The sequence below is a fragment of the Phaethon aethereus genome (assembly GCF_964289735.1).
Source record: "Phaethon aethereus genome assembly, chromosome: 28".
Lineage (NCBI taxonomy): Eukaryota > Metazoa > Chordata > Aves > Phaethontiformes > Phaethontidae > Phaethon > Phaethon aethereus.
The window spans coordinates 2,114,100-2,183,881 of NC_138604.1; the positions used below are offsets into that span (position 1 = coordinate 2,114,100).

The following is a 69,782-nucleotide window of genomic DNA, read 5'->3' on the forward strand; positions in this document are numbered from 1 at the left end:
CTAGAGAGATGGTAACCTTTGTGAGCTGGGAGTATCGTAAATCGCTGCAGCAAGGTTTGCCAGGAGAAATCTGCCAAAGCCAGAAAACAACTAGGTATCTCTAGAGCGTTCCTGTGACGCTGGACTATGTCCTCCTGGACCAGCTACGACAGTGCGGGTGGTGCTTGCTGCTTCCCCTCCCAAGACCAAGAGGCAGCCAGGGGCACTCTGCTGTGAGCCACTACTTCAAAGATGACCAGACACGGAGCAGGAAAGTTGTTTGCTTTCCATATGTTTTGCATTAATTTCCCATGCAAACTTTTATAATTATCAAAGCAAATGGGCTTTGAACGGGGGAGTTCTCTCAGTCACGTCAGCCTACCTCAAAGAAGGCCACAGCACCAGCTTTGCACTGTCACCCAGCACAACTTAGATTCTACCTTATTAAGCCAACACACATCAAAATACATGTATTCTACTCCTCAGAACTCAGCGATTTTGTTTCTATCGCAAAGATAAAAATAAATCTACATATATACCAATACTCAAACTACTTTCCACATTAATTTACTGAGAAGGCACTTATTCCCCACTGCTTATTAGCATTAGGGATGCTCTAATTAATGCACATAATCTCAGGAGTGATGGAGAAAAGTGTATCAGGGGAGTTATCAACTTTAAGGTTTGTGCAGCTGAGGACAGCTGCTGTTATACCAGGATGGGCAGGAGGAACTAGAGATACAGCTCAGCCCCAAACCTAAGGCAGCTACTGTACATTACAAAGGAAGATACACAAGGGGTCAAGCCCGTTTCATTTTTAAAGTGGGGACATGTACCTCCTGCAGATAACTGTACTCAGTCTGAAGGCATGGAAAGGACGGCTTAAGAGTGAGCCTTTCCAGGGCTAAGACACTAAGTCTGGGCTTAAAGCAGCAGACAGCAACTCCCTAAGGGGCAGCGATTTAGTAGCCGTACACAAAGCAGCAAAGGCTTTCCTGGTCCCAGCGGAGGGGAATGAGCACTCCCAAATCCACTGTCAGCTCTTTGTTTGAAGATCAGGAGTGAGACTAAACAATTGAATAGGTCACAGATCCCGATTACTCCCAACTTGCCCCATTTATAATCTGCAGAGGGATGCAGGTGAACATAAGACCTTTTCACTTGGTCTTGCTTCTGTGTAAAATGGGATTTCATTCTCCACGACACACAAGGCAGCTCCTTTCACCAACATTAGCTGTTCTTTAACAAAGCACCTTTGTGTTTCAAGCACTGTTCACCTCAAGGTCTCGAGAGCATCCCCTCAGCCCTGTGAAACAGGGCAGTAGCAGGGTCCGTGCCACCACTGAGAAGGGCCCTATGAGGGGAAGCGAAGTGGCTGCAGCCAGCCTGGGGAAGGACAGGGAAGAGAAACCTTGGGACTAGGACTCACTCTCATAGCTCACTGACTTCCCAGATGAATCCCGCAATCCCGACTATTTCTTCCCCACCCCCTTTCATCCAACACTCAGGCCCAATTCCCCAGAGGAGGGAAGGCTCAGATCTGCACGGCGCAAGCTTCATCATCAAAAGCCAGCTGAGCAAAACGAATTTACTGACCATGGCAAAACACAAGGAGGGCTGGAAACACCAATGGCTACTGCCTGCCTTTTACCCCTCTGTGCAGCGACACTGCTGGCACCAAGAGAGTTTCAGGGACATGTAAACCCCCAGCTCAGGGTAAATTTTGGGCTGACAGTCAAGCAAAGACTTGCAGTGTTCTCCAGCATTGGCAGGAGGAGGGAAAACGTGTCTCTGCTACAGCGTCTGCCAGCCTAGCCCCTGTGCTTCTCCCTTCCTTTTGTCAGCCACTGATAGGAGGGTTGCTCATTGCACGGTCCACAGGGGAGACCTGTTGGCCATCCAAGGAGCGGCAGAGGCACAGACAACGGAGACAGCTGTTTGTTCGCCTCGCCAGAGAGCAGATCTGAACAAAAAGCTGGGAGTGGAAAATGGGGCTGGGAGTGGTAAAAGGGTTTATTTCTGTTTGTATGGGGAAAACAAGGAGGGAAAAAAAAATTCTAATCAGAAGTCTTCAGGGGGAAAAAAGAAAAAAAGCCCAAACCCAAGCACAGGATCTAGATCTGAAAGACAGAAGAGAGCACAGTATGGGAAGGACACATTTTTAATTGGAAAAATTATCACGAACCTTGTGTATATTGATCCAATTTGCTGATTAGCCATCCCTGATCCCACCATCTCTCCACACAGCACTGCTCCACCATGAATTAAGCATTTGCATTTTGATATGTAAAAAAAAAAAACCAAAAAACAAAAAAACAACTTACCTTAGGGAAGGAAAAACATATTCTACAAAATTCTTTGCCAGACCACAAGCTATCTTGAGGTCCTCTGTCTCACCCAAAATACTTTCATGCACAGAAATAGTCTACTTGGATAATTTTGGGGAACTGATTTTCTTCTGACAAAGTTGGAATGAGTCCAAAGATTAAGAGTTAGAGGCTACGAAAATCCTTATTGTAAAGACAAGATATCTCCATGTAAATTGAGATACGAGTTTCTTCAGCATTGCTAGGAGAAATTAAAAGAAATCAGGCACAGAAACATTCCACCAAGCATCAGGAGCAGTTTCCTGATAGCAGGATGCATTATCAAGTGGAAAAAGTCTCCCTCAGGGTAGCACTGAAAGTACAAGCTCTGAATTACTTTAAAACTCCAGAGTGTATGCCTAGTTGAGAAAAGTCTTAAACACAATAAGCCCTCACTGTCCTCTAGGGAAGGGAAAGTGATGTCTGCTTTAGTGCTAGTCAGCTCCGATTTCTGGAATTAGTCCTCTCTACCTACTTTTGAGCTCCTCGCTTTGGACAACAACGCTACTGCACCATTAAATCACGATTGCTTAAGAACAAGTGCATTTTCATACAGAAGAAACAACCAGGAATATCCAAGTGCCTGGTCAGTCACAACCGCTAGCCCTGAGAGCCCAGTCTTGTTGGGCACTGAGCAACAGCATCGAAGGAAACAAAGTGTGTGAGCATACTCATTAAAAAACACGTTTATTATACGAGCGCCTAGAGATCAATCGAGACCAAGGTACCATCGTACAAAGCACTGTTTGGAGTGATCAGCCATCCCTGCCTTGGAGAGCTTACAGTCTAAACAGCAGTGAGTTAATTCCCTGTCCTGTCTGAGGGCACAATGTCTTTCTTTTGACAAGCTGTAAAAAGAATTAAAAGTTTCAATGCGAGTCAAAAATCAAATCAGATGCCCTGGTTTCTCCCGAGACCAAAACATATTGCAACACCCAGTGGTTTTGGTCCTTTTGGCAGCAACTAAGACAAAACAGGCAATGGGTTAGTTTGTAAGTGGAAGGTTTTTTTAATTAAACGGAACTATTTATATATATACAAAACCCAGAAAATATTGCACCATTAAAAAAAGGACATTTTACATCTAATCACCTGTTAAACACACCTTGCCCTCCCTGCATTGTAGTATACACAGATTCACAGCAACTGTTGGACATTAAGAAGCAACCTGTGCTGTCAGACACCATGGAAATCTGCTGGTCCACATACATACCAGAGAAAATACCTTTACCCTTTCCACCCTCACCTTCATTTAGGGAACACATTCATCACATTGTCGTCTCAGTGGCATTCAGGACCAATCCTCTCAAGTTGCTCAGAAGTAAGGACAAATTAAAAAGAAAGGCTTTGGGAACTTCTCAGTCACAGTTTCTTTAGGGCTTGGTCGGCACGGTTTTCTGGGAAAGTCTCTTACATTTTAGGGCTCAGTCCCCAGAACCCGAGCACAGAAGCTCTGGAGAGAACCATTTGCATCCCTATCCAGAGAGAGGGGCATTCCAGTGTAGTTTTATCTTTGACAATTGTAATCCAAGGGCTAAGACTTCTCAAGCCCCAAGAGCATCTTCAGTAAGCCACAGCCCCAGGGTCCCGCGGGATGCTAAAAAGTACATCTGCTTTGGCGTTGATAAAATACGTGGCGAGGAGAGAGAAGATCAGAATGGCAATGCCCACAACCAAAGTGATTATCTAGGAAGGGATGAGAAACACTTAGCATTGTTGTTACAAACACAGACCTGCAGCACCTCACAGAATTTGCCTCAAATGGGGGCCTCTGTCAGAAAGCTACAGAGACCAGCTCACTATGAGGCACTATGTACACTGAAATAAAAAGATACTCCAAGGACCTTACAGACTTAGACAAAAGCAACTGCCAGATAGCATCAGGTCAGCTTTCATTGTAGTTACCAACAGTGCACACAAACTGATGTTTAAGAGAAAAGGTAAGAAAGCTGTATTACAGATAAAGAACGTATCGTGTTTCAGAGCGGTCGACGCAGTTTGCAAAGATTTTTAGCAAGCATTTCATGTAACGCTTCGGCTACTCCTGCACGAACTGTCATCTCCTCCAGCAAGGAACTGTAAATGCCTTCAACAAGCACAGTTGCTGGCAGAATCAACATCTGCCTTTGCATAACTGAGATTACCTCCTGCTCAGCACCTTTCTTGAAGCCTAAGTGCCAGACCAGTCTAAAGCCTCATTAGATTCCTTCCTGTCAACCCTTCTCCTTGCATGGAAGGACTGCCGTTCCCAGTCTCCCCTGGATATCTCAACAGTTCCCACGCAGTGGCCAAACACTGACGTGCCACTACAACTCTCTCAGTACATTTTCTATCGGGTCAACACTTCAGGGATGGCTGGGCTCAGACTGTGCATCTCCAGGGCACCAGGATCTACTGGGCTGTAACAGGCCGAGAGACACAGGCAGGGCATTGTGCTTGCCTGACAGTGTTAAAAAGGCCCAGTGCCACATAAATAAATTGCTCAGATTTCAAATAACCATCCGAGAGATGCAACAATTGCCTGGGCTTGCATGGCCTTTGGGTGGCTTACTGCTAGCACATGATGACGACAGCGCTGTGGCTCCCGAGTCTGTCCTGACAGGGTATGACATCATTAACAGCCAACCAGAGGGCATCAAAACAGGCACAGAGTCCCAAAGTGACTGTACGCTTAACCCTTATTCTGCTGGCACTTAAGCCACATCACAGCTGGCTAAGGCCTGCTTAGAATCTGAGACACTGAATCAACAGCAGCTTTTGTGAAGGTTTGTGCAAGTTGTTTTGGCGCTGTCGAGAGGGGATTTGAACTGCTGGAAGGAAGATCAGGGTTGCACATCAGGCAAAACACCTTAACAGCCAGGTTCACTGGCTTGGCTTCCTGAGCTCGGGGAAGGGGTTAAGACTCCTGTCACTTCTATCTTTTATTCACACAGCTCAGCCTGCTCATGGGACTCTTGATTATTCTGCACTGTCTAGGCCTCAGCGACTAGGTTATTAACCCACAAATGGCTGGAGGTGGTAGGGTTATCACCAGTGGCGCAGTTTTGGTTACCTCATTTTCAGGAATCAAAGCCTGGCTGTTCTTAACTGGGGAGCTCACACAGGACGATGGCACAAGAACTTGTAAAAAACTCTGAACTGCTTCTCCAGCTGTCAGGAGACGTTATTCAAAGCTAGCCACATTTTTTTTCTCTACTTTTTCAGACCTGTACAAAAACTCACCTCTAGCTCCTTGCTGGCTACCAGAAATATTCGGGCACGGATCTCTTTCCACCTACTCTCTGTCCATGTGGAGTACTCTGTAGATCCCCATTGTCTCAGCTCAAAGGCAGGAGAGAGTGCTTTGCTTAGGCGAACAGTTGACCGAACACAGCAAGGGACTCGTGATGTTGAGTTAGGGTCCAGGGAACCCTGCACCCAGGCATATTCATACATCTGCAAAGAAAATGGGAGAGTAAAGAGGCAGCAAAAAACCATGAACAAATAACCAGACTATCTCCTTGTTCTGGCACCTTATCCGTGTCACTGGAGAGAGAGGGGCTTTACGGACTGTTCTCACTGTAAGGGGATCCTTTTGCCCACTTCTCCCCTGCCCTGGGGCATTAAGATGCCTCCTTGTTGGGAGGAGTTTCTTAGTTCTCCCATGTGTTATTAGAAGCACTAGAAAGCATTCCTAACTAGCTTTCCTCAAAAGCAGAAAACAGCAAATTGGACAGCAGATCTATTCTTACCTATCATCTCACTCTAATGGATACTTACTTCTTTCTCACTGCTGGGTGTTTTTTCAGGGTTCAGACACTCTTCCTTGGTGAGGTTAACAACAGTGCCCGTGAGGTTAGCCAGGACATACTGGACAAGATAGGTAGTGTTCACAGGGCTGGAAACGGCGACGTAATGTTGGGGAACATCACCTGGAACAGTCAGAGAAATGAGATTGGCAGGGAGATGGCCAGAAGCAGACAATGTTAGTATGGCGCTTTAGAAAGCTGCCGGGTAACATATGAGGTCAAATCCATTCTTGTGTTGTTCTTCCCTATGTTGCTCTTACCCAGAATTCCTTTTATGTCTGGTTTAATGATGGACTGAAACCAGGAATTGTTCATTTTAATCAGAAACCCATACAGCATTCGAGAGACCTGGAAAGAGATGGAAATTGGTTTATACAAAGAGGAGAGAATATAGCATTTAACAGCTATACCTCTGAAGAATTATTTGGCTGACAGATGTTTCCCACTACAGGGGCCACCAGCACAGCAAACGAGGGACTATATGTCACAACTGTCTAATTCAGGACTGAGCTGTGAAAATTGAATTTGATTCCAGTTCCACTGACTCTTTAGCTGATCCTTGTGGCACACATTGCCATTTCACCTCAGCTTCCTCTTCTGCTTTGTGGAACGAGGATTAAGGAGCTCTGTTTTGTAAAGGGCTCCTGAAGCTTAGTGTCTGCCTTGAGATTGAAAGGCAAGGAACTAGGGAAAGGTGAAAGGTTTTTCATTCAGCTGTGGCGGGGAAAGAGAGAAGGGGAGAGGCAAAGCTCTCATGGAGACAGACAGGACAGCATGCTGTGTAAACACATATAAACAGAGACAGAAGGGAAGTACGTGAGGGCTCATCAAAGATGCCAGGGACTCAATTCCATCTGTTCGTACCGTTTTTGGATCTGCCTGAATAGCAGAGGTGTTGTTGGCTCCCCCCGCAAGCCGGTAGAGAGCACGGGCGACCACTGTGGCAACTTCTGCCAGGGACTGCAAAGGAAGAGTGCTCTGTGTTAATGAAGATAGGCAGATCCAGAAAAACAAGCAAGGAGAGCAAGCCAGAATCTAAACATCCACCAAAACACTTCCGTCGTGCTAGCATTTGAGTGCCTATTGCCTTTGTCACTTTACAAAGCACTCCCACCTTCTTTCTGCCCTTTTTGGAAACAGCTTTCCCCCTCTCCCCGTGACCCTGCTTCTATCTGCCCCTACACAGGTCCCCATCCACCCCAGATAGACGACGTAAAGAAAATGCAAGAGTAGGAACCTTGGCTGCGTCTGTAACATACTCCAAGGTTTCCTCAGGGCTAAGCCCCTCGGGGTATTGCATCCGGATGTTCTCTGGAGTGTCGTACATGCTCTGGTAGTATCTGAAAAGAAGAAGGCAAACAGAGGTTTGGGAGGGGCAGAAAGAAACCACAGGGCATGGAATTCAATTCAAAGTGTGCCTAAAGCAAACAGTGGGAGCAGTCTCTTGGGAACAGAGATACAGCCCTGCCAAAGCACTGCCCTGCCACACGCTCCTTAAACCATTTAATGAGGCTTTATAATTAACTTGGCCCTTCCACAGCGTCTCCCATCTGAGGATCTCCACACAATTTACAAGCTGTGATTAGCTTTCAGGTGGGCGACAGCCCAATCTATTAAATGGGTAGAGAAACTGAGGCAAGCACAACCCAAGCAGAAGGTCTCCTGGGAAGAGGGCTTTTGATGCAAGTCGTGCCAGTGGATTTTATTAATGCTTTATCTTGAAGGCGGTGAGGAATTCCAAGTGAACTCTATGAGAGATTTATACCAAGGCATCTGCAGCACACGTAGCTGAACTGGGAATTGGGCTGAAGGCCCACTGCCTGGTCTATGCACCTGACATTCCCAACCAACCTGGGACTGATCCCCTCCATCTAAAGACGGGTCACGCAGCAGTGAGTTGTGCTTTCCTCCACCCCAGCTCTTCTTGCCCCTTTAGAGCAGTGCAGATTTAGAGGTGAAAGGGAAACTACTTCCCCTTGATTGCTACAGAGATTCTCAGAAACAGCAGAGGATAGAAGATGAAGAGACAATTTGAAGAGTTTAGGGAAAAGGGGAGACGCATATGTCTGTCCTCTACCCCACATTTCTACTTCCAGTGTTGAAAAGGAGCAGGGGATCCCCAAGGAACATGTTGTAGTAAGGTCATGTGGGGTGAATGAAAGTGCCCTTTCCAGTGCCTGGGGCTTTCTGCCATCAAAAATAGAAAGCTATATTAACAAAAAAAAAAAAAAAAAAAAAAAAAAAAAAAAAAAAAAAAGCAGCTAGCTTCTGGAAGAACAGATGAGGCTTAGGCACGCTCAGTTGCCATTTGCTCACCTCTGGCTTCCAGCCAGCTGTGGGGAACATTTTCTGTACAAAACTGGATTTCTTTCGGTTGTCAGAATAATTATGTTGCACTTGTTCAATTACATGGCACACGTTTGCTCCTCTGTTCCCCCCAGAATGCCCCTCTACATGTATGTTAGCCAGCACACCCCCGGCAGAGGCGTTGCAGGAGCTCAGATGCCCTCTGCCGGCTCCGCTGCCTTTGGCCATGGGCCAGCCCGTGCCCACTGACCCCGGAGAAGTACCTGTTCTGGAAGGCAGTCCTGTGGTCAGTTATGACCACTCCAGGGATGTGCCGGGCCCGAAGGAAGCGCTGGAAGGAAGATGGAGGAAGAGGCTGCGAAAATCCAGCTTCTTGCAAAGTCACATTTGCTCCCATGCTGCTATTACTCAGAATATCTAGCAAGTTTCTAACCTGAAAGAAGAGAAAAAGGCACTGTTTCGCTGTTCTTTTGGATGTATGGTTTCTCTGTAAAGGTTAACATCTTGATTGTCTGCAGCGTGCTGAAGATCCCAAAGCATTTTAGTTAGATGAACAACTACAGATTGCTTTCTATTACCTGCACTTCAACAGATTCATTCATCCGAGACACGGGGTCTGTATGCATCCATAAAATTGAGTCATTCCTTAGAGCCACCTTCAAGAAAAAAAACAAACAACGTAAGTACATGATTGGACATCACTGAGTCTTGCAGAGCAGTGAAGTCCAGTCCAAGGAAAAATCAAAACCAGTGAAAGGCTGGCTGGAAAAACCACAGGTAAATTATCACAGAGAAACAGGGAACAAAAAGGTCCCCTAACTTATCCCACACCTGATTCAACTCCACAAATGAATGAATATTGTCCAAGCGGAGAGGAAACTTGTCTTTTTCCATATCATACACCATTCGTGAACTGCCAATGTAATCAAAGGTCTCCTGCAACAGGAAAAAAAACCAAACACACATGAATCACATATGGATAGCTGCCTGGCACAACTAACAGCAATATTTGAGAAGCTGAGGTGGAACAAAACCCAGAGTTTGGGGGCCAACTACTGCACCAAGGATTTCTGAAGGTGCGCATAGCCTGGCACACACCAGAAGACCAAAGTAAGTATTACATTGTGCCTGGCTCCGAAGACAAAGGGATGGAGCAAAGGACAGAAATGAAGCCAAAGAGCAAAAAAAACCAAACAGGGGACAGCTATTGAATTCCACAAGCAAGGAAGGCACAGAGGCAAAGTCAGACTTAAGTGAGCATCTATATCTAGCAAGATACTGTTACTGTGAGGAACAGCAGATACGCATTAATACAGCCTTTACTCTGGCATAAGTCATCCTCTTTGGTTTCTGGTAGTGAGGACAGCAAGTCAGGGAAAAGGGCAATTCTTCATTCCAGGAATTAAACGTATGAAGGTTTCCTGAAATGAGGGTGTCTGTTTCCCTGGAAAAAAGGGAGGGAAGGCTAGATGACAGAAATGAGTTTGTCAAGGGAGCTGCAAGAAGCTGAGCACCTCCCGGCAAAGAATAGGTGCCCCTAAGAAGAGAATCCCCATGTCAGAGAAGGCAATGAAGTCAGCCAGCCACCAGACTTCCCCCTTGACTAATTTACAGCCAAGTCTTATCATTCCTCCTACATCCTGGGAGCACAACAGAGAATGTCCGCTCCATAGCACTGTACGCCCATCTGCCCCAGGGAAATTCTGACTAGGGATGTAGTGCTTAGGAGGCTGAATGAAGGGAATCACATGGCTGCAGCATGGGGCTGTGGAAGCCAGTTTCACAAAGCTGCACAAAAAGCCATCAGTCTAGATGCCTTGAGGGGAACATCAGCTGTTGGCCATCAGTCCCTCCTCCACAAGCTTGTTCTGCTTTTCCACAGCTGCCAACTCCAGCACTGGGCTCTCAGAAATGAGCTACATTTTGCTGCTGTCAACACATATATATTTTTAATCTAGCCTTTTCTGGGCTTCATTTCAGAACTTAAAGCTTGGCCATTGCAGTTCATCCTGAACAGGGTGAGGCAAAAGACAGACATACAGGCACACTGGGAAGAGACAGGAGGGAAAGCAAAGTTTGACTCATTCATCCAGAATGAACTGTGGGGCAGAATATACATTGCCCCAGTGGAAGCTCCATCTGCTGTTGTTATCCCAGGGCAATTAAGATCCTGTTTGCACTGGGGGAGCAGAGAGAACCACAGTGTGGGGATGCAGACAAATGACTCCATACAAAGAGTAGGGAAAAAGTTCACTTGCAGGGAGCCAAGGGCTTTTTTGCTATCTTAGAATAAGCCAAATCGTGGGGCGATGCCTCTGCTCTTACCCCTTGGAAGAAGGTGAACATTATATTCCTCTGCAGCAAATGAACATCTGACATTTTATGAAGGGCTTCAGCAGCAGCCAAGTGGGTCACAAAAGAAGAGACAGCACTCTCTGCCCCAGGTGCAATGTTCCAGAAGAAGGAATGGCTGTCAATCTGTAAGCATGAACAGGAGGTGTAAGAAATGTGCACACAGACAGAGGAATACTGTATTGGGAAAGCACATATATCACCTTGCTCCTGTCCCACTCATCCTACCGATAAGGGAAGGACCAAAACATCTCGCCTAATGAAACTTAAAATACCAATTGCATTGCTGTGGCAGTCCTGAGGCCTCAGAGCCCTGCCACCGCCTCCCAATATAGATGAGACAGCCACGCTGTCTCCTTCTCTGCAACGCTTTTTGAGGATGTGAAATATCTTAGGAAAGTGTAAGAGACATGCTAACTATTTCTATTTGTCTGGTTCCATCAGTGAAGAAAATGGTGAAAAAAGTCTCCCATAACAAAACAAAGAAACAAAATGAAGATGTCCTTATACTGAAACAATACGTAAACCCACCAACTAAAAGGCTTATACCTGCAGAAACACAATAGCCAGTCAGTTCTAAAAGAAGGTTTGGAACATGAGAATAAATGAAACTATGTAAGAGGAATATATTCCCATAAGATTCTAAGCCCACATCTTTCCAGAATCCTTCCCGTCCATGCTCTACAAAGCAAGATTAAGAGGTACCTACTCGTGTAGCCACAATAATAACTTCCTTCTCAGGATTGACTTTTCCAGAGGAATTGATAGGTTGCAAGGTGCTCCACACATTGTAATCAAGAAGAGGATCACATACAACCTCTAGGAAGCAGAAACAGCATCGCTTGAGTTGAGACTACAACAATAACAAGTGAGGAATGAGCTTTCTGGTCAGCTGTAGCTTACCAGTGGTTCTATCACAGGAGCAAACTTCTGCTCAGCAGGAACGTCACTGGCAAAACATTCACCAGGACCAGGATTTCAATTCAGGTACACACAGTCTAATGGAGCAGTAATCTCAGAGTCACTCTTGATGATCTATGTAGCAGGTATTAGGTACCTTTCTCAGCCAGCATCTTTTCTACATACTATTTTCTAAACTGATGACAAACATAGCCCAGAATTCCTTACCACTTCACTAGTTTATTTTGAAAAGGCTCAGCTGGCAAGCAAGCCTTTAGGGAAACTCTAAAATTTTCCTTTTGCACAACTGTATTGCACTGGGATTTTTAGCACCACCATTATCCCACGTCCATATTCCCATGACAAGGAAAGAGGAAGCTGCTCACCTGGATTAATGCTGAAGGTGCTTTGGAGGGAGCTGCGTCTCATGCAGGTAACAGTGCTGGTGACAGCATGCATGTGGGAAAAAAGCTGCATGGCACACAGGGGGTACTCAGGGCCAGATCCATCACGAGGGACATTATGGTCTTGATAACACTGGATGGAAATAAAATTCATTACAAAACAGCCTTTCCATAACAGCGTTGTGTACTGCATATAAAATTGGACCATATATTTTTACTGTGGATTTCAATGTCTAAGTTGAGAGAAAACGAAACTTCTGCCCCCTTTCCTGAACTGTGCAGCAGTTCCCCTCTTCTACTTATTGAAGAAGTGCAGTACCTGCTTAATAACTTGTGTCTCATTGGCATCTTCAAGGAGAAAAATAGGGAAGTCAAAATCCTCATATGAAAGCCCACTCCCCACAGGATTCCACACAGTCTTATTGCAGTGTGCAAACTGAGGGCCGTAATCTTTGGAATAGACACCTGGAAACAGGAAAAAAAAAAAGAGGCAAATCTGAGCCTGCAAGAGAATAACAGACTGCAGGAGAGGTAGGACCTGCTGAGAAAATATCAGCAGATACAGAATGAGCACCATTATGGGCTGAGGAACCAGCTGACAAAAGCTTGGAGAGATGGAGTTGGTCACTGCATGAAGCAGAGTGGCAGAGACAGAGTGCTGTGCCACACAGAGAGAATGAGAAACATGCATGCTCAAAGCCATCACATGCCAGGAGGCTGGCATGAGCACTCAGTGAGCATTTATCACATGCTGAGACAGCGGAGGAGGCACACAGAGAAACATTATACTTCAAAAGGCGGAACATACAAACCCACATTTTCTGAGCTCATCATGTGCTGGAAGTACCCCTAAGGCATGCATAATGTGCCAATCATTTTAACACCTAGACACTGTGCAAACAGCATGAAGGCTGAGACATGACAAATGCCAGCACACCAAACTCATCTCAGGACCATACATGGCATCCTTCACAGCAGAAAGCTTTGTGCAAACTACAGAAGGTGCAGCAATTTCTCCCTTCAAAGTGCAATACAGTAAATTTGCTGCATGAAAAGGTAGCGAAATGAAAACCTAACTGAAACCACAGGCGGAATCAGGGAGGCAGAATGTCATTTTAAAAAGTAGTGACCGGCCCCAAGAGGTTAACACACGCTCCACTCAATCTACGCAAACACAAGACGCTTGAATCATCACGTGTGGACAAAGTACAAGTTTCACATGTTAAAGAAAAAGAAGTTACAACAACCCTTGGTCAGGTTTAACACTTCAGTGACTTAATGCTGTTTTAGCCAGCTTACGTAACAGTCTTCCCCCAAGCTCCTGTCCCAGCCCTTGTTGAAAAATGGCGAGATTCCAGCTCAGACCAACTACTTTGGAAGAACAGATTGAGCCTGTTACCTTAAACACCATTTTGACATTAAAGTGTAGCTGCAATTTCAGCTATCCTTTGCACTTCTTTCTTTGACCATACAAGGTAAAGGCACCACTTCTCTTCCAACAAGGATAAAGACTTAACGTTTCCTTACCAAACCCATCATTGGGGCACTTCAAACCAGGAGAGAATCCCTGGGGAGGGCTAGGCTTGGCAACAGCCACAGCAAGGCCTGACACTCGTGAGGTTCCCTTCAGCTGCAGCATTACCCTCCTGGAACAGAGAAAATACGAGTAAAATTTTGAATTCATTAATGAAGAGTTACAATCCAAGACATGCTGATGCTGACCGATTACAGTCAAGCGTGTGATGATGCTTTTGATCAAAATAACCAACACGTCCATTTTTCTTTATCTTCTCAGAACTTGTGTAAGATGATGCATACAGCAACAAGGAGAAAACTTCAGCCACTTATTTCCTGCTCTGCCCAGGAAGAGATATGACCAATCTTAATTGCATTGTTTGATGAACTTTAGTAACTGCTACAGTGACGAACATGGCATGAGAATTTACACAGAGCAGAGCTCTTCTAACATAAAAGCAGCCCATTTAAGAAGAAATAAATTCAGGCACTAAAACACAGTAAACCCACAAATGTTTCAACCTCACTATACTTCAGTGCAGTCAGGGCTTATTCTGCCATCTGCCACTTGAAAAATTACATTGGTCTTTTGGGCTCCAGTCACCCTGAAAGATAAAAACTGATGACGACTGACCTGTTGAAGAGGTTTCCATCTAGCAGTATCATGTAGGGTGGGTGTGGGCCATCAGTAAGCACCCAGTTCAGGTCCTCCTCCTTCTCAACCACATGGATCACCCCCGTATCTCCGCTGATAGAGGCTGTGGAAAGACAGTGCGCCCTTCATGTTTCACAGCGATCCACTTCCTTCACGCCCCCAAACCACCCCAGAATGGCAAGGCAGTATATTACTAAGGGCTTTAGGGAAGAACAGCTCACGGGATTAGATGGTTGGAGGAAGCAATTTGGTGAAGTGGCACCATTTAGCTAGAGCAGGACAGAAAAAGGAACAGTGGCTTTTAGTAGGGAAAGAAAAAAGCTGAACAGCATAGATTAAGAAATAAGCACTCATGCTTTGAAAGCATCTTTTGTTCAAGCATGTCAAAGCACTTAAGGACCATCAGCTAACTAAGCACCATGAGTCTCCTGTGACTGAAGGGAACAAGGGAAGAGAGCAGGAAACTGAGGCCCTGACACAGAAAGGCACTCGGAGGAGACAGGACCTGCCTCCAGGACCAGAGTCACAGAAGCAGTTTAGTGCTGCCCCTCAACAAAGGGTAAAGATTGCAAATTCAGAAACTGAGAACTCAAAGCACGAGGCCCAGAGAAGAACAAGGCGCAAAAGATTGTGCAGCAAAGAGGACTAGCAACAAAGCAGATCCACCGCTTGTCATTTCACCCCATTCCACAGAAAATGGATGACACAGAAAGCACCTTCATAAGAAGCTACTGATAAAAACAAGCACTTTGTCAACCCCCACAGTTAGTAACTGCTGTCATTGTCGGAAACTGCCTGTGACCGGGAAGGCAGGATTTTGTACGGCTGTCTGCCCTAACACTAGGCTCACACAGAGGGTGGAAGAAGAGGTAGAGAACCTTGTATCCTCAGTTATCTGACAGACCAAGCACAGCTGTGCTGCCCTGTAGCGGCAGCTGACAACCTCTGCTGCAGGGAGTGGCTCACTATGGAAGCAAAACTGAATTGGAAATGAGCAAAAACGCTGACTCACCCTAACTTCAGCCAGGAATACTGCCTGAATGGCATTCCCTTATCCACCTTTTAATTTTAAGTCATGCAGTCCTACCCTCACCTTTTCAATATGACAGAAAAACCTCAGAGAGTTAACAAGCACTGCACAAGCAGCTCAGCCAAACCCTCCGCTTCCTTCAGATGCCACCTTCTCACTTCTTCACCTCCTGATCCCTTTCTCTCTTACCTCGTTAACTCCAATGCATTCTGCAGTGCTCACAGCTTTGCCTTGTACCCCTAGAAGCTGTGGCTTGGTTTTGTCCTGGGTCTGCACTGACTGTATAAGCTCAAAATGCATCGCTCTGCCTTACCAAGGATTTTTGAGGTCGGCAGGAACACAGTCTCTCTAAGGTCTCCACCCCTCAGTTTAGGAGAAACAGGTCAGCATATTCAGCCTTACCAGTTGGAAAAGAGGGCAAACAGCGCTGAGAACAAGGGCAATACTGATCTAGACAAGTCCAACAGCAGAGCTGCATTACACCTCATCACCCACGGCAAGGCCATCCCCTGGAGCAGCTCTGGGGCCCCACAGCTGTACTCACACTGGCAGCCGATCTGGTGGGTAGCATTCAGGAGGCGAACACACGGTGCCGTTTTGTTCAGGGGGATATAGATCTTCCTCTCAACAGAGTTCCCCTGGCAGGAGCCTAGGGAGAAGACACAGTCCCACCTCAGAGGGAGCCAAACCAGGGGCTCCCCACACGTTAAAAGGCTCTCCCCAACTCAGGAGGGAAAGACGAGCCCTTCCCCAACATAAAGGGGGCCAGGCGAAGGCTCCCAGTGCCGCCATCTCAAAGGGGCCAGGCGAGGCCCCCCCTCTATCTCCGCCTCAGTCGCGGAGTGGCCCCAAACCGGGGGAGGCCAGGCCAGGCCTGCCCCTCTCCGAGCCAGCCTCACCCGCTGCCAGCACGCCGAGAAGCAGCCCCCGCAGCAGCCCCCACCAGGCCGGGAGTGGGGCCCGGCAGCTCCCCGCAGCGGCCTCCATCCCCCGGCTGCCCCAGCCACCCTCCGCCGCCGCCATCTTCCTAGCCCTTCCGCTTCCTCCGTCGCGACCACGCACTGGCGCCACCGTACGCCGCTCTGCACCGGCGGGAGGAGTGACACTCGATGGTGGGGAGGTGGCGGAAGCGGAAGTCATCTGGGGCACTTCCGGGGCGCCGACGTGGAGGGCTGGGGCGGTGGCTGTGCTGAGGGTCGGGGTGGAGGGCGATGCTGACCAAGTTCGAGACTAAGTCTGCCCGAGTGAAAGGTAACGGTGGGGCCTGGGTCGTGCTGGGAGCCCCTGGGGATCCGGGGAGGCCGTGCCGGGAGCTACTGGCCGCCCCTGGGGTCCCTGCGCGGGGGGCGCGGACGGTTTCCTCAGGGCTGCTCCGGGCCTCTGGGCTCCCAGGTGTGCTGTCATGTCTCTCTGTGCCTCGGCAGGGCTCAGCTTTCACCCCAAGCGGCCATGGATCCTCACCAGCCTGCACAATGGTGTCATCCAGCTGTGGGATTATCGGATGTGCACCCTTATCGACAAATTCGATGAGCATGATGGTCAGTGTGTGGGGGGAAGGTGTTGGGATTCACTTGTGGAGGAAGACTGGGGTGCGAGAGGAGGAAGGGAGGCTCTGTTGAAGTGTTAGTGAAGCCTCTGCTTGCTTGATTTCAGAGCTTCTCAGTTCTAGCCTTGTGTTTCTTCATGGCCACTTTGCTGGCTCTGAACATTGCTTACACATGCATAAAGTGGGGTAGTAGTTTTGTTTCTGGTGTAAAAATGAACCTGTAAATACAGATCTGAAGGGCCTGGATGTTTTGTAATGGGTTATTGCAAGCATCTGGATGGAAAAGAGCGGGTTTGGGAATGGGCTCTCAGACTGTTACATGAATTTTTATTTTTACTTTGAAGTTGTTGATTTATCAATAGCAACAGGATTGAGAAGGAATGCAAATTGTAGTTTTTAAGCGGTATAAGGGACTGCTCCAGCTGTCAGCCATCTTGCTGTGTCCAACCTGCTCTTCCTATTTGTAGGACCCGTTCGAGGTATTGATTTCCACAAACAGCAGCCTCTCTTTGTTTCTGGAGGTGATGATTATAAAATAAAGGTAAAATTTTACCCCTTTGGTTCTTGTTCTCTAAAAGGCGTCATTTAGGGAAGGGAATGCGCAAAGAAACTGGTTAAAAGATGAGAAAGAGTGTGTGGGGGAGGGAAATCATGTTTGGGAATTGCGATGTTCTTGTTTCAGGTACATTAAAGTTAACTGAAGTCTCATTGTAACTTGCATTGTAAACACATTTTAAAATGGAAGAGAGAGGCTTGTAGGTGAACTGAAATGCGAGAATGCACACGAAATCTAGCGGGTGGTGGCACATACCATCACTGTTCTGCTTCTGTGTTGTGCAGGTCTGGAATTACAAATTGCGCCGTTGTCTCTTCACTCTGCTTGGGCACTTGGATTATATTCGCACTACGTTCTTCCACCATGTAAGCTCCTCTTGTACTTACCCCAGTGATGGATGCCTGTTCCCTTTGTGTATGAAAGGGAATCTGTCTTTCGCTTCCCTGGATGGGAATCTTTGCTAAAGAAATTGTGCTAGACTTGCTGGTATAAAGGCACTCCAGATATGGTGGCCTTCTGTAGAAGTGTAAGAGGCATAAACTCTGCCTACAGGATCTTAAATAAGATTTAAAAAGGGCCACTCCTGGGAGCAGTTGGAAAATACTGTGTGGGGAGGGAAAGTCTGGGGTGTGTATTATTTCATATACAGAATACTTTATCTTTTTAGGAATATCCCTGGATCTTGAGTGCTTCTGATGACCAGACCATTCGGGTTTGGAACTGGCAGTCCAGAACTTGTGTTTGGTAAAATCAGTGAATGCTTTAAAAAAATAACTGCACGGTTTGGGGGCGAGCTCTCTTTGTTTGTTGTTTTCGAGCGGAAACTGTGCTCAGCTGAAGGAATAGAACTGACAAAGAGAACTGATCAGTTATGAATATTTCCGTCAGTCTTGTCTTTTGCTTGTTTATTCTGATGCCACTAGACTTGTATTCATAAATTCACATGTTGTTTGGTTGAAAATTTTTTGAGGGTAAAATAATGTGTGCCAGTGCCAAAGCCTGTAAAGTTACTGATATCAGAAAGTCGGCCCTTGAAATGCTCTCTGTAAGAACAGACGTGCTCAGTGTTCTGTCATCTAACTCTTGAAGAGTAGCATTTAGTCCTGTATTCCTCATTGTACCTCCCGAGACTGAGCTTATTGCCTTTGGTGCAAATTGGAATCTGTATTAATATATCCTATGTTTAAATGGTATTTTCTGTCCTTTTTGTTGTAGTGTGCTGACAGGACACAACCACTATGTGATGTGTGCCCAGTTTCACCCCTCTGAGGACCTGGTAGTGTCAGCCAGCTTGGATCAGACTGTGCGCGTTTGGGATATTTCTGGTGAGCTGCCCAGATCAAGGGGGTACCCAGTGGCAAAGCCCACTTCAAAACTGCAATTGCTGAAAGCCAAGCGAGGCAGGAAAGAGTGGTTCAGATCTGAGAGCAGGAAGAGTAGCCTGTTGAATGAAGGAGCCTCAGGCAGAAAATTAAAAATTCTGTATTGATGGGGACGTGTTCCTCTCAGTTTCCATGAAGTCATAGGAAGTTGGCTGGAAGGGACTTCTGAGTGTCACCTAGTCCACCCTTTTACTTGAAGCCAGTCTTCTGCGACAGTAAATGAGGTGAGCTGTAGCTTTGTGCAGCCAAAAAAAACCTCTATAAAGACAGAGATTCTGCAATCTAATCTCCCAGCCTGATTTTATAGCCAATATAAGCAACAAATTGCTGTCAGGAGGGACATTATCAACTGATCAGCTTTGCAGATGTGCCAGACTTATAGGAGGATTTCAGAAATGTCTGGATCACCTTTATCCCCTTGAAAAACTTTTGGAGGCAGCAATAAATCATTTGTTCTGAGAGAAAGGTAAAAAGGGCCCTGTCTGGATTGCAGAAAGGGTAGGGTTTTAGTTTTCTGGGGTTTTTTTTGGTAGCCTAGTTGTGGGTGGTGACAGGAAGATGACATTATTAGGAATTCTTTCAGCTTTTTCAGTCTGCTTGTCGTTTCATAAAATGAAGCGTGGCCTAAAGATCAGAGCTGGAGTTGCAGGTCAAAAATCTGAAGTACATTGCTGATATCTTACCTATTTCTTAGTTATACCTAGGCCACAAAGTTGACTTAATGGAATGCAATATGATCCCTAAATGAAAAGCTAGAAATAAAGAAAATGTTAGATGGAGATAAGGGACTGGTGGGAGGCAGATGGGGGCTGTACTGGTGGTGTTGCAACATAAACTGTTCTAGAGACAGGCTTTGTCTGACCTGCTGCTCTCGCCATTGCAGTTTTGGTTGGGCACGCTGCGTTATTTGGAGTACACGCTCAGACATGGCCAGCTGTGTCAACAGTAGGGGCTGGGGACAGGATATCCTGGTTATTTAAAACCTGTCCCCCTCTCTCTACTGCCAGCATGGGGAGTTTAACAGCTATTCTGCCAGTAAGCTTTGCTGCTGCATTCTCCCACAAACACTCTCTCTCAGCAGAGTTCCAGCTGCCAAATTGGTTTGGAGATAATACAGACCTTTTTTTTCCTCAGCTGATATGTGATGAGGGGTTTTAGAGGCACGCTGAATTATTGACTCAGCTGTCGCTCCACTCAGACACGACACTGCAAGAATACTAGTGTGTGGAAAAACCTACAAAGACATGAGAAACAGGTTCAAAATCCAGTTCCACTCCCCAATTTTTCCTCAAAATGACTTGGGTCCTTAGCAGGATTCTGTTCTGGCTCTAGCAGTCTCCTGCGAAGTGTTATTTCCCTGCTTGGTCTGGTGTCTGTTGTGCACATAATCCTAGTCATAGAGAGCATCATTTGGTGTTGAGCTTTAACTCTATTTCTGAGAGCTGCTGTTAACTTGCAGCTTCTGCTGACATCAGTGGGAATTTTTTTCAGCAGTTCTTGGGATTATGAGCGCTGGTGCTTTGATGCCCTCAGTTAAATGAGTTTAAAGGTCACATTCCAAAATCTTCCTCACAAAACTGGAGGCATCCAGTTGGCACTCTCAGCAGAGAGTGTGATGGATGAGGAGCGTGACCCGGACTGGGCACCGGCACGTGAAGATGGCCCTGTTGTTTTGAATTCCTGTATAGTTAGTGCTCCTTGGTTTGAAACCTCCTGGTAGAGGATCTTCAATGCAAAAACCAAGTATGCTCAAGGTTAAAGGGTCTGTTTCCTGCTAATCTCCTGAGAGAGACTGTGTGAATGCAGTCAGAATAAGCTTGTTAATATACAAAATGCATGAACATTTGTGTTGTATTATTCACCTGTTCTGTGGAATGAAATCCTTGCTCATGAGGCTGATATTAACCTGCAGAAACTGAAGAATAGTCTTCTGGTTTTCTCTGTCTCTTTATATGTATTAACCCTCAAGGAGGGTGTTAGTGGTCTTACCCTGATCAACTCTTGTTTAACCTTACTTGTGGTTGGCAAATGTCGATGTCTGATGCTTGGCAGGAAATTTCCTTATTCTGGCAGGGCTCTGTTTAGTTGATCTGGATGACCAGTTTAAGTGAGGATCACTCGAGGGTTTGGGCTGGCAATGTTGAGAAGTTCTGGGATTGTGAGGACCTGAGCCAAGAGTCCCCGGATAGTGTCTGTAGACCTAGACTGCCCCTCCCTGAGCACCCTCAGTGGATGTATGTTGATGGCTGGCAAAAACTTTGGTACAACTTCAGCCTCCACTGCACTTCTCTAATTGCCCACTGAATGCGGATGGATTACAGGGACAGGAAGGAACCTGAGCCCAGCAAAGAAAGAGTCTGTACCCAAGAGCCCTCTTTAGTTTCCATTGAGGAAGAGAATAGAGCAAAAGAATTTGCGAAGGACCGTCTGTCGTCTTCTCTCCTAACTTGCAAGTTGTCATTCACAGTTAGCATGTTGCCTCTTTTCTCTAGTTATTTTAATACCTCTTCTCCTGAATGTTTGTGTGCATGTTGAGCTGAGTCTCCTTTTCAGTTTTTTTTTTTAACAGCTGTCCCCAGAATGCCTAATATCCGCTTTTCTGCTACAAGACCCTTTTCTGTCCCTGCTCCCTCCCCAGAGCAACACAGGAGGCTAGTGTGTTCTGTGAGTGTCCTGCCTTTCCTCTCGATTTGTGCAGTTACGCCAGAAATTTTCCACTTGTGTCCCAGTTCTGTTTCACTGGCTTGTCAAAGGCTCAAGTATTTTCTCTTCCAAAAGTCTTGTGTTTCTTCACTCATCTTACCTGAATTATGTATGTTTTATTCCTCCTTTCTGGGGTACTTTGTGTCAGCTTTGTAGAAGTACCTACTCAGCCATTCAAGTCCTTCCACTGTTACCCAGACCATCTGTATGTGTACCTCCACACGCTCAGCATTTGCGCTTTGCTGTGAGACACTGCTTAATGTGTTGGTTTCATCCAGAGAGGTTGTTGAGATATTGAGCTGTTAATTTGTGAGGAGTTTGGGAATCAGAATTGTAACAAGAAAATAATTTTTGTCTTCAGTATTGCTTCTTTTCTTCCTACACTTCCCTGTCTGTTGGTATCTATATCAGTGCAATTCTGCTTTTATCCTAGACAGTTTTTTCTTATCCTTGATAAATTTCATGATAGCATCCTTGGGCCAAGTGCTTTCAAATGGAAAAGCAGATTTTCTAAGTTTTGTTTTAGACTGTTATATGTACATTCTTTTCCCTGTGCACTGTTGGAGGAGAAGCTTTTTTCGATTCTCAGTTTCTCTACTGTATTCTACTGGGTTTTAATGAAGGATAGCAGACATAGGTCTGTTCCAAACTTCCAAACATAAGTCTGGATTACTTAAGTTTTCAGAATTGGGACCAGGCTGTATTTCATACAGTTTTAGCTCCTGAAAATATTTGGTGTCCAGGCAGATTGTCCAAATCCGTAACCAAGAGGTCATCAAAGTGGCATGGGTGAAAGTCCCCTGAAAGGTGCAAGCTCAGATTAGCAAAGGGGTAAGAGAGGGAGAAATCGGAATGCGTCCGTCCTTCATTGCTGAGGTGCTGCTGTCTGTGTCCCAGTGAGCTGAGGTGTGCGTCGTATGATTTGCTGCATTGCAGACTTTCCTTTTGGTATGTCTAATCTGAGCTTGCGCTTTTGGAGGAAGTGGAAGAGAGTCTTGGATGTTTCTCGCCCTCTTTCAAGTTCCCAATTTCCACTTGAAGATGTGTGTAAACAGCACAGGAGAGAGCTCAACTTGTTGAATTAGAAATGTTATTTTGATAATATAATTTTTACTTCCTCCACCCCTGCTTCTCCTTCCTCTTTGTTCCACAAGGCCTAAGGAAGAAGAACCTGTCCCCTGGAGCTGTGGAATCGGATGTCAGGGGAATAACTGGGGTGGATTTGTTTGGGACGACAGATGCGGTTGTGAAGCACGTTCTTGAGGTACAGTGTCAATGTGTGTGCAGTGCAGCCTTTTCAGATTTATTTAATGAAATCTGTGACACAAATGATCCTCTAGAAGCCCAGAAGAATAGCAGAGGAAAAAAAGAGTTGAAACACTTGGCTCTATAGAGCTCTATGCCCGTGTAGATTATGGCATTACTTTTTTGGAGTTTAAAATCTGAGATCTGGAGGTGTTTGCACTGTAGCCAAACAGATACGGTTTTCTCTGTACAACCAAAAGCTCAGTTAAATAGCAGATGTTATTACCTTGTGTTACTGGAAGCAACAGAGGAGATTATGGTAGAGACAGCCTTCTAGTAATGGCTTGTTAAAGCTAGGAGGTGGTGCTGCTCTGCTGCTGAGCCTTAGCTTTGCTCTGGTGGTGAAGAACAGTATCTGCAAAGCTTATTATTGCAGGCATCTATAATCTTACTATCTGTAAGCATTCGGTATGAGCAGCATGGTGTATAAAAATAGTAAAAGCTGTGTCTTGGCCAACCTGTCTGCAGTCTCTGTTTGCTTCGTCCTTTCTTTGCTCATTCCATTCATCAAATTGCTTCAAGTAACTGTTTTGTTTTTGCTTGTAGGGCCATGATCGTGGGGTGAACTGGGCTGCCTTCCACCCTACAATGCCACTTATTGTGTCGGGAGCTGATGATCGGCAAGTGAAGATCTGGCGGATGAATGGTAAGAGGATTCTCCAGGGGGAGTCCACAGGGAGAAGGGGGTTAAGAGTTGAAATTTATGTTTGAACATCTGTAGGCAGAACCTGGAGGTAGTTTACACTTTGCAGACATGTCTGTATGATAAAGCAGTAAATAATCCGAAGCAGCATTGGCTTTTGCAATTTGAGGAGAGCGCAGTTCTCTAGCAAACACTTCTGGCTTCTTTTGATTAGCACACACTGCTGAGCAGAAGCTTGTAGGAGTAGAAAAACTTGACTCTGAATTTTTTTGAGTGTGCACTGATGGAATAAGAAAGGGGGATGATTTGAGAGGCAGAAGCCCTCCATCAGGAATGGTTGTGCTTTTGTCAGCTCAGTCCAGCTGAACTATAGATAGTTCTTAGCACCTCTTTAGTAGTCTGGCTTATCTGTTTCTCTTAGGTGGGCTGTGCTAGTGGTTAGAGGGAGGTCATAACTGTAAATTGCAAAGAATGGTGTAGTAACTAGTGGCCAATGCAGTTTGCTTTATAATAAAGCACATGCTGGGCTTCTGCTATGGCAGGGCTTAACCCGTTTAAACATTCTTTTTCTCATTCTTTTCCACTTCTGGTTAGAATCGAAGGCCTGGGAGGTTGATACTTGCCGGGGGCATTACAACAACGTCTCGTGTGCTGTCTTTCACCCGCGGCAGGAACTGATCCTCAGCAATTCGGAAGACAAGAGCATCCGTGTCTGGGATATGTCTAAGCGGTTAGTGCTTGTCAGGCATCTGACTCAGTCTTATTATGAAAGTTTTTACAGATATGGAAGACCTACAGTTATTCTTAGAGAAAGTGAACACTAGCAGTTCTTAAAACAACAATGCTAGTGTTTGATAATTCATGAGTGTGTAGGCATGTTTTTCATATTTTCTGTCCCTTTGAGACACACGTTAAGAGCAAGGCTTGTAATTGTCTGAAAGCAAGTGGAAGAGGTCTGACTCGTCTAGTGATATTGCTGCTGAAAATGTTAAATGAGAATATATCATTTGACAGGAGGCTTTGAATACAGTGTTCTGAAGTCTCAGTGGACTCCTCATGCTGAATGTTAGAGATGATCTGTATGGCAAAGCTTAGGATCTTCATTTTGGGAATTGAAGTTTACACCAAGGTTTCCAGTTTGTTTATATTCCTTATTCCTTCTGTTGCACATTTAAGCACGGGTGTCCAGACCTTTCGGCGTGATCATGATCGCTTTTGGGTATTGGCTGCTCATCCCAACCTCAACCTCTTTGCTGCAGGTAAAAAAAGCTCCTACTCAGTGTCTGACAACAGGTTGCTGTGAAGAGAAAATGTATTCCATATAGGAAATCCACATAGGATTTGCTTTTCTTTAGCACGCTTTGCAGAACACGCTGACTTGCAGGTGCCTTTATTAAATGTATCATAGGAAAAAGATCCTTATTTAGTGGAACACAATCTCATTGTATCAGCTGCAGTTCAAAGCTAGAATGAGAGGGCCTCTGCATACACTAGCCAGATGCTCTAAGGCTAAGAAGGGATGGGATAGGTCCTAGGGGAATCCATGCTGGACTATTAACACTTAAATGCATGACAGCGAGGTGAAGCATTTCTAGAAGAGTGTCAGATCTTATATTTATTGGGAGAACTAAAAGGGGGTGGGCACTTAGGAAAGAAGTGGAAACATTTAATTCAGTCAGGCTGAGGAGTAGCAGACGTGGCTGGCAGTCGTTGGTTATGCTTTTGGTTGGCTCTTGGTTTGAAGGGCTTGGTAGTGTCATCATCATAATAAGAAAAACCAGAGGATTTAATTCACATGTTTGAATTCTTGTGTGCCTTTTCTCAGGCCATGACGGTGGCATGATTGTGTTCAAACTGGAGCGTGAGCGGCCTGCTTATGCTGTGCATGGGAACATGCTGTATTATGTGAAGGACCGTTTCCTCCGCCAGCTTGATTTCAACAGTTCAAAAGATGTTGCTGTCATGCAGCTGCGAAGGTAGGAGATGAGGGCTCATCTTGTAACCAGAGGTGTTGCCAGTATCCTGAATCCTTTGTGAGTGTCTCACAGATAAGTCGTGTTGTTCTATTCACATACCTCAGTTTCAACTGCCTTTTCTGTCAGATGAACTTACAAAGCCTACAAGAAGTTTTTTATATCAATTTTTATCTGTGTATAGGTACAATTTTTTTTTTTTTTAACAAGTTTGAAGTAATTTCAAACTGGAATGCTAGCTCTTTCATTTGTGAAATGCTGACATTCTCACAGTGTTTCCAAGTGGTTTTGATTCAAGAAATTCATCAAAACCGAGCTTTTCTGGTACTCGGTGTGTTTCAGAAAATGAAGAGCGTTTATCGGAAGATGACTTTGGTAGAAATAATCTTGGTCCACTCTAACTTTCTCTTTTCTTCCTGACTCTTTTTCAGTGGTTCCAAGTTCCCTGTGTTCAACATGTCATACAACCCAGCTGAGAATGCTGTCCTTCTCTGCACAGTAAGTCAGTTTTGCTGCATAATGTGCTAAAGAACTTTCCACGAGTCTATGAATGTCGGTTCTGTGAAATCGTATCTCAAAATGGGTTTTTCCTTCTCTGCAGAGAGCCAGCAACTTAGAGAACAGTACTTATGACCTATACACCATTCCCAAGGATGCAGACTCCCAGAACCCGGACGGTAGGCATTTTTTATGTCACATTAATCCCTGTGAGTGTTTATTACTGTGTAGCTGTCCCCTCCTCCACTCTCGAACTGTGTGTGTTTTATATATAAAAAAAGCTTCATTTCTCTAAGCCTCTCTTGTTGGACTCTTTCTCCATGTTTCCCAATGCCCCTGCAGCACACATCATTTGGCAGGCTTCCTGCTCACTATATCACACTACACTGACTTGAAAAATTCATGTTCATCCCAAACTTTTACTGCTACAAATATATATTTTATAATTTTGTTATTAGAAACTTTCCATTTTCCCTTTCGACACAGCAGGCAGCCTTCCTGGCTTGTCAGCAGAGATGGATTTTAACCAGACATCTTTTGTTCTAGGAGGTTTTATACTCTGAGAAGTGGCTGTAAAAGTGACAGTGCCAGGCTGCCAGTAGTCATTCTTCCTCTCGGCAAATTCCAGATCAGTTTTGTGCAATTTACAAGTCAAAACATGATTTAGGGAAAAAAAAAAAATTCTTTCTCCTAACTATGAATTCCATTTGGGACCTGAAACTCCAGCTGGTTCCTCCTGCCTCTGTCATCACGGCAGTAAAGATTTTGAAATGAGTGGGAGTGATGAATGAGTTAGACTGGAATCCAGCTCGCTTGTTCATAGATTTATTGATTTCTGCAGGTCTAATGAAGGGAGGATTTCTTTGCTGAGTACAGTCAGCAGGTGTATCTGGAGAGAGAAGGAGAAAGGGAGCTTTTTAGTAACTTTATATTGATTAAATGTTACTGAATAGATTTCAAATATTCAGTTTGATTGAGACGTTCAAAGCTGACATGCTGGGGACGCCCAGCTTATGACCCTTTAAATTAGGAAAGGCGTTACTCTTTCAGAGGAAGAAATGTCTAGGCCTCATGGAAACCATGCACTTTTAATAAATTTTCAAGAATAGCATAAAGTTCTACTGGTTGGTAAGTATCTTCTCCAAGAAGCTGCTATATACTCAACCTTCTGATGGTCTCACAGGACTGTAGGTATTTAATATGTGCCTTGGAGTTGTCATGCTCATGTCCTTCAGCTTATTTACCTGACCTACAGGGGAAGCTAAGCTTTCTTACCACTCTTTAACAGTCTTCTGGGTAATATATTTCAATCATTTTCTGCCTGATCTACAGTCAATGTTAAAGTCTTAAAGCTAGTAAAAATGCTGAGTTGTGGAGATTCGGAAAAGCGGGTGAAGTTGCCATCAGAAACCCAACGCAGAGCTGGGAATTGAGTTCAATCAAGTCTTTCCTGTGTTGGGTAGTAAACAAGGGCTGAGGCAGTCAGGTTTAAGTCACCATTTGTTAGGGCGTAGGTCTGCCACAAATGGCACTATATTTGGTGAAATAGCACTTGGTCTAGCGTGTGAGTCTCCAAAAACGCTCGTGTTGAGCAGCAGGACTGGTGAGAACAGGGGCTGAGAACTAAAGAAAATTTTATTTTACCAAAACAGCAGCAGCTCTCCACCTCACTTCTCCGTTCCCTTCCGCTGCTGCAAAAAGCCTTCTCCACATCTGAAGCGCATCCTGCGGCACTGTTCTTTCTGTGCTGTCTGACGTGCAGAGTGCTGTGTTTGTATTAGCATTTTAAAACTGGGAGAACAGCTGCGCACTGGGGAGAGCGCAGCCTTTCTCCTCCAGCTCGTTATATCAGTTTGCAGGGGGGAGAGGGAGAGAGGGGGGCTTACATTGAAGCCGGGACCCTCGCTGCTCCGTTCGTTTGGCCAGCAAGGCTCTGCTCGTTAGCTTGACAGACGGTGCTGTCGCCCGGGATGGCCTGCTTCAGTGCCAAGCAGTGGCGTTGGCGGTACAGACAGCCACTTGTCTTGTGCCTTGGCTGGAGAGAAGGGCTGGCGCTGGCCACGCTGAGATCTGAAAGGACATCGGGGGAGGAAATGAGTCTTCTGCATAGCCTCAGGTTAAACATGAATTAGTAGGAAGCGGCTACAACAGCCAAGATGGGATCAAACAAGACTGAATAATGTGTTGCTGTAAGAGCCTGCCAGAGGTTTTATTCACTGCCTATGTTCTGCTCTCCCTAGCCCCTGAAGGAAAGCGTTCCTCCGGGCTAACAGCTGTGTGGGTAGCTCGTAACCGCTTTGCAGTCCTGGATCGCATGCACTCGGTAAGGGGACAAGCTTAATAGGGGCATCTTTTTAACGGGGTATGTTGTCATTTGTAAGCATGCAGATGGAAAGCGGGGAGATTGGCTTCACAGAATTATTGGAGATCCAAGAAGACTGGCAAAGCATTGTCAGCAGAGAGCGGGCTGCACACATACATGAAGAAATATAGTACAGTGAAAACGTAATGAGTTGAAGTATTATTAAACTTCATTGACAGTAAATCTTAGCTCAGTTGCTGGAAACCTGCTGCAGCAGGTGAGTTCAGGAATAAAAGCTGACCAGAACAGGACTATGAAGCCACCCAGGTCACTTTCGTAGCATGAAATTAATGGGGAAGTGGTGAAAATACAGGTTAGATTTTTAATAAAGCTCTTTGCTCTTACTTGTGGAGTGCAGTAGGAGAAAGAAGGAGGAAAGACAGTCATGGAAAGTTTTCCCTGCTTGAATTTACTTGATGTGAAGGGGAAGAAAAGTCTCTTTGCCCCATGCAGGATATTGTATTTTTTCTTTTTTTTTCCTTTTTTTTTTTTTTTTTTTTTCCCTTAATTCAGGATGGTTTTTGGCTTAGTCAATTCAAGTTTATTTCATGCTTATTCTGTTACTCCTCCCTGCCTTCCCCGTCTCCACTTGCTGTTCTCCACTCTCAGCTTCCTGATTTCCTTTTTCTATCTACGCTATGTTCTCTCTCACTTTTCCTTAATATTTACTTTGTTCATATACTCATTGTAGAGAGGGCTTGCACGCTGTATTAGCCAGCTAGTAATGATAGCAGTGGGGCTGAAAAGAAAGGATACGCTGTGTCTGCACCCTGGCAAACTTGTGGTTGGGTTTTCTAGCAGGGTAGAGTCTGATCCTACTTCAAGAAAGGCTGCAGATCTTATTTTGGCCTCTTGTCAGGGAGGTTCAGCTATACAACAATTCTGAGTTAAAATAATCCTGAATTTCTTTGTAGAATCGTCCTAACTGTCCTGTGCTATTACGTTTCCTCTTGTCAAATGGCAGATCCTCATCAAAAACCTGAAGAATGAGATCACGAAGAAGGTGCAGGTGCCGAACTGTGATGAGATTTTCTATGCTGGCACAGGGAACCTGTTACTGAGAGATGCAGACTCCATCACCCTCTTTGACGTGCAGCAGAAGCGGTAAGATCCAGTCTGCTGGGAGAAGCTTTAATATTGTAATCCTGCTGGCGTATGCCCTCTGGGGACAAGTAATAGCTATTAATGCACTCCAGAATTTAGCATCAGCTGCAGGCTGCGTCAGACTGATCCAAACCACGGCTAACAACTGTTACGAAGAGCAGAGTGTAAACATAGCCAAGGTGCAATTTATGCTGCAGGCATCGTGCCATTGATCACAGGGAGATGTGTGCCATATCCTTGTAAATCCTGTGACTACAGAATTGGGTGCTATAAAAGTGGAGAGAAATCAAAAAACCCTAACTCAATCAAGCTAAGCTTGCCTGATGTCTTGTCCCTCAGGTTTTATATCTGCTCGGAATGCTCTTGGCAGTATGTTTGTGCTGGTGTACATGTTGCTAGCCGCAAAGAAACAGGCAAGGAGTTGGTGCTTCTGGCCATCTTTGTAGGCTTGAGGAGGTTCTGGATTATGTGCAGATAGATACGGTTTATGTTTATTGCTTATGTCCCAGAACTTGCCTCATTTCCTTAATTTGTATGCCTTTGTCTTTCTAGTGTTGTTGGGAAAGTTACAAGTAAATTGAAGAACACAAATGCTGCTTGGAAATACCTTATTTCCCTCGTTCTGTTGAATCTATCCCTAAAACGCCTCAGAAATCTAGGTTTTGAAGTCAGTTGTCACGCACGCTTGTTATTGTAGAGGTATGGAGAGAGGTTTGTTTTGCTGTACTGGACTGCAGAGAACACTCAGTTCTGCCTCATGATTTTATAGCTCCAGAATGGCAAAAAGGGGCTTCAGAGCATCTGCAAATTGTGTTCAGGCTGTTGGGCACTGGCAGTTATCATGCAGAGCTTGGTCGTAGAGCTTGCTGTGGAGGAGTACTGTTCAAATCTCTGATGCCAGTGCTGTCCTTTCCCAGAACTCTGGCCTCAGTGAAAATCTCCAAGGTGAAATATGTCATCTGGTCGGCTGACATGTCCCATGTAGCTCTGCTGGCTAAGCACGGTAAGTGGTGGGGCGCGCAGTGTTTCACCTGGATCCTAGCGCCTTCCTTGGTTGGGAGCAGAGTCCCTGCTAGCGTGGCCTGCTAGAGAAACCATTCTGTGCCATGGCTAGCAGTGAAGGTGCAGCTGAAGACGTTCACAGTGTGAGCCCTGCCACTTTATCTCTTCAGCAAAACCTTTCTGTAAGCTTTTAAAACAGAGGGCTTCTTGTATAAAATGATCCAGCTAATCCCTTTCATAAAACAAAGGCAGATGGTGACAATTTAGTTGTGGTTGTCATCATCTCCTTAGTGTCTGACACTCTGAATACAGTTCCTGTTGCTGGGACTATGGAAGAGAGAAGCCATCATTCAGAGGCACATAGGAGTAGAAGGTTCCCTAGCCTTACTTCTTTTGGCTTACTTTTCCAGCCATCATGATCTGCAACAGAAAGCTGGAGTCACTGTGTAACATCCATGAAAACATCCGTGTCAAGAGCGGTGCCTGGGATGAAAGTGGTGTTTTCATCTATACCACCAGCAATCACATCAAATATGCTGTCACCACAGGGTGAGTCTGGGAGTCGTGCACTGAGTCGTTGAACTGGCAGGCCTTGTGCAGGCTACCATGGGTGTTTTGTCTTCGGCAGGCACCAAAGCTGCTGCTTGTGAAAGAGCACTTTTATTACAGCATGGGTGTACCCAAAGACAGCTAGATCTAAATACTCGTATTTGGTTGCTTACCCTGTGCACTGGTATTTTATTGCTGGGCTGGATGGCTGCAGTGGTCATCTGACTGGTGCTTGCTTTTATAATCCAGGCTAAAATAAAATACAGAGTGTTGAGCCTTCTTTGAGGCAGGGAATGTAGTTGTACAGATGTGTTCTGTTGGCATGCATGTCACGTGCGTGCCGTGTGTTGGCACAGGGATCACGGAATTATCCGCACCCTGGACCTGCCTATCTATGTTACCCGTGTGAAGGGGAACAATGTGTACTGCCTGGACAGAGAGTGCCGCCCCAGAGTCCTCACCATTGATCCCACAGAATTCAAATTCAAGCTGGCATTGATCAACAGAAAGTACGATGAGGTGAGGAGACGTGAGAAACCCCGCACTCTTCCTTGACCTATATCCGAGTATAAAGGGAAGTTGTTGACAGCTTTAATGCCTGGGCCTTTTCTTTGCAGGTGCTGCACATGGTGAGGAATGCTAAGCTTGTGGGCCAGTCCATCATTGCCTACCTGCAGAAAAAGGGCTACCCAGAGGTGGCCCTGCACTTTGTCAAGGATGAGAAGACCCGTTTCAGCCTGGCACTGGAGTGTGGCAACATTGAGGTGAGGTGGCAGGTGATGCTGTGAGAAAGGCATGTCCCTGGGGCATCGCTTGCAAACCTTACTTTTTGCTGCAAGGAGGAGGAGTATTGGGAAGAAGTAGTAGTATTACTTGGGAGCGATAGAATTGAGGGTCATGGCAGCCTTACTAAGGTGCAGGCCTTCATCTGGGGGCACGATTTAGTGCTGTGATCCTTGTAGTCCTGTGCTTTCCATCACGGGCATTACCAACAGAAGCCTGCAGAGAAAACTGCTTTCTGCAAAGCCTGTGTAACCGTGTCAATTCTCTTGTTAGATTGCTCTGGAAGCAGCCAAAGCTCTGGATGACAAGAATTGCTGGGAGAAACTGGGAGAAGTGGCATTGTTGCAGGGAAATCACCAGATTGTGGAGATGTGCTACCAGCGCACCAAGAACTTTGATAGGCTCTCCTTCCTCTATCTCATCACTGGCAATCTGGAGAAGCTTCGGAAGATGATGAAGATAGGTGAGTGCCAGGGTGGTGGCAAAGAAGAATGAGATAAGAGGATCTGAGTGTCATTACCAGAGGGAATTAGTGGCATCACAGTGGAGGCTGAGAATAGCAAAGCTATCGTGACTTTTTTTTTTTCTTTTGGTTTAGCTGAGATCCGTAAAGATATGAGTGGCCACTACCAGAATGCCTTGTATCTAGGAGATGTGGCAGAGAGAGTGAGGATCCTGAAGAACTGTGGGCAAAGTGAGTAATATCAGACTAAGATATGTCCCTGTGGGCTGGGGAGAAGCTGGAGAGGTTGTTGGGATGAGCAGTAATTTTTGGAGGCAGATCAGCATAATGCCTTACCTGAGAAACTGAATTAGGTGAGCAGAAAGTAACCCTGGACACCTGAATCAACTGTAGAGCATATTCAAACGGCCAGTCGTTGCCTGCACATTCTAGTCCCAAATCCAGTGGCACCCCTAAAGGTGTGATTCTACACCTTGGGATGCTCTTAATCTTTCCTTTGTGACAGCGTGGCCGTGTGTGCTGGTGTGTGAAGTTTTCTTTCTCTAGGCAGTGAAGAACACGCTCTCACGTTAGTTGTATCTCATTGCAGAGTCCCTGGCCTATCTCACGGCTGCAACTCATGGTCTGGATGAAGAAGCTGAAAACCTGAAGGAAACGTTTGATCCGGAAAAGGAAACGGTTAGCAAACTGACTAATGCTTCCTACTTCATTACAAGAGCTCTAGAGTTTGGGAGGAAGGCGATGGTGGGATCTGGTGTTAGTGTGACTGGCTTAGGCAGCTCCCTTCTGGAGCTGGGAGGGAAGGGGAAGAACCATCTCCATTCCAGTCACTGCTTATAAGGCTTGAGACTGTGCTGCTTGGAGGCAGGTAGGCCAAAGAATGGGATTTTCCATATGTGGCCTTTAACTGTTTTCTGCTCCTCTCTGCTCAGATTCCAGACATTGATCACAATGCAAAGCTGCTGCAGCCTCCTGCTCCTGTCATGCCTCTGGATACCAACTGGCCATTGCTGACTGTCTCCAAGGGGTTCTTTGAAGGAACAATTGTTAGCAAAGGTATTGCTTTGTACTTGGAAAGTTGCATTAAACTGGGATATGCAGAATGGGGATACTTGTCTCTGTGGCTCCTGAACTGTTGCTATTAACGTCAGATTTGTTGTGTGTTACTAGCAGAGGTTGGAATCCAGCTTGGCATTTACACTGTCTTTGGCAAATCTCTCAAATCTTTGGCCTTTTAGCACAAGATGGGAGTTGGCAATTGGAGGGCAAGGTGTTGGCCTAATGTAATTCTTTGCTTAACACCTGACGCACTCAGAAATGAGTAAATGAAGGATCCTACCCTTTTTGTAGGCAAAGGGGGTGCCTTGGCTGCTGATATTGATATCGACACTGTTGGCACTGAAGGCTGGGGAGAAGATGCAGAGTTGCAGCTGGATGAAGGTGGGTGAATCCAAGAGTTTTGCTTGCGGAATTGTAAGTGTGAGTCTGTGTAAAGATCTCTGACTATTTCCCCCCTGCCTCCTCCATGCAGATGGTTTTGTGGATGCTGGAGAAGGCTTTGGAGAGGAAGGTCTAGGTAAAGGACAGGAAGAAGGAGGCGGATGGGAAGTTGAAGAAGATTTGGATCTTCCCCCTGAACTGGTAGGAGGCTTCTGGGAGGCTTATTAAGTAGCCCAGTTGTAGTTACTTGGGAAGGCAATGACAGCTCGTGGTGGTGGTGGTGGAAATATGTTCCGGGCTTCTTCAGAGTCTTGGTCACCACAGCTGTGGCCAGCTCTGATTTCATCTGGGTGCTGGAAACTTCCACACTAATCACTGCTCTGTGTGTTCCCTAGGATGTTCCTGCTGGTCCAGCAGGAGCAGTGGAGGACGGATTCTTTGTGCCACCCACCAAGGGCACCAGCCCAGCTCAGGTAATGGCACAAGTCTTTGATTGTCTTTCTCAGAAACTTTCTACTTCGGTGCTTCTTTTTTTGGGTTCAGTCCTTCTTGTTAGCACTCATCTTTGAGCACGACATAGGAACTTTGTTAAGGGGAGCTTAGGGGTGATGAGGGTAGGTAAGACAACTGTGTGCATATGCACAATTCCTCTTGTATACGTTTCCCTTCTGTTCTTGTAGGTGTGGTGTAACAATTCTCAGCTTCCTGTTGACCACATTCTGGCAGGCTCCTTTGAGACAGCAATGAGAGTAAGTTTTCCCCTGCCGTTTCTGTGGAAAAGATTGTGCCCTTGTCCCCATGTATTTTTGTGTCTGATCCAGTCTGAAGCTTCGTTTTGTGTCCTTTTGTGAATCGTTCTGTGCATTGTTTTCTCTGGGCATAAAACAAGAGGTGCTTGTGAGCTTGACTGATATCTCTGCGGCCTTTGTACAGCCCTGGACAGCTTTCACTCAGTAGATCAATGTGTCTCTCTCAGCTCCTCCATGACCAGGTAGGAGTAACAAACTTTGGACCCTACAAGCAGCTGTTCCTGCAGACCTATGCCCGTGGCCGTACGACCTACCAAGCCCTGCCATGTCTCCCTGCCATGTATGGATATCCACATCGCAACTGGTAAGCAATCTGGTTAGCTGCTTTTCTGTGCTTTCCCGTATGCCATATACCTCCCAGGCTCCTTGTCAGTTGTTAGCCAGAAAGGTCTCCCTCTGTTGTGAAGGGAGGAGCCTTCCTCTTTGCTCGATATAAACAGGGGGCATTCTGTGTTTAGTGGGATTTTTCTGCTGCCTGCTGTTAGATGTAAAGATGTTAAAAGAACTGCTTTCATTTTTTTTAGAGACTAAAACCAAGGTGGAGGCAGTTGGGATGCTGTGTTTTCTAGCACTAATGCTTTGTCTCTGACAAAGCTGGTCCAAGGCATGTAGCGAACCACAGGTGTGTTTTTACCTGGAAGCCACTGTAGAAAAATGAGCCAGACTTCCCAGCCTGTGCTAAAGCAGAGAGAGCTGGGCATTGTGGGTGGCAGAATTATGGAAGCACAAGTGTGTTGTGCTAAGCTAATGGAAAAGAAAAACAGCGTGGCCCTAGGTCAAACATTTCTGACAAGTTGCAGTCGAGCTGACAATGTGTGTGTTCTTGCTGGCCTCTGCAGTGGTCCCGTTTGTACCCCCAACCCCTCTTTGGTGCCCCCAGGAAAGAAGCTGGCTTGAAAAATGCCCTCCCTGCCGTTGGACTGAAACTCAACGACCTGATCCAGCGCCTGCAGCTGTGCTATCAGCTCACTACGGCTGGCAAGTTTGAGGAGGCTGTGGAGAAGTTCCGTTCCATCTTGCTGAGCGTGCCCTTGCTGGTGGTGGACAACAAGCAGGAGATTGCTGAGGTGAGAGGCAGGCTCTTCTGTCCGTTGTCCGCATGCCTGTGGGGCAGGAGGCCGAATGCCTGACTCTGTCTCCCTCTCTGAAAGGCCCAGCAGCTGATAGCCATTTGCCGGGAGTATATTGTAGGACTCTCGATGGAGATTGAGCGGAAGAAGCTGCCCAAAGAGACTCTGGAGCAGCAGAAGCGAATCTGCGAGGTACAGAAACTCTGTGAACTACTTCACTATGAGGAAGATGAGGGGGAAGTAGCCTTTGGGTTTAAAAAGGCATTGGGAATCCTGAATTCTGCCATTTCCTCCTTTAAAGCAGATGTGGCAGTGATCACTTGGGAGGGGTTTCTTGCAGCATTTTCAGGGTATCTAGTTATTCATGCAGCTGGTAGTGATTGTATCCCCACTTTTCCTCCTTCTCCCTAATGCAGATGGCTGCCTATTTCACCCACTCCAACCTGCAGCCCGTCCACATGATCTTGGTGCTGCGTACTGCTCTCAACCTCTTCTTCAAACTCAAAAACTTCAAGACAGCTGCTACTTTTGCCCGTCGGCTGCTGGAGCTGGGTCCAAAGCCCGAGGTAGCCCAGCAGGTATGTCTGTGAGGTGCATGGGCAGAAATACCTGCTGTGGCAGACCCTATTTGGACTGCTTCCTAGCTGCCCCTCTGGTCAATATGGTTGCTTTTTGCAGACTCGCAAGATCTTGTCAGCGTGTGAGAAGAATCCCACTGACACCTACCAGCTCAACTACGACATGCACAACCCCTTTGACATCTGTGCCGCCTCTTACCGACCCATCTATCGTGGCAAACCTGTGGAGAAATGTCCGCTCAGCGGAGCTTGCTACTGCCCTGAGTTCCATGGGCAGATCTGCCGCGTCACTACGGTAAGGGAGTCTCAATGTCTGTTACCACTCCTAAGCTGTGATGTTTCCCTTGAGAATCCCCTCCAGTAGCTTCCCCCATGCTTGCTTCTAACTTGGTGTAGGTTTTGGGTCAAGTTGAATGTCGGAGGACTTGGCACGTGTGGTGGAACAGTTTGGGAATTGTGAAATACTGTGTAGTTTAAATGCTACCTTCAGGGACCAACATTGCAGCGATCAGCAGCATGCATTCTCGAGAACCGTCTAGGCTCTGAATGCTGCATATGGGCTTGGGCTGTTAAATTGCTTTTAAGCATTAATCATCTCCCTTTTACTCCTCAGGTGACAGAGATCGGCAAAGATGTCATCGGGCTGCGGATCAGCCCGCTCCAGTTCCGCTAGGGCATGTCTGTCCTGGGGAGGTGTGAGATCGGAGGGAAATGGTCTAATTTCACAGCATGGTGTGGAAACTTTCACCTCCCACCATTCCAGCTTTTAGTCTAGTCTCTTCACCTTAGTGAAGTGTCTTAGTGAAGCCTGTGCCGTGTCTTACCTGCTCTTCCCCACCCAGGAATGCTGTAGTGAGACTCTTAACTGCTCCCAAATCGTAGCAACTTCCACTTCTGTTTCCAGATCCGGCTGACGCGACGTTTCTGTGTACCATTGTCTCAAGGCAAATCTTTTCAGAGGTTAAGGGGTGGTTCTTGCTGAGCCCTGGTTACCACACAGTGCACTCTGTAGAAACTGCTGGAGAGGCAGGAACTGCCTCTTCCATCTTTTAGTGTTGGGCTCCTGAAAGAGGAGCTTGAAGACCCTGCTGCAGCCTGGACGGCAGGAAGAGCCGAGCCTGCTGCTCAGAGGAGTGTGGCACTGTCTGGATCTGGGGCCAGCGCAGAGCCTGTCCCTGCTCCTTCCCTCAGAAGTGGCAGGAGAGCAGCTCAGCGTGCAGGTGCTAGTGTTGACTTTTTGTTTTGTTGTCCTAACAACACTTCTCAAAATAATCAGCCTCTCTCATGAATAAAGTAAATTGACCATCTTGATCTTCCCATTTTGTAGCTCAGTTGGTCTTACTGACATAGAAGAGAGATTAGATTTAATTTCCTCTTTTCACCTTCTCCCCACTTCCTCTTTTGCACTCTTAAGCTGCCACCCTTAGAGGATTTTGAAGTTTCCACAAAATGGAGGCTGTAGTCCTGAAATAATACATCATGCCAGCAGGGGCTGCTTTTGCTAATTATTAGTGTGTAATTGCTGTTGCCAGTGCTCAAATTAATCTTATTGGTAATGCTCCTGGCTTTGCATTTATCTTGTGTAGTTGCACCCTTTAGTATTACCTTTCCCCCTGGTGCTTTAAAGGCTGAGGATCCCCAGAGCCAGGCAGGTTGTAGTTTCCAGCAGTGACAAAGGTGAGAACAGGCATGTTCTTGCATCAGGGGAGAACCAGAGGGTAGAACCTAGAGATCCCGCTCCCTCGTGACTGGACTACTTTCCTAGTGCTTTCTCCTCACTCATGATACTGAAATAAAACCATGCCTTACACTAGGATTTTAAACCTTTTATTTTATACATAAAAATGAGGAATGGGCGTGTCCCCATCTTAAGGGCACTGCTTCCAGCTTTGCATGGGTTTAAGGAATGTTCATAGTGGTGGAGGAGACACAGCAGCCAGGGCTAGGGGGAAGGGGCCTTAACAACCAGGCTGTTGTGGCAGGCCACCGCGATGCCCCCGATGAGGTTCAGGAACTCCTGGAAGTCTAGCTGCCCATCACTATTCAAATCGAGTTTCTTCATCATCCTGTCCACGACACCCGGATCCTTCTGGTTCTGCAAAAGGCCAAAGAGACGGGAATTGATCTCTGCCTCGAGGCGAAGGTGCCCCTCGCTGAAACCCCTGCCCCAGGTACGGAGCTGCAGCTGTCGAATTCCTCACCACCGGAGAGGGATTGGCAGGAGGAGGCAGAATTCAGTCAGGTCAACTCTCGTCAGGCCACGCTCTCGCTTCTGGCGAGAGCAAGCTCTTCTCATTCCCCCCCCCCAGGTGCTTGTGGGGTCAGAGGCTTTAGCTGCTGTCCTGGGGGCTGAAGTGCCTGCCACGGGAGCCTCTCCCGGATTTTGCTCACCTTTGTGAAGGCAGCCAGCTCGGTGTTCATGAAGGCCAGGAACTCCCTCTTGGAGAGCGTGCAGCTGTCCCCTTCCCGCCTGGCGTAGCGCTGGAAGACAGCCAGCAGGGACTCAATGCAGCGTTCCGTCTCCGTGGGCTGCGGGAGCAAAAGCAGGTTCAGGCGGGCGTTGCAGGGAGCTCTGGCCTCGCGGAAGAGCAACCTGACTCTTTCTGGAGGAGGGCTGGGCTGAGGGGGGGCCTCCTGCAATTGCTTTCAACGCCGAGTCTCCTTTGCCCAACCTGTCCAGCTGCATTTTTCTTTGGTATTAATTTCTCTGGTGCCTTGGCACAGCGCTGTGGTGCGGGAAGGACCCAGAGAGCTGGGGAGTGGTTCATGGAAAAATCCCTTGGGGAGATGTGAGTTCCCACCGGAGGAGTGTCCTGGACTGGGAACAGCTTGCGCTGCAACCACAGTGACGTGCTAGTTTTTTTCCATGCTCTCCAGAATGGCTTGGCTGGAGCTGCTTTTCTGGGAAGATAAGCCTGTCTCGCTCTTTCCCTCCCCCTGCCCTGTCTGGACAGAGGAGAAACTCTGCGTCATGAGAGAAAAATGCGAGTGGAATTGGCTCCCCAAACTCCTGCCTCCGGGCAGGGACGAGCTGGGCTGGCCTGTGTGCTTCCCCCGTGGGGATAGACAGGGCAAGGGCAGGGAGAGGGGGGAGGATGTGGGGCTTTTCCCCCTTCCCCATGGCTCCTGGCTTAGGGGAAGGGCAATGTGGGGAGAGCTGGGAGGAGTCTGCCCTTCCCTGCGTAACCTCAGCACCCGCGGGACTCCCTGCCGCGTCCTGCCCTGCCTGTGGCTCAATTCAGCCTTTTTTGGTTAATGTGAGAGGAGCCGAGTTGTTTCCGCCCTCAGCCGCAGGTTTTCTGCTCTTGGCTCCTCGGCACCTCTAGCCTGGTACTGGGGATGGACAGGACAGTGGAGGTAGTGCTGCAGCCCTGAGTCTGGTGACGGGCAGCGGAAGCATCAGTAGGAAAAAGGAAGAGAGGGGAGGGGGTGGTGGGGAACACCACAGCTGCCCCCCTTAGTCCCCCCCGTTTGCAGGGACCCTCTGCCTCCCTCTCTGGCTCTACACTCTTTTGCTGTGCCCAGGCTCCCTCCCCAGCAGAGTTGTAGCTCAGCCCTTGGCACCGTCTCCTCTTTCCCGTGCCAAAGTGTGTCTTGCCTTCGGCTCTGGGGCCGCTTGCGGGAAAAGCTCCTCCACCATTGCCCTCTCGGAGCCGGCTCTCCCCACCCGTCCCAGGGTCCTGGCTCACTCACCATGGCTGGGCTGCGAGAGGGGGCTCTGTCCTTGGCACGGCCGCGGTGCGATGTGGCAAAGCAGGAGCCGGGGCGGTTATGAACCTCAGCCCGCAGCCACCGCCCTTCCCGGTGCAGCCAGCGCCCAGCCCTGACTCAGCCCCTTGGGCAAGCGTCAGCTCTAACGGCAGATCTGGACGTGCCTGCGGTCCCCAGCTCAGGCTTGGGAATGTGCTGGGCCCCTCCTCTAGCCTCTCCGTCCCTCTCCCTCCAGAGTTTTATTCTTTGCAGTTACACTTCCATTTCCTCCTCCTCAACTGTTTTCTCCCCTCGGTCCTTTGCCACTCGTCCCCTTATGGCTCCCTTCATTTCTTCCCCAGGGTCAGGGCTAAGCACCCCCAGAGCTGTCACTCCTCAGTGTTTCCTCTTGCTATGGGGAGATTTGGCCTTCCCCGGCTTTTCTAACGAGGCTGGCAAAGGCAGATCAGGTGTAGGTGAGCCGGCAGCGATCTCCTGCTGACACAGCGGGGGCTGCCCACCCCTGGGGGCTGCCTGTCCTCTTCAACCCTGCCCCGCCTCACCCGCTGAGCTTTGCTGACAACACCTTGCAGCCCTCTCACGTTGTAAAAAGAGGGGGAAGGCAGCCCCGTGGGGTTGGGTTGCTGTGCTGGGAGCTGGCTGCAGTCAGGATTTGGCCCCAGCGGTGCTGGTTTGAGCTCCTCACTGGGGCTGGCCGCCCCGGTGCCGCTGCGGAGCGAGAGTCCCTGGAGGGCTGAACACAAGGAGACACCCAAAAGGCACCCAGAAAGGCGAGTGCCCAAATAGCTCAGAGAAGGGAGGGTGGGGGCTGTGGGGTTCTGCCGCTCCGAAACCAGCACGTGGGGCTGCGATTCCTGGCCGCTCCCTGTCCACCGGGAGCCAGGGAAGCTGCTCGGAGACGTGGTGTTTACCCATGTTTGCACAAGCCATCCCGTGGTTATGGCACCCGTCTCCACGCCTTTGCGAAATCGCCCGCCCAGGGCCGGATTTCCCTGTGCCTCAAGCCCCGGGCGGTGCTGCGTTGCCCCAAAAGCTTTGGGGGGAGTCTGGAGCGGGGAGGTCGGGTTCACGCAGGCTGCAGGAGCCGGGATGTGCTCTGGGATCTGGGACAGCTTCCAGGGATGAGGCTCTTCGGGAAATCCTGCTGGAGATGCTGACTCAGCCGTAGAGCAGGAGAAGGGGAAGCCGTAAATCAGGGGGGCAACTGTCCCCAATATATTTTCATTTCCTGCCCCGAAACTCTCCTTTTTCCCCATGTGTTGGGGAAAAAGTACTGCCCCCCCTCCAGCCCCTCCCGAACTGAGTCCACATAAATCAAAAGGATTTTCCAAACCTGGGAGCTGAGGGCAGGAAACCTGCTGCTCTTCTTGCATTTTGCGTTGCCACCCGCATTTTTGCAAACCCCTCTTTGTGCTGCCTTAAGAGTAAAATGGGAGCTGGTCAGAGGGGCAAGTGTTATTTCCCCCTTTGCAAGAGCAAATCCCTGAGGAGGTCGTGGCTCGGCCCCGTCCTGGCTGCAGTGGGGGATTTCAGGAGGTTTTGGTTTCTTGCTGCTGCGTGTGTTTGCAGTCAAGGCTTTGGCCCTCTTGGCAGACGGACCATCTGTGCCGCCGTCCGTTTGCCACCGAGACGTGCGGCTGCCAGGTGCACGAAGCGGGCATTGCCGAGAGCATCGCCCCGTGCCTGCCCCGGCTGGGACGGACCCTTCCGGGTCCCTCTGGCAACAGGTTCAAACCATCACGGGATGGTGGCCAGGGGCGAGGTGAGCGAGAAGCCCTGGGCACCGCGTCCTGAGGCTACATCAGGCTGTGGTGGACCTGAGATGCCCTTGTTCCTCCTGGCTGGCCCCGCTACCGGCCAGTGGGCTCCGGTTGCGTTTTGAGCGCAAGACACAGGTGGTGCTGGGGTTGTCCTTGCTTCTCTCTCTGGCTTCTTGCGGAATTGCAGCTCCATCTGCTGCTGAGGGAATTGGTTCTCTCTCGCTCAAGGGGAAGAAAAGTGAAATAAAATCTGGTTTTCTCCAGGGAGGGTCGTGGACGTCTCAATCTCCAGCCTTGTGCACCACAAGTGAGATCAAGAGCGTTTTTTTGGGCTGTGTTGCTGCCTCTCTCCTGCCCAAGGATCCAGGAGTGGTCCCAGGTACGGGGCAGACGGATGTGTGTGGCTATGAAAATGTGTGTCTGGGTGGCTCTTAACCAGTGCTGGCTCTCCCCGTAGTGCACAGGCACATCTGCGTGTCCCCACGCGGTCGTCCGACCACAGCGCGCGTGGGCTGCGATGGGAGCTCCTGAAATCATGTACATCAGTAGTGAGGACCAGAGTTGGAGATGTATGTGAGCTCCGAGACATGTAGTGGGGGGGGGGGGTTGGTAGGATTTTCAGCCAGCATCTGTCTGGATTAAGTGCCTGGGATTAGGAGGAACGTATGACTTGAACTGGGAGGCCCCTGACCCGGCTGAGGCCCTTGTACAAATTAGATGCAATGATGAAGGATGGCAGCAATCAGTGCCGTCATCAGCTATTTATTCTGATTTTTCATGCAATACATCAGTGTGAAGAAGAGAGACCCCCCCCGCCCGCCACCATTACCCTGTAGTAACCACAGCGCAAACTCAACTGCTTCCAAGGCTCCGTGAGGCTGGAGCTGGGATTCTGCTCAGCTCTTAGGGGAGCGGAAGGGTGTAACCAAGAGCACTGAGTTTACAACTGGTTTTTTTTTTTTTCCCCAGCCTCGAGGATTTTCAGGCTTCAGCATGATTGAGCTACTGGGATTTTCAATTTTTTCTTTTTTTGCATTGCACAGCAGAAGCTAACAGGAGAGCCAGTCGCAGGCCCAGGGAGACGTGAGTGCAGTGAGATGCAGAGCAAGTCATGCCACAGGGTAGAAGAGTTGACAGGGACATAAAGGACAGAGAGACCCAAGGAATCCAATTAGAGCAGAAAAGTGGCTAAATACTGCATTAAGTGGATAGACATAATGCAGGAAGGCAGAAGCTGCAGATCCTGGGGTAACTCTCTGCTGAGGATTTCTTAGATGGAAAAACCCCAAACCCACTGGACACCCTCACAGAGCACCCCATTAATCCTTGTGTGCCGAACACTTCTGTGCCACCTCACGGTAACGTCCTAAGCTGAAAGCAGAGAGCAGAAGTGATCCTCAAGGAGACTTGGAGAAGCCCCACCAGCTCCAGGGAGAGGACTTCTCCTTAAGATGCCTTGGCTTCATCCCTGGCAGGACAGCCCGGTGCCTCCTGCAGGACCGGGCGACCGGGTGGGCCCTGGCTCTGCTTGGTGCAAAGACGTGGTTCCTCCTCCTGTTGGGGCTGGGCATCGCTCACTTGCTGGGGGCTCCTCTTGCTCTTCTCCTCCCATGGCTGGTGGCTCTTTGGCGGGAGAAGGTCTGCGTCCTCGTGGCAGCAGCTGGCTTCATCTCTCTGGGGCGGCTGGCGACGGCTCTCTTGGGTGGCTTGCTGGCCTGGCTCGAAAGCTTCCTGTGGCTCCAGAGCCCGGGGCAGAGGTGGGCACCTCGTGGCCTCCCTGTCCTCACACTCCTTCACCTGGCATCTGGATTCAGGCTCCCATGGTACCTTCTCCCTGGAAGATTTTGATCCATCTCCCTTGGGGTGATGCTCCTTCTCTTCCGCGTCAGGCATCCTGGGGCACTGGCCGTCCCTCCTGTCCTCCTTGGTCTTTGCCTGGAGAGGGTCACCCTTAACACCACCTGGCTTGGAGGTGGAAGCCAGGTGAGCCCCTTCCTTCACTGTTTCAGAACTTTTCTGTGGCTCATTGAGATCCCCCGTGTTTTCCTGGGAGGTAGAAGGTGGTGTACCCCCTTGCCGCACTGGTTTGGGCTCCCCTGTTTCTTGCTCATCCCTTTGGGGTTGTGGCTCTGGGTGGTTGCTCCTGTCACACGGGACTGCTGGTGGCTGGGCTGACACGTAGCACTTCTTCACGTAGACAGGCTGCCCCAGGTCATGGGGCTGGTGGCAGACGATCTCATAGGTGGTAGCATCAGGATTGTTCAAATTCTGGATCACGTGGATCAAGTAGGCAATGGTCTCGGGCTTGCAGGACTCGGGGATAACCCGCACCTCTGGCTGTACATTAGGCTCAGCGGGGATATAGCGGACTCTCAAGTCGGTGACGGATGCCGATTCTCCCGGGAGGCAAAGGTCTCTGTTATCCACCTCCACGGTTTGGTAGAGGTTCCTCTCCTGCCTTAGGCCTCCATCCTCATGTGTCCGGCATATGTTTGGCTCATGTACTTCGTTCTTACGTAAAACTCTGTAGTTTCTACACGCTTGGTCTTCTGAGGGATAGCAGGGGGTTCTCTCACAAGGCTCATGCCGTAATTCATTTACATGATGGTGGTGAGAAATCACTCTCTCCTGTTTGTCCTCGAGTATCTGAAGGCTGCTTCTCTCGCGTGTGTCTCTCTGGTTGTTGGTGGCAGCTCGCTCTTCCCTTTCACGTGTCTGGCGGCTGCGGCGCTCGTAGACCTCGAGCTCCAGCTCGCGTTGGCGCTCGATCCTCCTCTCGCGCACGGGCTCTTCCCCCTCTCTCGCTCTGCAAATCCTCCTCTCGTCCTCTGGTTGTTCACACTCACGGGGACAATCCCTCCTTTCCACGTCCTCCCGTGGCTCCAGCTCGCGGGTCACGCGCTGGATCTTCACATCGGCTTCTGCTGCCGCTACTGTGGTCTCTCGCGTCCTTTCGTACCTGACCGCCTCACGTTGCCTCCGTCCATCGTCTTCGGGCTCGCGCGATTGACAGTCGCGTCTCTCGCGTGTGTCTCTCTGGTTGTTGGTGGCAGCTCGCTCTTCCCTTTCACGTGTCTGGCGGCTGCGGCGCTCGTAGACCTCGAGCTCCAGCTCGCGTTGGCGCTCGATCCTCCTCTCGCGCACGGGCTCTTCCCCCTCTCTCGCTCTGCAAATCCTCCTCTCGTCCTCTGGTTGTTCACACTCACGGGGACAATCCCTCCTTTCCACGTCCTCCCGTGGCTCCAGCTCGCGGGTCACGCGCTGGATCTTCACATCGGCTTCTGCTGCCGCTACTGTGGTCTCTCGCGTCCTTTCGTACCTGACCGCCTCACGTTGCCTCCGTCCATCGTCTTCGGGCTCGCGCGATTGACAGTCGCGTCTCTCGCGTGTGTCTCTCTGGTTGTTGGTGGCAGCTCGCTCTTCCCTTTCACGTGTCTGGCGGCTGCGGCGCTCGTAGACCTCGAGCTCCAGCTCGCGTTGGCGCTCGATCCTCCTCTCGCGCACGGGCTCTTCCCCCTCTCTCGCTCTGCAAATCCTCCTCTCGTCCTCTGGTTGTTCACACTCACGGGGACAATCCCTCCTTTCCACGTCCTCCCGTGGCTCCAGCTCGCGGGTCACGCGCTGGATCTTCACATCGGCTTCTGCTGCCGCTACTGTGGTCTCTCGCGTCCTTTCGTACCTGACCGCCTCACGTTGCCTCCGTCCATCGTCTTCGGGCTCGCGCGATTGACAGTCGCGTCTCTCGCGTGTGTCTCTCTGGTTGTTGGTGGCAGCTCGCTCTTCCCTTTCACGTGTCTGGCGGCTGCGGCGCTCGTAGACCTCGAGCTCCAGCTCGCGTTGGCGCTCGATCCTCCTCTCGCGCACGGGCTCTTCCCCCTCTCTCGCTCTGCAAATCCTCCTCTCGTCCTCTGGTTGTTCACACTCACGGGGACAATCCCTCCTTTCCACGTCCTCCCGTGGCTCCAGCTCGCGGGTCACGCGCTGGATCTTCACATCGGCTTCTGCTGCCGCTACTGTGGTCTCTCGCGTCCTTTCGTACCTGACCGCCTCACGTTGCCTCCGTCCATCGTCTTCGGGCTCGCGCGATTGACAGTCGCGTCTCTCGCGTGTGTCTCTCTGGTTGTTGGTGGCAGCTCGCTCTTCCCTTTCACGTGTCTGGCGGCTGCGGCGCTCGTAGACCTCGAGCTCCAGCTCGCGTTGGCGCTCGATCCTCCTCTCGCGCACGGGCTCTTCCCCCTCTCTCGCTCTGCAAATCCTCCTCTCGTCCTCTGGTTGTTCACACTCACGGGGACAATCCCTCCTTTCCACGTCCTCCCGTGGCTCCAGCTCGCGGGTCACGCGCTGGATCTTCACATCGGCTTCTGCTGCCGCTACTGTGGTCTCTCGCGTCCTTTCGTACCTGACCGCCTCACGTTGCCTCCGTCCATCGTCTTCGGGCTCGCGCGATTGACAGTCGCGTCTCTCGCGTGTGTCTCTCTGGTTGTTGGTGGCAGCTCGCTCTTCCCTTTCACGTGTCTGGCGGCTGCGGCGCTCGTAGACCTCGAGCTCCAGCTCGCGTTGGCGCTCGATCCTCCTCTCGCGCACGGGCTCTTCCCCCTCTCTCGCTCTGCAAATCCTCCTCTCGTCCTCTGGTTGTTCACACTCACGGGGACAATCCCTCCTTTCCACGTCCTCCCGTGGCTCCAGCTCGCGGGTCACGCGCTGGATCTTCACATCGGCTTCTGCTGCCGCTACTGTGGTCTCTCGCGTCCTTTCGTACCTGACCGCCTCACGTTGCCTCCGTCCATCGTCTTCGGGCTCGCGCGATTGACAGTCGCGTCTCTCGCGTGTGTCTCTCTGGTTGTTGGTGGCAGCTCGCTCTTCCCTTTCACGTGTCTGGCGGCTGCGGCGCTCGTAGACCTCGAGCTCCAGCTCGCGTTGGCGCTCGATCCTCCTCTCGCGCACGGGCTCTTCCCCCTCTCTCGCTCTGCAAATCCTCCTCTCGTCCTCTGGTTGTTCACACTCACGGGGACAATCCCTCCTTTCCACGTCCTCCCGTGGCTCCAGCTCGCGGGTCACGCGCTGGATCTTCACATCGGCTTCTGCTGCCGCTACTGTGGTCTCTCGCGTCCTTTCGTACCTGACCGCCTCACGTTGCCTCCGTCCATCGTCTTCGGGCTCGCGCGATTGACAGTCGCGTCTCTCGCGTGTGTCTCTCTGGTTGTTGGTGGCAGCTCGCTCTTCCCTTTCACGTGTCTGGCGGCTGCGGCGCTCGTAGACCTCGAGCTCCAGCTCGCGTTGGCGCTCGATCCTCCTCTCGCGCACGGGCTCTTCCCCCTCTCTCGCTCTGCAAATCCTCCTCTCGTCCTCTGGTTGTTCACACTCACGGGGACAATCCCTCCTTTCCACGTCCTCCCGTGGCTCCAGCTCGCGGGTCACGCGCTGGATCTTCACATCGGCTTCTGCTGCCGCTACTGTGGTCTCTCGCGTCCTTTCGTACCTGACCGCCTCACGTTGCCTCCGTCCATCGTCTTCGGGCTCGCGCGATTGACAGTCGCGTCTCTCGCGTGTGTCTCTCTGGTTGTTGGTGGCAGCTCGCTCTTCCCTTTCACGTGTCTGGCGGCTGCGGCGCTCGTAGACCTCGAGCTCCAGCTCGCGTTGGCGCTCGATCCTCCTCTCGCGCACGGGCTCTTCCCCCTCTCTCGCTCTGCAAATCCTCCTCTCGTCCTCTGGTTGTTCACACTCACGGGGACAATCCCTCCTTTCCACGTCCTCCCGTGGCTCCAGCTCGCGGGTCACGCGCTGGATCTTCACATCGGCTTCTGCTGCCGCTACTGTGGTCTCTCGCGTCCTTTCGTACCTGACCGCCTCACGTTGCCTCCGTCCATCGTCTTCGGGCTCGCGCGATTGACAGTCGCGTCTCTCGCGTGTGTCTCTCTGGTTGTTGGTGGCAGCTCGCTCTTCCCTTTCACGTGTCTGGCGGCTGCGGCGCTCGTAGACCTCGAGCTCCAGCTCGCGTTGGCGCTCGATCCTCCTCTCGCGCACGGGCTCTTCCCCCTCTCTCGCTCTGCAAATCCTCCTCTCGTCCTCTGGTTGTTCACACTCACGGGGACAATCCCTCCTTTCCACGTCCTCCCGTGGCTCCAGCTCGCGGGTCACGCGCTGGATCTTCACATCGGCTTCTGCTGCCGCTACTGTGGTCTCTCGCGTCCTTTCGTACCTGACCGCCTCACGTTGCCTCCGTCCATCGTCTTCGGGCTCGCGCGATTGACAGTCGCGTCTCTCGCGTGTGTCTCTCTGGTTGTTGGTGGCAGCTCGCTCTTCCCTTTCACGTGTCTGGCGGCTGCGGCGCTCGTAGACCTCGAGCTCCAGCTCGCGTTGGCGCTCGATCCTCCTCTCGCGCACGGGCTCTTCCCCCTCTCTCGCTCTGCAAATCCTCCTCTCGTCCTCTGGTTGTTCACACTCACGGGGACAATCCCTCCTTTCCACGTCCTCCCGTGGCTCCAGCTCGCGGGTCACGCGCTGGATCTTCACATCGGCTTCTGCTGCCGCTACTGTGGTCTCTCGCGTCCTTTCGTACCTGACCGCCTCACGTTGCCTCCGTCCATCGTCTTCGGGCTCGCGCGATTGACAGTCGCGTCTCTCGCGTGTGTCTCTCTGGTTGTTGGTGGCAGCTCGCTCTTCCCTTTCACGTGTCTGGCGGCTGCGGCGCTCGTAGACCTCGAGCTCCAGCTCGCGTTGGCGCTCGATCCTCCTCTCGCGCACGGGCTCTTCCCCCTCTCTCGCTCTGCAAATCCTCCTCTCGTCCTCTGGTTGTTCACACTCACGGGGACAATCCCTCCTTTCCACGTCCTCCCGTGGCTCCAGCTCGCGGGTCACGCGCTGGATCTTCACATCGGCTTCTGCTGCCGCTACTGTGGTCTCTCGCGTCCTTTCGTACCTGACCGCCTCACGTTGCCTCCGTCCATCGTCTTCGGGCTCGCGCGATTGACAGTCGCGTCTCTCGCGTGTGTCTCTCTGGTTGTTGGTGGCAGCTCGCTCTTCCCTTTCACGTGTCTGGCGGCTGCGGCGCTCGTAGACCTCGAGCTCCAGCTCGCGTTGGCGCTCGATCCTCCTCTCGCGCACGGGCTCTTCCCCCTCTCTCGCTCTGCAAATCCTCCTCTCGTCCTCTGGTTGTTCACACTCACGGGGACAATCCCTCCTTTCCGCGTCCTCCCGTGGCTCCAGCTCGCGGGTCACGCGCTGGATCTTCACATCGGCTTCTGCTGCCGCTACTGTGGTCTCTCGCGTCCTTTCGTACCTGACCGCCTCACGTTGCCTCCGTCCATCGTCTTCGGGCTCGCGCGATTGACAGTCGCGTCTCTCGCGTGTGTCTCTCTGGTTGTTGGTGGCAGCTCGCTCTTCCCTTTCACGTGTCTGGCGGCTGCGGCGCTCGTAGACCTCGAGCTCCAGCTCGCGTTGGCGCTCGATCCTCCTCTCGCGCACGGGCTCTTCCCCCTCTCTCGCTCTGCAAATCCTCCTCTCGTCCTCTGGTTGTTCACACTCACGGGGACAATCCCTCCTTTCCGCGTCCTCCCGTGGCTCCAGCTCGCGGGTCACGCGCTGGATCTTCACATCGGCTTCTGCTGCCGCTACTGTGGTCTCTCGCGTCCTTTCGTACCTGACCGCCTCACGTTGCCTCCGTCCATCGTCTTCGGGCTCGCGCGATTGACAGTCGCGTCTCTCGCGTGTGTCTCTCTGGTTGTTGGTGGCAGCTCGCTCTTCCCTTTCACGTGTCTGGCGGCTGCGGCGCTCGTAGACCTCGAGCTCCAGCTCGCGTTGGCGCTCGATCCTCCTCTCGCGCACGGGCTCTTCCCCCTCTCTCGCTCTGCAAATCCTCCTCTCGTCCTCTGGTTGTTCACACTCACGGGGACAATCCCTCCTTTCCACGTCCTCCCGTGGCTCCAGCTCGCGGGTCACGCGCTGGATCTTCACATCGGCTTCTGCTGCCGCTACTGTGGTCTCTCGCGTCCTTTCGTACCTGACCGCCTCACGTTGCCTCCGTCCATCGTCTTCGGGCTCGCGCGATTGACAGTCGCGTCTCTCGCGTGTGTCTCTCTGGTTGTTGGTGGCAGCTCGCTCTTCCCTTTCACGTGTCTGGCGGCTGCGGCGCTCGTAGACCTCGAGCTCCAGCTCGCGTTGGCGCTCGATCCTCCTCTCGCGCACGGGCTCTTCCCCCTCTCTCGCTCTGCAAATCCTCCTCTCGTCCTCTGGTTGTTCACACTCACGGGGACAATCCCTCCTTTCCACGTCCTCCCGTGGCTCCAGCTCGCGGGTCACGCGCTGGATCTTCACATCGGCTTCTGCTGCCGCTACTGTGGTCTCTCGCGTCCTTTCGTACCTGACCGCCTCACGTTGCCTCCGTCCATCGTCTTCGGGCTCGCGCGATTGACAGTCGCGTCTCTCGCGTGTGTCTCTCTGGTTGTTGGTGGCAGCTCGCTCTTCCCTTTCACGTGTCTGGCGGCTGCGGCGCTCGTAGACCTCGAGCTCCAGCTCGCGTTGGCGCTCGATCCTCCTCTCGCGCACGGGCTCTTCCCCCTCTCTCGCTCTGCAAATCCTCCTCTCGTCCTCTGGTTGTTCACACTCACGGGGACAATCCCTCCTTTCCACGTCCTCCCGTGGCTCCAGCTCGCGGGTCACGCGCTGGATCTTCACATCGGCTTCTGCTGCCGCTACTGTGGTCTCTCGCGTCCTTTCGTACCTGACCGCCTCACGTTGCCTCCGTCCATCGTCTTCGGGCTCGCGCGATTGACAGTCGCGTCTCTCGCGTGTGTCTCTCTGGTTGTTGGTGGCAGCTCGCTCTTCCCTTTCACGTGTCTGGCGGCTGCGGCGCTCGTAGACCTCGAGCTCCAGCTCGCGTTGGCGCTCGATCCTCCTCTCGTCCATGGTGTCTTTCCTCCTTGTATAATCTAGTTCTTCCCACTCTTGAGCCTGATGGATGTCTCTCTGACTTTCTGGATGTTCGAGCTTTTGTTCCTGGTTCTTTCTTTTTTCATAAATTCCTCTTTCTGTCTCATAGTACCTGATGTCAAGTTCTAGCGGTTCTTTTATGTATGACTGATGTGGGCGTATTGTGTCCAGACATTCAGGCTCACACGGCTTGTGGCTGATGTGTTCAAGTGCTTTTTGTTCCAGCTCACGTAGGTGGTAGCGGCTTCTCTCTTCTGTGAGTAATTCAGGTTTACGTGGTTGATTGTTAGTTCTTCTATCTGCTGCTTCTGGCTGCTGTTTTTTTTGATCATATGCTGGTAGTACTGGCTCGTGTTGCTGATGGCTACTCCACCGGTTTAGCAGCGGTTGTGGTTCACAGGTCTGGCTGCGACTCCTCATATCTGCCAGTTGTTCTGGCTGAGGCTCCTCTTGATTCTGTCTCTCATCTGCCTGCAGTCCAGGCTCATGTGCTTGCAAGCTGCTGTGCTTGTAGAGTTGTCCATCTCCTGGTCTGTCTGGCTCCGGTGGCTGACGTCTTTTCTGGCTCTTCTGTTGGTCGCATGGCTTTTGGCTTCGTTCTTTGTATACCCGAGGGATTGTCTCTCCCAGCTCCCTGCTTCGTTTTGCATCGTTTCTGCTTTGTGTGTTACGTTGCTGGTGATGAATCCCTGCTTCCTCTAGTGTTTCAAGCTCATTGACCCTGGTGTCTTGTTGCAGCCCAGTTTCACAGAGGGGATAGTGATCACTCTCACAGGCTTGTCGTTCCTCCTCCTGGAGCTGCTGACGGCTCCCTCTGTTCTTCATTTCAGGCTCTCGGAGTGACTTGCCACTGGTTGTCAGCTTTGTTCTTTGCAGAAGGTGTGGTCCCTTTGGCAGGTACCAGTAGCAGGCCTTAGCCACTCTGAACACCAAAAGTAGGAACTCATTAAAATCTATTTCCCCATCACTATCCCACTCCAGAAACAGTAGAATCTTGTCAATCGTCTGAGGGTCATGCGGCTTCTGCAGGGAAAACACACACAGAGAAACAAAAAAGGGATTTTAGCCTTCCTGCTCCTTGTCAGAGAAATACAAAGACAGGGACAATTGCAATTTTTTCTCCTTCTGTCTCTCACATCTTCACTTTTACAGTTCAGCAAACAACTCTGTGTCTTTGTTCTCCATTTTCCTGGTTGTTCCCTGGCTGCAGCTAACGAACTCTCTTCTCTTTGGGATACTCTGCATGCCTCTACTAGATGCATTCCCTTCCTACCATTGAGAGAAAACCATACCTCCCCGTGGTTCATTCTCCAGCTTTTGCCCACTTGCTCATGACATAGTGGGTTGGAAGAGCTGTCAAAGCAGTTGGTGCAAAAGAACCCAACTGCTGCTCCTCTTTGGCAAAAGCTTCCCCATCCCACTGTCATAAGAATCATCCCCTCTTACGGGTGGATCTCTCCCCCCAAGGAGGTTTTGCAGTTCCTGCCCTCCAATCTTGGCCTCAAGTGCTCCCCCTCGCAGCAGCACTCACAGCTATGACATCTGCAAACTCCCTCTGGATGAACTCTTTCATCTTCCTTCGGCTGAGGTTGGAGCAGTCTCCATCTTCCTTTGTATATTTGTGAAAGACGCTGATGATGGTGGAAATGCTGTCTAAGAAACGAGACATCTTCCTGCAGATTCGCGCAAGCCTGCAAGAAAAGGAGCAGATGTAAGGACGGGAGATTTCCTTGCCTCTGAGCGTGAAAATAGGGGGGAGAATTGCTGGGGTCAGGTTGCGTGCGTTAATGGGATGCTGGGTGCCACGTGCCGTGTGTCCGCTCCTGTGCCATGGCGAGCTCTGTTTCACCAGAGCACTGGGCAGAAATTCAAATGCTTGGGGGTTTTAGTGGGATGGGGAGTGTCCTCCAACTTGTCTACTGACGTATTTGAATGACGTTTGATAGGGGATGGCAGGATGCCCGTGTTTATGGATCGCAGGGAGGGGGCTGGGGATGGTGACTCAAGAGATGCCCCAAGAACTTGTCCCCATAGGGCTATACCAGGTACTTATGTTTCCAGGACCCACGCTGCTATCTCTGCCTGGCACTGAGATACACCGTCTTCTCTGGAGCAGGTTAGAGGATGTCTAACGCAGCGCTGGCACGGCCTGAGACAAGATCTAGCTGGGTCAGAGACAGGCAGAGTGCTTACAGGGAGATAAAACAAGCCCTGTGGCTGATGCTGGCTGTGACCAGTAGTAAATGCAAAGCAACTGATAAAGCTTTCATTACAGCATCAGTTCACTGGCAAATAGATCTTGGCCAGAGGGGACCTGTCACATCACCTAGGCCAGAGCTACCTATTTAATTTTACTGAGATCTGCTTGGCAGGAAGCAGGGCTCGTGATGGTCTGAAAACCTCAAAAGCCGCCTTCTTCCTTCCTCCTCAGAGGATCCCTGAGCCTGTTGTCAGGTACATGAGTGCTGAGATCTCAGCTCGCAGCTGGGGAAGCTGTGCCATGGCTGCCTTGCTGCCTCTATAACGTGCACGTACGCATGAACACGCGTGCACACCTCTGCATATGAAATCCTGGTTTTTGGTATATCTGTAGAAAACAGAAAATGTCTCCAATCTGTTCATTCTGGCTGGGAGCTGACTCCAGACCAGAGTAAGGCACAAAACCTGGCTCCCTCTCTCATTTTCTTTGAGAAAAGCTGCCTCTGCACATGGACACACAACAACAACACACAGGTGTCCGAATAACACATAACAACACTTCACTGGTTATAAACGCAAAAGACTCTCAGAAAATACTGTGGCAGGAATGACGCTGCCACCCAACATGAATCCTATAGAAATAACATGTCCTTGCCCAGCAATGGGTATGTTTCAGAAGGAGTCACTTACCCAAATCACCAACGGGGTCAAATGGGATTCCTGTGAAGCCGTGCGGAGTGATCGGAGGACCTGAGTGCTTTTATAGGGTCCTTGACGGAGCTACAGAAAGGAGACACCCTTTGTGGATGTTGTCCTGATTCATCTTTGGCCAAGCCCAGCTGCACCTTCATGTCCTCAAACGGGTTATTTAACTTATCATCCCCTTACCTATCATTTTAACCCAGAAATAGCAGTTGCCATGTGGCAATTCAGGCACTGGCTGGTTCCACCTAATGCAGACTGTAAAGTTATTTTACAGGCTGATTTTGTTTCAGATTTTAAAAAATCTAGAGTAGCTGTAAAGCATATATATGCATTAATGGTAGGGTGTATTTTTATATAAATGTGCATCTGCAGAGGTACGAATTTATATGTCTAATACACACATGCACACATAAAAATAGTACCAGAATGAAATGTTGAGGATGGGGACAGAAGTGCTGATGGTAACAGAGCGTATGAGGGACAGTTGAGATCTGCATGGCACATGAGCCATACCAGAGATTATTTCTGTTTGCTTTTTGTGCCGTTCCTTCGGCACCTTGGGCCTGAGGTCAACGGGGTTTGGGTCTGGCTTTTGCTCACAGAAGGACAGAAGATGACCTAAGCGCTATGAAATGGTGAAATGCAGGTGCACAGTTGTGAGGTCTTGTGTGGTGCCCTTGTAGAGCGTGCTGAAAAATGTCTTTTTTTTGGTAACTTCTTATTAAGGAGCCTTTTTGTTATATTATCCAGGTTTTTGTTGGGGAAAAAAAAACCAACCACAAACAGAACGTTTTAAAATAGTAAAGTTTTCAAAATTAAGCAATGACTCTTCATTGAGAAAAATAATGATAAAACATTTTTCGTATTAACTGGCTTCCATTAATGGCTTTCATTTCAACTGCGCTTCATCTTTAATTAAAAATAAAAGCAGAAACCTCTGTGCTGAGAGGTCGATTTATGTTGAATCTTCATCTGGTTGCCCTAGGCAGCTTTTGCTGTAATTACCTCTACAGTCTTCTTTTTTTTTTTTTAATCTTCTAAGAGTAAATTAATTAGAGACCAACTGATTCCTTTATTCACCTTTCCTCTCCCAGTAGACGGAGCAAATAAGGAAGATACCAGCCGTGCCACTTGAGCCCCTGCTTTTGGTTTTGGAGGTAGGATGCAGCCTTGCCAAGCATGATGGAGACATTGCAGAGAGCCTTCAGAGCATGAACTTGTCACGCAGCCTTGGGTGAGTGGCTCATCTGGGCCATCTGTAAGGTAAGATCATACTGGGTGTAGAAGCCTAATTAATTAGTGCTGGTAACACCTTGGGGATACTCATACAAGTGCGCACGAAGGATCGTTACTAACCATACTTCATTTTTGAGCTTTTTTTCAAGATTAAATTATACTCGTGCAAATTATACCCTACCTGTGGGATAATAATACCCTTGGGAAACTGTAATTTTATGGTAGATTGGAGTTATTATTAAAATTAGAGTATTACAGTGCGGTTTGGTGTCCTCTAACAGTCTGTAATCCCTCCCGCAGGGGCTGGGGCAGCGCGGGATGGTCAGGTGCCGCGTGAGCCACCGGGCAGAGTTCGGGTATCGATGCAGGAAAAGGTACGTCGCGTTTCAGCCGTGCGCACGCTGGCGTGCCCGCCTGCTTTCCCGTGCTTCGCTGCCGTTCAGAGCAATGCGTTTCAAAGCACGTCCTTGGCAGCACTGAGACCCCCTTTTCTCCAAGGGCTTGGTTTTCCCCGAAGATGCTTTCATAAGATGGGATTTGGGTAGGTTTTTAAAAGCTATTACCCAAGAGGGTGGGCTCCGTTCTCCTGCTTCTTACCCAGTTCTGTGCCCATCCCCATTACCGTTTACACAGGGTAGCCAAACTTCTGTCGCATTTAATCTTAGAGGAACTGGGCTCCTCGTCTCCTGTATAAAAGATCTTTCCTCTTCCGACACCTCCCAGGCTTGCAGGACTCTGAGGCAGGTATTTGTGTCAGTAGGATAATTTTCATATTCTCCTTAAAACCGTCCCAAAACCCCCTCTTAAGTTCAAAGATGATACTCCTGATGGCAAAAGTAGCGTTATTCACAATACAGCTCATAATTAACACGTCCCTAACAGGGCTTGGTGCCTGCCTAAACTGGGAGGCCAGTTTTTTATTAATGCTGCAAAAGGTGGCAGTTGATGGACAGACAGACTACAGGGGGGTGGTTGGGTCTGGTGGTTTTAGACCCTAAGTCAGAGCCAATAAGAAGCAAAGAGCTGTCGGACAAACCTCTGAGACCTGTTTTATAACAAAAATGGAATTGTCTGGAAAATGAAATGTTTTGAGGAATGTCTCAAATGGAATGGGGTTTTGACAGATAGGTGACGAAATTTAAGTCCTGACGCTCCCATTTCATGTCCACAGTGGTCACGAGGTAGGTGAGAACTTATCTTCACTAATATGTTTGATCAGTAGTAGAGCAGCCTGGTGTACTTCGTGCCTAATACATTTAATTTTGACATCAGCACTTTTAAACCAAATAATTTTTGTGATGTACGTTCTGGGGATCATTTTGAAACGCTGGTTTTTCTGATTCAGCGCTTAGCAAATTGTGAAATTCTGGGGTGTCCCAGAGGAATGACGTTTTATTTTCCAGTGAGGTCTCCGCGTGCTGCTTGTCACCGGCCACAAAGCAGGAGGTGCGGGTGCATTTATCATGTGCTGATCTTGCTGATAGGTTACAAGTGAAAGATAGCATGGTGAAAAACAGGCTGAGCATCACCCTCCCTGCGGGATGCTGAGTCCTGGGTCTGCCTGGTGGTCCAGCACGTCTGAACCCCCTAATAACCCCACTGACTTCACCGGACTGCTCATGCCCTCAGTTACCCACATTCCTATGTGCACGTCTGGACAAGTGCCCGGGGACCTGGTACCCCAAACCACCTCAACTGAATCGGAGTTTGAGATTGACTGTTTGTGCGTGATTTGCGTGCCAGCTTTTTATCTTGGGCCTCCCAGTTGTTGCTGAGGCTGGATATACCCGAATAATAATTTTTCCTGTGTTTAATATATCTCCACTCCTTCCTTTTGAGACTTCCATAGCTAATAGGGATTTTTGATCTTCATAGCATGCTCCGCGTTCCCCTTGCTTCTGAGATTATTAATAAGTGAGGTTAAACAGGACGAATTCCTCCCTTTCAGTGTTAAGCAGCTATTTATTCTTTTCACAGCAGACATGAAAAATGCCTGGAGCAGACGGATGCTGTGAGGAATCTATTCAGGTCTGCCGTGCTGTTGTGTTAATCCAGACTTCTACCCCCTCCGAAGACATCTCTCGCAGGGATGTCACGTCCCTGCCCACGGGGAGCGATCGATTCACCTCGGCTAAATTGCAAAGGCGGCTGAGCAGCAACTCCTTTAGGCTATCCATGCCCAAGACACTCCTGCGCCTCTGCAGCCATCCCTCCATCTGCACCCCAGAGCAATCGTGACCGTATGTCGTGCAAGGGATGGACGCTCAGGTCCTCCACACCACATCGTGTCAACCCCCGGCCAAGGGCATGCTTGCAGGAACACACGGGGATGCTGCACCATTTTGCCTTCAGTTTTATTGCTTTGCTTACACAGGCAGAGGCAGCCTAGCACAGAGGAAGAGGGAAAGTCTGGCCATGCATCGCTCAGTACCAACCAGGGCTGTGAAGACCAGGGTTAATAAGGAATTGGACAAGACATGGCAAATAGAAATGCAAAAACCAGAGTGGGACTGGACAAAATGCACCTCCTCGCAGGGGGCAACAGCTTAGGCGGGGGCTTGTTTCAGCCTTTACTGCTGTGGTGGCCACTGGTGCAGAGGCTGCAGGAGCTGTTGCTCTATAGCGGGTTGTCTTTGGCGAGGAGCATCTTGTTGCTGTTGTGCTGGACAGGACAGAGCCTCTGCCCCGCTGTGCTCCTCCTCCAGCACCTTGGATTCAGGGAGCTGATGGAAAGCCGGGTCATAGCGTGTTCCCTGGGGCTTGGGATCCCATTGGGGGCTTGCGGCCCACTGCGGGGGCAGCAGCTTCTGAGTCTTGCCAGGGTTGGGGTCCTGCCGAGGGGCCTCGCAAACCTGGGTCGTGTGGTTTGGGTTTCTTCCTCCTGTCTCAGAGGGACAATTCAGGTCCTGCTCTGCTGACTCTGCCTCTGGACTCTGATGGTGGTTTGAACCCTGTCCTAGTGCCTCAGTTTCTTTGGCATGGTGGGTTTTTGGGTCCTCTTTTGGTGTCTCAGTCTCTTCAGCCTTATGGGTATTTCTCTTCTGCTCTGGGGTTGCAGTGTCCAGAATCTCACCTCCCTCTTCATCCTCTTCTGGTGCTTCAATCCCGTCATCCTGATGGGTGTCCTGGTCCTGCTCTGGTGTCTCACCCTCCTGGGTTTGATGGGTGTCCTGGTCCTGCTTTGATGTCTCACCCTCTTGGGTTTGATGGGTGTCCTGGTCCTGCTTTGATGTCTCACCCTCTTGGGTTTGATGGTTGTCCCGGTCCTGCTTTGGTGTCTCACTCTCCTGGGTTTGATGGTTGTCCCAGTCCTGCTTTGGTGTCTCAGCCTGCTGATCTTGGTGGTTGTCTGTGTCTTGTGTCTTAGTGTCCTGGACCCGATTGTTCACACCCTGCTCGGGGACCTGCTGGTTGCTTGAGACCCTCCCTGCTGTGCGTGGCCCCGGCAGAGGCTCCCCGCCTGCCTTCTCTTGCACTGTTGGCTCTTGACCATCTTCCGGTGCTTGGTGCTGCTGGAGCGGCTTGTAACAAGCCTTGGCCACACGGAAAACCAGGCTGAGCAACTCACTGAAGTCAACCTTGCAGTTGCTGTCATCATCCAGGAAGCACAGCACCTTCTTGATGGTTTTGGGGTCCTGAGGGTTCTGTAAAGAGACAAACGGCGTTGGCAAAGCCCGCGAGGCATTTTTGCCATCTCTCTAGGAGCACTTGAGCAATCTCAGGGCAGAAATCCAGCCCAATGTCCCACCAAGCTCTACACTGTACTGGGAGAACGAGCAGCCTCTTCTCTTCCCTGGGCTTTGAAGGCATCTGCGTCTTTCCCAAGGAGCCAGGTGTCCTGCACACCCGCGCGGGAGTGCGCGGCTTTACCCACCGCGCCGCGCTCCCTGTCCTAGCCCTGCAGCCAGAAGGCAGAGCCATGGCAGGCACTGGCGGTGGGGCTGGATCCTCACCTCCACCACGTCCGCAAACTCCTGCTCGATGAGCTGTCTCAGCTCCTCCCTGCTCAGGGGGCTGCAGTCGCCGCTGCTTCTGGTGCACATGTAGAAAGCCGCAACGATGCCGTTGATATTTTCCTGGAGTTGGGCCATCTCCCTGCAAAATTGAGGCAGCCTGCAAGAAAAACACAGACAAAAAGAGGCTTTTTTTGGTTGTTGTTTGCTTGGCTTTCAGCTAAGTTACTCTCAAACAACACGGCTGGACAGGCAGAGAGAGAAAGAAGAGCCGGAGAAGGGCACAGATAAAGTGAAACGGCATGAGGGAGGGGAAGGAGAGGGCAAGGAGGATCTTGCAGGAGAACAAATCTGAAAAATGAACCTCAGCTGCAGAGGTGGCTGGGTGTGAGGGTCAGCAGGTGATGGCCGGAGAGGTGAGGGACAGCAAGAGCCGAAAGGCTGGGGGCACATGGTAAGAGAGGAGAGAAAAAAGCCCCATTTGTCTTTCTCTGGAGCAGAGCAGAGCTGAATGGAGGTCGTCTCTAACAAACCATGGAGTAGTGTAATTCCAGATCTCTTTTTTTGTATTATTTTTATTTTTTCCTCTAGGAGAGCTCAGCAGTGGCAGCTCCAGGGACATCCTCATGGCCAGAAGCTGCTGCTTTGCTGCTGGTAGCAAAGTCAAACAGTGTGAAATGTCTGTCCGGGCTTACCTGGGCGAGGAGCAGGAACGCTGAGCTTTGGGAGCGCAGTGTGGAGCGGATCAGCTCACGGCCATCTTATATACAGTTCACGATCACAGCCGGCATCTTCCAGAGGAGACACCCCTTCAGCAGGGTGACCTGAAACATCTCTCACCAATTACATTGTCATGCCCCTGTCTTCATTTGTCTCATTCTCATTAACTTCAGCTCTGATGCTTTTCTCTGGAGTTAATGCATGATCCTTCCTAAGCTTGCCCCACCTGCAGACACGTTTCAGAGGAATTTGAAGAAAAGCTTATTTTTTCCACTGGAGGATTTAATTTAAGGTGATGCCTGAGCAACGCCCGGGACTCTCGTGTTCGGTAAACGTGTTTTGTGAAAGGCGATCCCCAGTGACTGACACGCAGGGGAGGAGACCGCCCGGGAGCGCTTGTGTGGTGAATAAAGAGAAAACAAAGGAAGAAAAATGAGGATGTTGTGATGCCAGGATTAATGTAATTCCGTCCAGAAACTCCCTCTTCTGGATCCCGAGCGGGAGGTAGGCATCGAGCAAAGAAATCTTTTCGAACAGTGCCACCAAGTGGCACTTGGAGTAGGACAGAGGGGTGACATGGCGTGTCCCAGAGCCAGCGAGCAGCTGGGGACTGTGGGCATGGTGGGCTGCAACCACCCATTTACCAGAAGGGAAAACTGAGGCACATGGCAAGAAAGGGACTGAAACTCCCTCGTGCTGTGTCCAGCACCACTCGCCACTGCAACCCTGTGTCCTGTGGGTGAGGCCACCATGCTGGGGCCCAGTGAGTTAACTGGGTGCCCCACAGACCTAAATGCAGTTCTTGCTGTTTGCTCAGGAAAGTAAATCTTACATCCCCCTATGCTGTCTTATCATCCCACAGCTGCTCCAAACGCAGCGTGACATGAAAATTGTTTCCTAGGCACTGTGAGGAAGATTTTTAGGTGTCCTCACTTTAGCTTTCTATTTTTTAAAGTCCTTTTCTTGGCCAATACATGGTTAATAAGAAAGACTGGGGAAAAAATGATATCAGAAATCATGTAGCTTTTAAAGTAGAAGATGTTTTAGGCACAGAAAATAAAACACATCCAGTTTTGTATTAAAAAAGCGCACTTTCAGGAAAATGCCCTGGCTTGCTCTATGCCTGGCGGGGAGAAGGTTAATGCGTCCCACTTCATTTATGTGGAATCCTTGCAGGTGTACAGGGAAGGGCTGGGAGGGGATAAATATAAGAAAAGATAAGATAAATATAAGGGCTTATAAGAAAAATGGGGACAAACTTTTTAGCAGGGCCTGTTGCGATAGGACAAGGGGTAACGGTTTTAAACTAAATGAGACTAGATTCAGGCTGGATCTAAGGAAGAAATTTTTCACGCTGAGGGTGGCGAGACGCTGGCCCAGGTTGCCCAGAGAGGTGGTTGATGCCCCATCCCTGGAAACACCCCAGGTCAGGTTGGTCGGGGCTCTGAGCAACCTGATCTAGTGGAAGATGCCCCTGCTCACTGCAGGGGCGTTGGACTAGATGACCTCAAAAGTCCCCTTCCAACCCAACCCATTCCATGATTCTATGAAATACGGGAGGCTGCAGGGTCAGGAGGGCTTTGCAGCCTGTCCTGCCCTCTGGTTGTGTGCTGAATCCTCTTGAGCTCAGGGAGCTTTTTGTTCTGTCCGAAACCACGTCCCTTCTTTAAGCTGAGACGTTTCTAAGACATCACAGTGTTTAATCCCAGGTGCCATCAAGCAGCTCTTCTGTCAGCCTGAGCAGGCCATGCCCAGGGAGGAGCCGTGATTTCCTGGGCAGTAACTTTTATTTCTATCATACCTGCATGGAAACACACCACTTTCCTCTAACATGTGGCATGTTTGCTGCTAATCTTCTCGTTAAGCTGCAGTGAGGGTGGGGGGCAATTACCGAGGCACCTTGGGCAGGCAGAAGTTTTTAGGGTGTTCTTGCTGAAGTTATTTCTAGTCAAACCACCCAGACCCTGAGCTGGGTGGATTCTCCTCTGTAGACGATAACAGGTTCGTGTTGTACGGGATTTAGTGCTTTATGACGCAGAAAAGGTTCGAGGGTCAAATGGTACGTGAAGAAGTTAAGTGCTGCAGAACAGAAAAGAGAAGAACATCGCTTTTAGCAGAGCTTGCGAACAATTATGTCGAATCCAGGGAGCGGAGGGCAGGAGAGTTGTGCGAACAAAATCACATGAACCTTCGGTGGTGCTGCCTTGAGAGCCGTGAAATAGGAGGGGGGGCTTTGCACGAGCTCGTACCTGGTTTGCAGTGATGCTGGGGGGGTGGGTTTGAACAGGCTTGGGATGGGCTGGGAGGGGTTGCTCTTGGAAGAGCTCTGTAAAGCAGCTGATCTTCCTAGGAGAGCCTCTAGAACAAGAGCGCAGTATTTGTGCTGCTCTTTACCCCCAAAACTGCTCTTCCAGCAGCGCCAAATCGCTTAATACAATTAATTTGTCATGTCTTTGGCTGAAATAAAGCTTCAGCTCCAGTTTCTCTGTTTTCACCCAATATCAGAAGGAACCAGCAGCCCCCAAGGCTGTGCCCCATGCGGTTGGAGACTCCCAGGCACTCCAAGACCTTCAAGCTGTGCTGGTGCTAAAAAGGCATCGTTAGCCTAAATTTTGGGGCAGGAGGGGCAGCTCCTTCCCCTGTGATGCCACCTGCACTTTGGAGGGGAATAAAGACTTTGGGAGTTTGCGTTCGAAGCAGCCAAAACGCACGTTAATCGGGGCTGGCTTTCCTAGGGACATTTCCTAGGGACGGAGGCGTGGAGGTAAGGCGCACGGTGTGGCGGAAGAGGGTGCAAGTCTGCAGTGTTTTGTTAACTTGGCAAAGTCACTCCACTAATAGTCACAAATCTTTGAGGCGTATTTGCTGAAGGAACTCCGTTTTCGGAGCTCACCAGTAAAAAAATGCGTTGGGGCACTGGGTGAAGCAGCTTCTCTGGGTAGGCAGCGTGTATTCAAGCTTAGGCTGCTGGTAGAATGCTCTCTGGTTGCAGTTTGCAAAATTTAAGCAGTTTGATCGCCTAATTTCACCCACGTCTGTTCAGTTCACCTTTCTTTCTGTTTCTTGGGCAAAAAGATATTCTAAGTACGCTGGTCTGTGCGTTCACAAGAGGAGCAGCTTGTGGTTCCCTGGACTGTGGACTGGAATGGATTTGGAGGAATGGTGTGAAGCTGGAGGTGACATCTGGCTCACAGCAGCACTGGGACCCTGACGTGGTCATTTGGAGCAAGATTAGTGTCAGATGTGCAGAAAAAAAGAAAGGTGTGGAAACTCTAAGTGTGCATGGTCACGCAAGAGTTTTAAAATAATTTAGTAGCTGTTGTTACCACCATGGTGCTTGCTGAAGATCTGCAACTTAGGTCGTACCTAAATTTCTCCTGCTCTATTTTAATGTGTAAAACTTCAGGTAAACCAACCTCATCTAAAATTCTTTTCTTTGCAAATATAACTAGAAAACTGGTGCCGCCTCAGACAGCCCAGGGTTATTTTCCTCTCTTCTGCCCAAAGACCTTGCGGAGCTTGAAAATTGCTCAAGTCCTTGGTTAATGGGGAGGGAAGGAAGAAGCAGATGAAGGAGGCATTGGGAGGGAGGGGGGCACAGAAAAAGCATTGCCAGCAGTCGGGGGGGTGTGCTGAGCACGTGTCAAGCAGTAATGGCAGGGACCGATGTTGAGCTGGTGTTGGGTGTTAGGACTTGGGGGTGTTTCAGGTCTGGGGCTCAAGGGGGTGGGAGTTAGGTCAGAGTGGTCAGGTTTTCCAACAAAAAATAAAACAGGAAATTACTGTTTATTCCCGCATGATTCTGATTGTTCCTGCTCAGCAGGGAAGAGCAGAAGCGTAGGTTAGTGCTGATGAAGGAGGGAGAGTGCTGCACTGAAGGTTTAATATCAGAAAGCGTTTAAAAATGGGTTTTGGAGAGCTGGAAGGCTTCAGGGCTCACGTGGATGGGGCTTGCTTTGGGAGGTGAAAAGCAAAAGCAAATGCCTGGTTAGTGCCTGCACTCTGGGCAGCCGTGGGACCCAGAGTTTTACCTGTGGTTGTTGCCTTCCTAACGTGCCTCCTTTGCCTTTTCTTCCTGTTGTCTCCTCCTTTCTTTTGCCTGCTGAGAGCTGAGGACAGTTTACACCGAGGTTCAGGCTTGCCTCCCTTTTCTCGTCTTCTTCCATGCACGGAGCATGATTCCTAAACTTTCCCAGGGCTGGAGCCCATTACACAGAGAGTTTTATCACTACGTCTATTTCATTATCAGGAATTCAGCTAATTAGAATAAAATGCTTTATTTTCCTATGCTGCCTAGGCATTTCAGCAAGTTACTTCTGTTACAACCTTCTTTATCGCTGATTCATTGTGACATTAAGAAGTGTAATACATCAGCTTTTCTGTAATATGTTTCCACTTTTTTACATGTTAATGAGCATATTTAACATATTTCTTCAGAGATAATTGGATTCTAAGGCTCCCTGTGGTAATGCACTGAAAGCCAGCTAACAATGCCTTTAATATCTAAAAGACTCTTTCTGCATTTGAATAATCCCACAATTAAAATTAGGAATTAATCTCTTGGTTGAAGCAAGGCTTTGGGGATACTTTTCTTGTTTTGAGACAGTTTTAATACATATGTTAACTATACTTATGGAGAAGTTAATTAAACCCTTCCTTTGCATTTGTCCCCCAGAACCCACAGAGGGGCACAGGTATCTCAGATTATCCTGTTCCTCTCACCCGTTGAGCCTCCTTGTAAAGGCAGGATTTTCCTGTGCTTCATTTGCTCATAGTTTATCCAGCCAGCTGTTTTAATTCAAAGCATAGAAGCTACCATTGAGTGAATTATTTTTTCTGAAGGTGCAAAGGAACTCAAAAGTTTACTTAAACAGCTCTAGGTCTGGAAAAGGAACGGAAATGATGATGTGTAGCTAGCCAACGCACAGAGAGCATGTGTGAAATTCTGTATCTCATTTTAAGCAAATCTTTAGCAATTAGAGACTAAGAATAAACCTAACGTGGAAATAGGGCAGGGAGGAAGGTGAGGTGAGATGATCCCACATTTACTGCTATGAAGAATGATTTCGCCTCCCTTTGGGAGCACCTACTCTTCACTGCAAGGAGGGGGACCCCGGCGAGGCAGCGTGCTGCATGGCAATCCTTCAACCCAGAGGTTTGGGAATGCTGTAAGCAAGACAAAATTAATCACGTAGCTACTACTTGTTACCTCCAGCCCAGGAGACTCCAAGTCCTGCTTTTGATCTGACATCAGAAAACGAGCTTTGACGCTGCCTGTGTGTTCCTCGCCTTTCAACTTCTCCAAGCTCCAGCAGGAGATGTCCTCCTGCCTTCCCGGGCTGTGCACCACCAGAGGACGCTGCGTGTGTGCATGCACGGCCACACGTGTGCGTGCTTGCTGTGGGTGCCCCAGCCAAGCGTGTGCATGCGTGGACACACCTGTACGTGTTTGGTGTGGGCAGCTGGGACGCCATCCCTCCCACCAGCTCTGCTGCCCGCACCCAGACCTCGCTCAGACATACTCCCTGAGCCAGCCACGGGGTTCGGCTTTGGAAAAGCAGCTTCTGGGCAGAGCTCTGACCATGAACCAGCTTTTTGTGGCAGAGCTCAGAGGTTGGGCGGGTGTAGCTGCCTGGCTGCGAGCACTCCTCTTTGGTTTTTCTTCTAGTCTATCATCCGGAGCTGGGAGCCGTTGGTCTGGCTGTGTGCGGGGGACCCCGGCTGGGGATGGAGGCAGCGGCGGTTCCCTCCTGCCACCCGTGCGCCCGTGGAGCTCACTGCCTTCTCCTGGGGCTGTCGGCCGAGGAGATGGGCTGGGACAGGACAGGGCAGTTGGCTCAGCTGTGGGCTCTGCTGGCTTGCTCCACTGGAAAGCCGAGGGTTTGGTGGAGACCTGAGTCACCTCTTGTGGCCGTGGTGGAAGTGAGTCACGGGCTGCACTCGTTTTGGCTGCTCCCCTTGGTGGCGGGGACAATTTTGGTGCCTTCGCCCGTTAGCTTCCTCACTGCCCAGCACATCAACGGGAGAATTTAAGTTTCTTTTGCTAGCTTGTTTTCGGAGGAAGCTGCAATTTTGGGCAATGGCTCGAAGTCTCAGGTTTAGTTTCTTCTCTGGTTGGGGTGGGAAGCTGCTTTCTGCTGTCCTGAAAAGCAGCTCTGGCCACCAAGGAGTGACCATAGGAGCGTCGAGAGCAGGTGGAGAGGAAGAAGTGCTCAGGGGTGGCTGTGCTGCAACAACGGGAGCGTCGTCTGGAGCAGAGGGTGGGAGGGGGCAGAGAGTACATGTTGGGAAACACGACCTGATGGAAACCCCACCAAAGCCAGGCTGGCAGCGGGGTGGATCTGGCTCGGCAAGGTGCTGCTGGGAAGGAACAAGTCATTGTGTCGGGCTCGTAGCCGAGGGCTGGAGCGGGTGCTCTGGGGCAAGATGGAGCTTGCCTGGCAGGGACGCGTACCTGGGCAGCGCTCGAGGCGGAGAGCACCGGTCTGCAAGTTGCTCGCACAAGGCTTGCGGGGTGGCAGCAGGAGGGAAAGCCGATGCGCCTTGTCCCGCATTGTGCTACCTGTGCTGCTTGCAGGAGCGCAACTCCTGCCGGCCCTACCCGCGCCTCTCCTTTTTTTCCAGAGGTGTACAGACAGGGACATCACCTGCTTGCTTTATCTCATAGGGGTTCATCTTTCTTTAGCCTGGCTTTCCCAAGAAGTAAAGCTCATAGGCTCCCAAATTTAATATCCTAACCTATTATTTGCAAGCAGATTTGACACCGTGGCACAGTTCAAACAAATGCTAAATCTCTACTAGTTTAACGAAAATCAGTAGAGGCTTGGTTAATGCCGCTGTAGTAGAAAGGACTAATCAGTTCTCCCTTCGTCGGGCGGTTGGACACAGCACAGACAGGGGAAACCAGGCTCTACCAGTTCTGCCTGTGGCCTGCCTTGTTTAAGAGCCACATTTCTGTTTGTTTACGCTGGAAAGGCGAGCACAGAGGAAGGTGTGCTGGGCTCTGGCAGGCTCCCAGCCATTCTCAGAAACTTCTTGCCCAGGTGTACGTTTGTGCCGAAGCTTAGAGCTGTGCCCGGCTCAAAACGGAGCCAGTTGCAGCCCATGGGCAAAAGTCACCTGGTCCTGAACCCAGCAAGATGCTGGATGGGAGCCTGAAAACCAGAAGGGAAAAAATGGGATGAAGAAACAGGGAATTCAGAGCTGATGTGGCAATGGCTGAACTCGTTATTTTTGTTAAATGCTTCACTTAGTGCAGCTCGTGTCTGTTTTGAAGAGTTATTTGGGTGTACTAAGGGGTGCTGACCTCACTGCTTTTTAGTAAAGGGTGGGAGATGCCAATTTTAACTGGACTTGTTGGTCTTCTCTCTGTGCCTGGAAGACCCTCTGGAGCTGGTGACTCAGGCTAGGAGAATGTGGACTCCAGAATGGCACCGCTCTCAAGTGCAGACGTGCAGCAGTTGACCTGCTCTGAAGGATCTGCTTCCTAAAATGACTCACCCGGCTCCATGAAATAAGCAGTACAAGCCCTGGGGTATTGCTTGTGGTCCTTCACCTCGGTACCAGCTGAGATGTCCGTACGCAAGCTCTCAGCCTTGTCGGCCATGACTGGGAAATGAAGTCCTCGATGTTGCGAAGTTTGGCCAAACCCAGGTTGGGTGGCATTTTGTCCTTTCCTTCCTCTCTGTAGGAAAGGGATAAATTACTAGCCGATATGTTAGGAATGCCACAATCACACCTGATGCCTCTTTTCAGCTGTACCAATTACACTCCACCCTGATGATGATGAGGTGTCACAAGGCAGGAGTAATGACAGATGGGTGAGGGGAGGAGATCATGGCGAGGGGAACATAAGAACCGTCAAAGGAATGAAGAGCTGGGGGAAGGCAACGAACAGGCTGTTCGTGAGTTTTGAGATGCAAACACAATACATCCCCAGCGAACATGGACCAGTGACAGGATCTTGCTGGATCTGGTCCTCTTCCTGCTTTGCTGCTTTACCACCAGCACCGCAGGCCTGGGGCTGGGATCAGGGTACTGCAGCCCACCCACAAAGACCATCTCTGGCCCAGGTTGCTTGAATGAAGAAACGCACGCTGAAATGACAGTCGATGCACCCAACAAAAAGGAGAAGTTTTTCTAGGTTTAGTTTTCATATAAAACATGACATATTTATAGTCCTGGGTGGACTGTGGAGTCCTTTAAAGAGCTGAAGAAACCTTCACCCTGGTCTTGATGAACACCTCCAACTTAATGACACTTGAGGAAAGGAAACTCGCTTGCTCACCCGCTGAGTGGCTGCTGTGCTGGAGGAAATGGCTTGGTCGCCAGGTTTTGTCTTATAGCTGTTGGTAGGCACTCGGAAGCACCCAGAGCGATGTCAACAAACTCTGAGCATCAGTAGATGAGTGTTTGAATGTCAAATGTGCTGGGATGGAGCGCACCGCGTTGGCATAACCGTAAATGTCGCAGTGGTGACGGGAAGCGCCAGCCAGGGCGATGCAAATGCGTGATGAGAAGTTATTTTCGCCTCAGATGATGTGGGCGAGCACAACGATTCGTAAAGGACAGACTAGTAAAACCGTGTCAAAAGAGCATCTTGAAAGAATGCGTTGAGCTTATCTGACTTTGCAAGGGCATATTTGGTACTACAGTAAACTCTGCTTATCATCTTCGCTGGTTCGTCTTTAGTTGTCGTTTTTACGTTACTATAGGCTATCTTCACTAATGTTTGATTTATAGGTGTTTCCAAAGTCTGATACTGCAGATCTAATCTAAGTCTCAGAAGAGATTTATTACAACATAATGGGTGATATATGTAGTTTCAGGCACGGTAATCTGGCATAGTGTCTTGAGAATGATATCTGTTGATTTATTTACTGGGGAAAAAAACGGAAACAGCTGACAAACTTTTCGGATTCATCAAGATTTATCCCCTCAATCCAATAAACTGCTGTTATTGCTACACTATAAGGACTTCTTTCATCTCTTTGCAAATACACACGGAGCGCTAACACAGAGAGATATTTTATCTGATGTGCGTAGGGAGGCAGAAAACTGCTTTCTAACAGAGGACATTAAAGACCCAGCAAACGCAGTGCCATAATCCAATAAAAATGACTTTAATTGAGAAGCTATTTACGGGATCTCTAGGCTGGTTCTCATCATTTTTCCAGGCTGCCTGGAGCTGGATCGGGCTCTTCTTGCCGCATCAGCAAACAGCAGCTTGTGACCAAGTGCCACTGGGAACCCTGGATGCTACCACCGATTGTGAAGAGGCTGCTGGACAAGAAATGTCAGCTGATATATCAGTTACACGGCAGGCAGCTGCAGGAATAATTGGCATATCCTTCTCCCCCTGGTCTTTCTATAATCTTTTTTAAAAGCTTTATCCATCTCCTGAATCAGGTTGCTGCTAATATTTAGAGATATTAACTCTGGTTTGAGGGAACGCTCTTATGGGATGAAAGCTTTTAATTATACAGAGTTTTACCCAGTCTTCAGCTGAACGTTGTGCAACAAAACTCCCATTTCTCAGCATTATTCTTGTCCTGGAGTTTGCTGCAACTTCTTTTTATTCAGTGTTTGCTCTTTCTTCACCCTAAATGCCATCTGTCTTTTTATATCTCCTTAAAAGACCTTTCTCAAGCTATGTTAAAATGATGCCTTTGAGGTACTTTTCTCAATATTCTCATAATAATTTCAATCTAAAAAGACCATTAAAAAAGAGGATAGAAAACCCAAAGGCAAAATCGTAACTGAATTTAAGACAGATTATGAAAGTAGTTATTTGTATGTGGGAAGTAAAAAGGTTGAAGATGATGAAATGGATCTCTGTGAATGCAATTAATACTTGCATTGCACTTTTGCCATTATTATTGCAGTTAACATTAGGCAATAAAAATAAGAGCCGTAATTAACAGATGATTGAAAAGTATTTTTTATTTAACATGGAGCAATTTTCTCTCTTGTTGTTACACATGGGAAACCAAGAGACTCACCAGAGGAGGTCTCATTTATGCAGGGAAACCTCTTCGCTGTGTGCCTGCTGATGCCACTCTTATTTCTTGCCTCGCAGCCAGTTTTGGCACCTGGAGAGGCACCGCTCCACAATGGCGGCGGTGCGAGTGTTCAGGCGGAAAGGTGCTCGCAGGGACGGGCGGGCGCCGGCACCCTTGGCTGTGCCCTCGGTAGAGCGGGTGTCTGCGGGTGCCGCAGCACACTGGGGTGTGCACAGCTCCACGGCGCTCTGGGCTGTGCACGTCCCCGCGGGTTCTGCAGCGCTCTGGGACACGTGCGGCTCCGTACAGATCACGCTTTGGGATGTGCAGGGATCCACGCAGGGAACAGGGCGCTGATCGGGACAGGGATCACCAGCGATCACGCCCTGAGCACAGCAGGGTTCCTCAGTGCAGGTCTCGAGCACCTCGAGGGTGCAGGGCTCCACGGTGGAGGCTGGAGGCTGCAAGGGGATGTCTTCCATGCAGGTCCCCGCTGCCTCGGGGATG

General features: G+C 49.5%; 2 protein-coding genes across 2 annotated transcripts; one reads left to right on the forward strand and one right to left on the reverse strand.

Annotated features, from left to right (window-relative positions):
- Nucleotides 1-3,908: 3,908 nt before the first annotated feature.
- On the reverse strand, nt 3,909-16,490 carry NCSTN (nicastrin; the record flags this gene model as incomplete). The annotated part of the gene is made up of 17 exons (XM_082011482.1): nt 16,196-16,490; nt 15,841-15,945; nt 14,246-14,369; nt 13,624-13,742; nt 12,416-12,561; nt 12,079-12,229; nt 11,502-11,611; nt 10,766-10,918; nt 9,272-9,376; nt 9,019-9,096; nt 8,704-8,873; nt 7,371-7,473; nt 6,998-7,093; nt 6,394-6,481; nt 6,105-6,256; nt 5,568-5,780; nt 3,909-4,031 (listed from the first exon to the last, which is right to left on the reverse strand). Exons 1-17 carry the CDS (start codon nt 16,434-16,436, stop codon nt 3,909-3,911), a joined length of 2,277 nt encoding a protein of 758 aa, XP_081867608.1. The 5' UTR covers nt 16,437-16,490.
- Nucleotides 16,491-16,500: 10 nt separating this feature from the next.
- COPA (COPI coat complex subunit alpha) lies at nt 16,501-36,919 on the forward strand. The gene is made up of 33 exons (XM_082011481.1): nt 16,501-16,547; nt 16,721-16,834; nt 17,310-17,383; nt 17,683-17,763; nt 18,066-18,142; nt 18,614-18,723; nt 22,638-22,747; nt 23,335-23,434; nt 24,026-24,161; nt 24,608-24,690; nt 25,257-25,407; nt 25,836-25,902; nt 26,006-26,081; nt 28,143-28,225; nt 29,229-29,368; nt 30,286-30,371; nt 30,781-30,919; nt 31,276-31,438; nt 31,537-31,683; nt 31,976-32,165; nt 32,301-32,396; nt 32,755-32,843; nt 33,098-33,221; nt 33,516-33,605; nt 33,697-33,806; nt 34,001-34,078; nt 34,286-34,354; nt 34,582-34,718; nt 35,295-35,481; nt 35,566-35,676; nt 35,901-36,062; nt 36,163-36,357; nt 36,676-36,919. The coding sequence occupies exons 1-33, from the start codon at nt 16,508-16,510 to the stop codon at nt 36,733-36,735; spliced, it is 3,675 nt and encodes a 1,224-aa protein (XP_081867607.1). The 5' UTR covers nt 16,501-16,507; the 3' UTR covers nt 36,736-36,919.
- Nucleotides 36,920-69,782: the final 32,863 nt, after the last annotated feature.

Bases quoted from the DNA above. Each gene is read 5' to 3' on its own strand.
- COPA (XM_082011481.1), top strand. From the start codon at position 16,508: ATGCTGACCAAGTTCGAGACTAAGTCTGCCCGAGTGAAAG. The intron at 18,724-22,637 runs GTGAGCTGCCCA...TTGTTCCACAAG, and splicing joins GCGCGTTTGGGATATTTCTG to GCCTAAGGAAGAAGAACCTG. The intron at 33,222-33,515 runs GTATTGCTTTGT...CCCTTTTTGTAG, and splicing joins AGGAACAATTGTTAGCAAAG to GCAAAGGGGGTGCCTTGGCT.